Source organism: Patella vulgata, chromosome 4, assembly GCF_932274485.2.
Source record: "Patella vulgata chromosome 4, xgPatVulg1.2, whole genome shotgun sequence".
Lineage (NCBI taxonomy): Eukaryota > Metazoa > Mollusca > Gastropoda > Patellidae > Patella > Patella vulgata.
Window position 1 is genome coordinate 20,233,208 of NC_065882.2, and position 72,089 is coordinate 20,305,296.

The 72,089-nt window shown below is 33.3% G+C and overlaps 5 protein-coding genes across 7 annotated transcripts in view; 1 reads left to right on the top strand and 4 right to left on the bottom strand.

Moving 5' to 3' along the window:
- Positions 1 to 3,687: 3,687 nt before the first annotated feature.
- Positions 3,688 to 14,890, top strand: LOC126817453 (WD repeat-containing protein 41). Its single transcript, XM_050544437.1, has 14 exons — positions 3,688 to 3,876; positions 4,764 to 4,882; positions 5,502 to 5,550; positions 6,206 to 6,310; positions 6,846 to 6,908; positions 7,564 to 7,678; positions 8,389 to 8,451; positions 9,040 to 9,159; positions 10,007 to 10,161; positions 10,879 to 11,009; positions 11,916 to 12,044; positions 12,245 to 12,332; positions 13,388 to 13,456; positions 14,347 to 14,890. The coding sequence occupies exons 1-14, from the start codon at positions 3,814 to 3,816 to the stop codon at positions 14,419 to 14,421; spliced, it is 1,344 nt and encodes a 447-aa protein (XP_050400394.1). The 5' UTR covers positions 3,688 to 3,813; the 3' UTR covers positions 14,422 to 14,890.
- A 1,288-nt stretch (positions 14,891 to 16,178) lies between these two features.
- On the bottom strand, positions 16,179 to 26,739 carry LOC126817450 (beta-hexosaminidase subunit beta). Its single transcript, XM_050544434.2, has 12 exons — positions 26,349 to 26,739; positions 25,353 to 25,462; positions 24,550 to 24,660; positions 23,657 to 23,758; positions 22,779 to 22,887; positions 21,953 to 22,157; positions 20,632 to 20,712; positions 20,031 to 20,103; positions 19,013 to 19,181; positions 17,889 to 17,979; positions 16,434 to 16,538; positions 16,179 to 16,270 (listed from the first exon to the last, which is right to left on the bottom strand). Exons 1-12 carry the CDS (start codon positions 26,728 to 26,730, stop codon positions 16,195 to 16,197), a joined length of 1,614 nt encoding a protein of 537 aa, XP_050400391.1. The 5' UTR covers positions 26,731 to 26,739; the 3' UTR covers positions 16,179 to 16,194.
- Positions 26,740 to 28,751: 2,012 nt separating this feature from the next.
- Positions 28,752 to 43,591, bottom strand: LOC126817445 (beta-hexosaminidase subunit alpha). Of its 2 annotated transcripts, XM_050544424.2 has the most exons (12): positions 43,120 to 43,591; positions 40,467 to 40,579; positions 39,804 to 39,914; positions 37,458 to 37,559; positions 36,128 to 36,236; positions 34,035 to 34,239; positions 33,152 to 33,235; positions 32,106 to 32,178; positions 31,120 to 31,291; positions 30,591 to 30,681; positions 29,726 to 29,830; positions 28,754 to 29,369 (listed from the first exon to the last, which is right to left on the bottom strand). In XM_050544424.2, the coding sequence occupies exons 1-12, from the start codon at positions 43,586 to 43,588 to the stop codon at positions 29,303 to 29,305; spliced, it is 1,701 nt and encodes a 566-aa protein (XP_050400381.2). In that variant the 5' UTR covers positions 43,589 to 43,591; the 3' UTR covers positions 28,754 to 29,302. The 2 variants fall into 2 exon arrangements, with proteins under 2 accessions (XP_055956319.1, XP_050400381.2); XM_056100344.1 differs by lacking the exons at positions 37,458 to 37,559; positions 40,467 to 40,579; positions 43,120 to 43,591 and adding an exon at positions 37,623 to 37,729 and having other exon boundaries at positions 28,752 to 29,369.
- A 2,131-nt stretch (positions 43,592 to 45,722) lies between these two features.
- LOC126817449 (beta-hexosaminidase subunit alpha) lies at positions 45,723 to 60,315 on the bottom strand. Of its 2 annotated transcripts, none has more exons than XM_050544432.2 (12): positions 59,846 to 60,315; positions 57,019 to 57,131; positions 56,356 to 56,466; positions 55,035 to 55,136; positions 53,903 to 54,011; positions 52,018 to 52,222; positions 51,439 to 51,522; positions 50,460 to 50,532; positions 49,223 to 49,394; positions 48,804 to 48,894; positions 46,723 to 46,827; positions 45,723 to 46,379 (listed from the first exon to the last, which is right to left on the bottom strand). In XM_050544432.2, exons 1-12 carry the CDS (start codon positions 60,243 to 60,245, stop codon positions 46,313 to 46,315), a joined length of 1,632 nt encoding a protein of 543 aa, XP_050400389.1. In that variant the 5' UTR covers positions 60,246 to 60,315; the 3' UTR covers positions 45,723 to 46,312. The 2 variants fall into 2 exon arrangements, with proteins under 2 accessions (XP_050400389.1, XP_050400390.1); XM_050544433.2 differs by lacking the exon at positions 55,035 to 55,136 and adding an exon at positions 55,200 to 55,301 and having other exon boundaries at positions 59,846 to 60,314.
- Positions 60,316 to 67,324: 7,009 nt separating this feature from the next.
- LOC126818483 (probable ATP-dependent RNA helicase DHX34) overlaps positions 67,325 to 72,089 on the bottom strand; it is a 20,826-nt gene continuing 16,061 nt past the window's right edge. The window contains exons 24-29 of the mRNA XM_050545941.2: positions 71,675 to 71,785; positions 70,899 to 71,020; positions 70,368 to 70,544; positions 69,220 to 69,322; positions 68,433 to 68,587; positions 67,325 to 67,514 (exon numbers count right to left, since the gene is read on the bottom strand). Coding sequence (XP_050401898.1) covers positions 67,357 to 67,514; positions 68,433 to 68,587; positions 69,220 to 69,322; positions 70,368 to 70,544; positions 70,899 to 71,020; positions 71,675 to 71,785 — 826 coding nt within the window. The 3' untranslated portion in view covers positions 67,325 to 67,356. The remainder of the gene's footprint in view (positions 67,515 to 68,432; positions 68,588 to 69,219; positions 69,323 to 70,367; positions 70,545 to 70,898; positions 71,021 to 71,674; positions 71,786 to 72,089) is intronic.

Genomic DNA, 72,089 nt, shown 5'->3' on the forward strand with positions numbered 1-72,089 from the left:
GCCATCAAAATAATCCTAGCTGAGCTCCAGCTAAACGTATACACTGTCTCTACCACGACAACTGTCAAAAGTTGTACATATCTATGAGACCAAAACTGGTCAGTTTTTTTAAAGAGGAAACAACGCCCCATTTATATATATATATATACATATATTGAACACGCGTTCATAGGATGTGTCGCGTGTCAAAACTTTATTTTAAAACTTGAAGAAAGGGTTGATGTGAAGAGTTGAAGTACCAATTGATTGTTGAACACTTTAGTTGTTTTATTATATTAATAATTCTCAATAGTTAATGTGACACCCTTATCCATGTAATTAAAGACATCACTTGTTTCGTCTGACAAGAATGTTTCCATTGTGTCTGCTGGCTTAAAGGCCCCTTTCATAATCTTTCTTTGAAACCGATGCTTCCGTGGCCATTTTTAACACTTTCAATGGCTTTATTCATATCCACCGGATTGTCCATATCCGAAATTACTGAAAAGATCCATTAATTAAATTGTAAGAGCTGTCTTTAGTGTTGGTACTATACTATATTTGTTCAAATTTTCTAAGGTTAATTAGTAGAACTCGGGGGGTTATGCTGATATGAGCAACTTTTGATATGTAATTTATAAAGCTTTGGTTAATATGAATAGGCTTCCCTTCCTGGCTGTAGTTATATATATGTAAAAACCCACGGAGCTAAACGTATTTAAAGAACACTAACTCTTTGAGTTTGGTGCACAATGAAATTAATTTTGTGTTAAAGACTCAATACCACTCTCGTTGTAACTGAATAATATGTCCCAATCTTTATTCTGGTCAACAAATTGTACTATTTTACAATATTCCAATTAATTGATGATACAAATTTCATCTTAACACACCTAATTTTAAAAAAAAATTGGAAAAATTCAACTAAATGATTTGAAAAGCCTGTCGTAAAGCTTTTCAAATGTGACTTGGATTAAAAAATATTTTTGAACCCTCTGGGCAAGTAAAATAGGATTTAATGGATAATTTACGCAACAGGTAGGACACTAACACATCTAGTACTTAGAATAAGGCTATTTTTTTATTTTCTGGAGCTGTCAAGCCAGCAAGAGTGTTATTGTCCCTTTAATGCTGTTTTAATTTTTTTTTGTGAGATAAATAATTATCTTTCTCTAGTCAACAATTAAAAACTGGCGATAAACTTATATTACGATAAATGTCCACGTTTGTTGTCTGTAGTCGTCAGTTATACTACCCCCCCCCCCCAAAAAAAAACAAAACAAAAAAAAAAAAAACACTCAAACACACAACATAAACTTTTAAAAAGCTCACCAGGTTAACATCCGCATACTCTGCCTAAATGACACATGGCGCTTGTCCCATTCATATCATAAAACATCCGGCGGGACGATTTACCCAATACCACCCGAATACCACTCCAATATTACCACATACTACCCAATACTACAACATAATGGTGTCTAATGAGCATGTTACTTGATTTTTTTTCAAAAATAGTGAGATATATCGTGGGAAATGTACTTCGAATGTGATCACTGATGTCTGGCTGTTCCATTTGCCTCCCTATATCATCCAAATCAAGCAAATAATAACCCAATACTTATCAAATACTACCCAATATTATAAAATACAAACCTAATATCGTCAATTAGCAGCACATCAGTATAATAATTGCAACGAATATTCGATAATTTACAGAAAATTAAATATTTACGCAGTTATCTCCCTTTACAATCGACAAATAGATTTTAGATTGCTACTCCGATTAATCATTGTGTTGGGCTTTGCAGTTTGTTTCAAGACAAAAAAGAGTTTTAAAAGAAGTTAACAAAGATTTAAAAATGCATTAAAATAAAATCAGTTTATAAAATAAAAAGCCAAACATCCAAATAAAATAATATTTTAGATGTTGATTTAAAATGTTCATTTAACGGTCTCGTGGCCTACTCAAAAGTCGTCTTATACTAAAATTATTTCTTCATCCTGGTGATTTTAGTACGAAAATACGCTGTTTACAAGCGCACGCGTTCCTGTAAAAAATCATTTGGGTATATAATATGTCAGGAAAGCACACGAATTTATCTTTATATCTGTCTTTTAATGACAAAATGCGTCTTCTTTGTCTTTTGAATGATTCCGGTTCCAAACCAGTCGCCTTTGAAAAAACCCCTCTTGTCAAAGTTTCACCGATTCTTCGAATATCGTCACTATTGAACAAATTCTAAGTATTCTACGGTATATATCCACAGGTGACGACGATGCGGCGATGTCATTACCACCTAAATGAATAGACACGGTCAACCGTTTCCTCCCATATGCATATGTTTATATTTATTTTTTCATGTCAACGATTAAGTTATTGCATATATACTTAATGGACGATGTTTTATTTTAAAATTAACAAAATTGCACATGTTTATTACAATGCACATGTTTATTGTGTATTGCTCTACTCGTATATACATTCCACCTGACTTAACAATTAATCAATGCGGTTAAGATTGTTGATTGGGTAATCAAGTTGTGGTTTATTTATATTATCAAAGAATCCGACAGAGCTGTAACAGGCCGCAAATGATACACACTGGAAAGAAACATGTGCAATTTCGTTAATTTTAAAATAAAACATCGTGCAGTAAGTAAATACGCAATAACTTAATAGTTGACATGAAAAAATGAATATAAACATTATGCAATTGTTTTGTTAAAGCATTAATTTTAAAATAAATACAAACAATCGACATTAACTAGATAATTTCGGGACAAACATAATAGTTCAATATTATTTCATTAACAGTGAGATGAAACCGGGGGACCCGACAAAAACCACCTTGTTTGACAGACGACCTTATCAAGTGGTAAGAGACAGATGGGTCATTTTAGGAATAAAATATGATATATCGTCATACTTGTTTTTCTTATTTTAAGTTTGTCGTCTTGGAAACCAACTGCAAAGCCAAAGAAGATGATTAAACCGATACAAGTAGCAATCTAAAATCGGTAAAACTGTAAAACAGAACATAGATACAAAAAAATAAAGTACAATCTATGCGTACTTAGCACAAGATCAGTCAATGCAGCCCCCACCATACCCACTTCAGATGAGTTTTGCGGTTTGTCTATCTACAATACTCCTCGCAGTGTTTCTTTTGGTTAGACTGGGGGATTTCTCGGAACATTGCTTCAGGAATATGGCTTCTACAGGCCACTATGTAATAACTATTCACCAAAGGAATTAATTAGCTGTGGGATCACTTTACTCATGTTTGTTTTCTTGGGATAAAGATAAGAATATTATATGAAAAATGGAAACTGTTGATTTTTAATAATAAAGTATGAATTTTTTTTAACATCGCCAGTTCAGTAAACTTCGTAGAAACTAGAAGCAGGGAATTTGGAGGATGTGATCTTGGGTAGTCTAAAGATTATACACACTATCTCATTTATCGTCTTCTAGTAGTAAATCTAGGTCCTTGTTCCGTTTTATGCTTCTATGGATGAATTTGAATGATCACCAATAAGATTCAACTAGTAAGATTTTAATCTGTAAATATCAATAATATTCGCGGACAACTATTTCACTGTAGAGCCCGAATATGACCAATCCAATTTAATTGTAGCAGACTTTAAAAAATTCGCCCGAAGACTACCCATCTAAATATAGTCGAGTGACGTAGGAGGATTTCCTTTGCGGTAAAGGGAATTCCCTAGATTGTAAACATAGCACACGAGAGTCGTTTCTGTTTTTATCTGGAATTAAACAAGAATGTGAAAACCCGTGAGCCTTTCTATTCATTGGACTCTTCATAAAATATGTCCGTTTTACAAAGATTCTGGACATCAAGTTCAAAAGATAAACAGAAATCTGATAAACAGGTGATTTGTAAATCGTATTAGGCTATATTTAAATGTACCGGTACTGTGACTGTCTGTTGTAGTCTATACATATTTACATAGTATACGACTGTAGATAACAAACCTCATCTCTCAACTCTCCGTGTTTCGAGATAAGAGATGGTCCTATATAGTTCCACGTAGCAAAGCCCAACGCATATCGCATCTGGCATCAGTAAGCAAAATTGACAATATTTTTCATCAAAACAACGATTGATTATATTATTGTTATTTATAACATTTCTGCCACATCCGACTACAATTAAGCAGAAAAGCCTCTTTTTAAATCGAAGCGATAATAGATTGCTTTCTCCGACATTTTAAATTTACGTCTTTAACACATAAAGGCGGGGCCTCGTGTGCAATAGCCAATCAAAGTACTAACCTGATCAGAGTTGCGCAGGAGTACCGGTAATACGCCGTTAATTATGAATGTCTGTATCAATTTTGATAAAACAGCGCTTGATTTACTTTATTGTCAATATTTTCTGATAAATTACTGTTGTTTCAGTAGATTGGACTGCGTATGCATTAATAAAGAAATTAAGTTTGCCAGGTGAAACTAAAGACACCCAATCGTAGCTAAAAACAAGCACATCAGTATATCTCAACGTTTTTAGTTATGATCTCGTAGCTATCTGTAGTAGGCCCATGTCTGTAGAATTTAGTAGTAAATAATGAAATAGAAATAGGGGTAAAATGTGCTTACCTCGCGGTGTTCATTGGCACATAGGTTTTGACCAGTAGCCTAAGCATCAGTTAGTGGGTAGCACAATTTATTTAAATTCACCCAAATCTTCCCAAATACACCATTTGTGTTTATGTATGCCCAGCAAGAAAGTATTGTATTTTAGTATTGTATTTTGTAGTTAATACCTGATGTAGAAGATCCAGCTGATGGTCAGCCATATAATCCATATACAGAAATACTTATATTACAACATCATAAAGATATAGTGAGATTAATATTACCTATAGATGACTTCAGGTAGGTTTATATTCTCAACTCTTAGTTCAGGAATCAGGATTAATTTTATTTGATGCTGATCCTGTCAAACTTGGTTGAATAAAGTAAGCCTACATTTATTTCCATTTGTAATGTAAGGACCCTGGTTTACGAAGCAAAGAAAATGAAATGAAATGGGTTATAACATCCTACATCTCTATACCAGCAGAAGATGGGGTATATGTCATACGGTGTGCTATGGGGGAATTGCTCCCAGACAGCGTTGATATGGTCGACTCTTAATTCGATTTCCAACTATTAGAGAATCCTATACATGTTGTCAGTGTAATACACAGGACCTGGGGTTTTTTTTAGTCCCATTTTAACAACTAGATGCTTTTTCTTACCAGGCCCTATGGCCTGCATCATTATATGGATTCTACATGAATTCATTTTGAAATGGCTTTTGCCTTTTTCAAACAGAAGAATATCTTAAAGCTGCTCCATTCTACGACCGAGACGTACATTTGATAAGTTTATTGTATGTCATTTTGTATTAGGTTATATGTAAGTAATACAGTTTGAACATCCTGGTTTATGAGGGTATATTTTTATATTAATGTTTTATGAGTATATTTATATATTTATATTTTATTTATAGATGTGCTACAGCTGGTGATGATAGTAAAGTAGTTATATGGGATATACAGGTAACAATGTTTGTCATATTCCATCAAAAAAAATGATTCATAAATCTAACCATTTTCATCTAGACATTTGACACAGTAGATAAGATTATGTTCTTGGCAGTAAGTCATCTGGTATTAGTACAAATTTAAAGTGGCAATAAGTCTATGTAAACCAGAATAATTTGTCAGCATGGTTGGGCTTTTATGACCAAAATGTTATGTTGAAGAGACATTAAATTCTGCTCCATGATCTGGGTTCCAGATTATTATTTTGTTTAAAAGGCCAGAATTGTGTTCATGTTTTAAAATATTACAGGATGGGTGTAGTTTACATGTTTTATTTCAGGAAGGGTGTAGTTTTGTCTGAAGGATGGGTGTAGTTTACGTGGTTAATGTTTTATTACAGGCTGGGTGTAGTTTACATGCTTTATCTTTTACTACAGGATGGATATGATTTACATGTTTTATGTGATGTTTTATTACAGGATGGGTGTAGTTTATGTGTTTTATCTGATGTTTTATTACAGCGTGGGAGTATTTTACATGTTTTATCTGATGATGTATTACATGATGGGTGCAGTTTTATCTGACGGATGGGTGTAGTTTACTTGGTTTATATCATGTTTTATTACAGTATGGGTGTAGGTTACATGTTTTATCTGATGTTATATTACAGGATGGGTGTAGTTTACATGTTTTATCTGGTCATGATCATCCTATAACGTGTATGATATTACATGGAGAAATAATATTAACAGCTTCTTCAGATAAAACTATAAGGGTAAGATATTTGGTTGTAACATTACAATATGGGAGCAATAAATACCTATTTTAATGTGTTACATACTGGATTCCAATCATCTTGGTAAAGAATCCCAAATGCCTTTAAAAAAACTTCCAGGCAGTTACCGGCCAATTTATGTTTTAAAGTTTAATATATTCGTGGGGGTTTGGATGGCCGTATGGTTAGCATGTGCGCGCTGTATCATAAGGTCTGTCATTGAGTCAAATGACAAGGTTTCGTTTCCCCGGTTGTACATGACAAGGAGGAGGGTCACCTGTCCAACCTTGTGGGTTTTCTCCGGGTCCTCCGGTTTCCTCTCACTGCTAAAGACCCCTACGCGCAAACTTATTGTTGAAATAAAATTGAACCATATGTTTGTCCTGAAATGACCTAGTTTGTGTGGAGTGGATGCTAAACCCCATTTCTCTCTCTCTTTAATATATTCCTTTGTGATTTGTGATTTTGTATCTGAGTATAGATAACTGAGATTGTTTAAATTATACATGTAAATGGTGCTATTATTTGATTATAGGTCTGGGATATTTATAATGGTCAATGTCTTCATATACTTAAAGAACATTGTAGTTCTGTCAAGGTATAGGAATTTAGTTTCTTTAAATCATAAAGAATAAGGCAGAATTTTCTTTTCATTAGATCTCAGGAACTATGAAATAACTAAGTCGTCTCAGAACTGCAATTAGTGATCACTCTGGAGTCCTTTTTTTCCACCAGCTTTTCATTTTGATTTTAAACGATACATATTTTTCCTCCAATTAAATACAAATAATTTGAGTAATATTTATTACTCTTTTGATAAAACCAATTATCAACATCAGTTAGAAACCGTGCAATCTGATTAAAATACAGATCTATATTTTGTTTTTTTATACTTTCGATGGCCTACACTACATGAAGATCTGACTGGTTGTTGTGATAGGTCACGTCAGGGGTCATGCAAGCGGCTTTTGACCTATGACATCAGACATTTGATTAACCAATCAGCATTGATGTTACTAGTGGATTACCCACAGTTCAGTGCAAAACATGCGTAAAGCTCGCCGTAACAGACCGTTTCATTGGCTAATACCTCACACTATTCAGAACACGTCAATGATAACAACTCTTCCAGATCCTAGTGTAGTAAAGACAAGTAAAATTTTGAACTATAAAAAACGAAACGAAATAGGATCTGTGTTTTAATCAGATTGGAAACAGTGTTTATAGAATCAATTGTCTTTTTCTTTTTTCAGAGTTTAGTATCAATTCCTGAATCCACTTTATTTGTATCTGGTGGAGAACATATTTGTTTATGGAATGAAAATGGCCAGTTATTAAAGACTTTAAAAAGAACAGACACAGAAGAAGGTAGAAATAAAGGACAATTTTAAAATTTTAGAATTAAGATAATCACAATGTTTTATAAACATTTCCATTTGTAAATAAATTTCCAGATTAAAGCTTTATTGTTTTGTAGGGGGGTTGGATGGCCAAATGGTAAGCACGTGCGCGCTGTATCATAAGGCCTGTCATTGAGTCAGCTGGCAGGGTTTTGAATCCCTGGTTGTACGTGACAAGGAGTAGGGTCGCCTGTCCAACCTCGTGGGTTTTCTCCGGGTCCTCCGATTTCCTCCCACTGCTAAAGACCCGTACGCAAAAACAAATTATTGAAATAAAATTTAACCATATGTTAGTCCCGAAATGACCTAGTTTGTGTCGAGTGGATGTTAAACCCCATTTCTCTCTCTTTCTTTATGGTTTTGTAATGTTTATCAAACAGGTCTGAGAATCATATATGTATATATTGCATTGTGTGTGCGTGTGTTCACAAACACCAAAAGAGGGAAGAAAGGTGAATATTTCTCCCAAACCAATAATGTACAGTGAGATATCTGAAATACAACTAAAAAGCACAGGTTTCTATTCGTAATCCCCCTTTAAGATTGAATTTTATGGGATTTCATTTTTACTATCAGGTGTTTTATGAATAGGTGTATGTGAACCCCCTAAAACTTTGGTGCTTTTGTAGTCCTGAATGTTATATTTATATATACAGTGTATATTTGTTTATATTTCAGATATATGTATAATGATAAGTATAAACCATAACAGAATAGTTACAGCTGCTGATAAACAACTTGGTAATTATATTCATTTTTTTTTTAAACCTTCAATTTTGAACAATATCAAACAGCTGATGTTAGATGAGGTAGTCTGTGTTTGATTAATCATAATTAAAAGAATTTGTATAAACCTGCCCATTTAACTCTAAGTCTAAATTTAATTACCATAAGCTTGACACTCACTTTTTTCCTCTGATCAGTAGATATAACTAAACATAAAACACCTATGTATTATTGGGTGTTATATTTTAGTGTGACACCAGTAGATATAATAACCTAATACAAAACACTGATGTATTATTGGGTGTTATGTTTTAGTTTGGAGGGGGGGGGGGATGGCCGAATGGTTGGCGTGTGTACGCTGTATCATAAGGTCTGTCATTGAATCAACTGGCGTGGTTTCAATTCCCCGGTTGTCTGTGACAAAGAGTAGGGTTGCCTGTCCAACCTTGTGGGTTTTCTTCGGGTCCTCCGGTTTCCACCAACAGGCAACAGCTAAGACACTGAAATAAAATTGAACCATATGTTAGTCCCTAAATGACCTAGTTTGTGTTGAGTGGACGTTAAACCCCATTTTAAAAAAAAAAAATTTTTTTTATGTTTTAGTTGTATTTAGTGTGACACCCGCCGATGATGATGAAGATACAGATGTTAATAGTGAAATGAGTTTAATTAAAAGTTTACCACCACATAGAGAAGTTATACATAGTCTTATTAAAGTTTCTAGTAAGTATGCGTTTACTGTCTTAATTATTAAAGTATTTAAGAAGTTCAAGCCAGTTCATTTAGCATCATCTAAGTTTTCCAGGAAGTGGTAGAATATTTCATCAAGTCTTCCTCGTTTTATACACAACTGGTAACACAACTGTTGGGTTGTGTTGAATTGTAAGCTGTCATAAGACCGCCTTTACATGCAGAAGAGAAATAAAATGAAATGGGGTTTAACATCCTACTGTCCTGCTCCGACTGGGCTAATGAAGACGGGCATACGCCATACAAGCCGTCCATCCTACAATGCAGAAGAGAAGAGATAGGATCAAAACCAGCACCAACAATATCCCCCCCTCCAGTCATCGTGGATATTTTATTCATGTAAACAGGTGTCAAGATTAAAATCTAACACACTTCAATTAGTTTATTCTTTAAAATTACAGTTCTATTTCTCCCTTGCTATTCTTGATGGGGGGAAAGGATGACCGAATGGTTAGTGCGGGCGCGTTGCATCATAAGGTCTGTCATTGAGTCAACTGGAAATGGTTTCGATTCCCCAGTTGTACGTGACAAGGAGTAAGGTTGTCTGTCCAGCCTCTTTGGTTTTCTCTGGGTCTTTCGGTTTCCTCCCACTGCTAAATAACCCCTATATGCAAGCGAATTACTGAAATAAAATTGAAACATAAGTTAGTCCCAAAATGACCTAGTTTGTGTCGAATGGACGTTAAACCCCATTTCTATCTGTCTCGCTATTATTGATGGAAAAGTGGCTAATATTCGATGAATTATACACAGAACACATGTAATGTACTTTATATATAGTATTAATTAAGAATAAAATCATTGTATGATTAAATTTCAGAATCCTGTTTTGCCAGTGGTTCTATAGATGGAATGATAGTATTATGGACAACACATAATTTATTACCAGCTAAATATTTTAATACAATAACTAATTATCAAGGTGCCGATAAATTATACCCATATAGTATACAATGTATGTTCTGTCTGCAAGAGGTAAATATTTTTATACACTCACATTCCATATGGGAATATATATTGTCATCATTCATGTCCATCCATTCACAGGTGACAGTTTTTGAAATGTTTTTTTTTTTCAAACTTGCTAGAATTCTTTTTCTAGTCTAAAGTAGGAACCCTATCTTAATTCAGGTGTGCCCTGTTAACAAAACTTTAAGACACTTCAAGTTGAGAGATTTGGAGCTTATTTCTACAGACTTGCAGCGTTTGTTCAGCTATTTAATGAAATTAAAACTTGAACATCACCAAATCTAATCTTTTAGACAAATTTATTGAGAGTTTTTTTTCACAAACTTGATCAATTTTGTGAGTAGTTATTGCCCTTTTAAAATGCTTGTGGTGGTGTATATAGTCATTGCCTGACAAAACTGTTTTAACATATGCATTGGTGAATTTCCTCAAAATATATTTCACTTATATAATTCTTAAAATATAATACTTGCTAGATTTTTTTATAAAACGTTTTTTTCTCAAGATAGCTGCTTATTCATTTACACTGGTCTCACAAAAAGAACGATAGAAAGCTAAAAAAAAAAAAAAGAGAAGTAAATAGCAATTAAAATATTTGGGGTATTTTTCTTTAAAGTTGTGCTGACAAACTCTTGATCTTCTCGTGGACATATTATTCGGTTTAGTAAATTTTTCCTTCTGTAAGTAATACAATATGAATTGTGTCAATTATTTATATTTCAGCAATATCTGTTTGCAGCCATTGGTTCTGGTTTTGGTATATTTGATGTTTCAGCTAGTAAAGATGGTTTAATCTGTAGAAAAATATCAGCTCATTTTTCTAAAATACTTAATATTGGAATGACAAGAGATGGGTATTCATATTTTTAATTATTTTCTTCTCTTAATTGAAGTATTGTCTTGTCTTGTCTTGAACAACTATTAAAGAGACATTATGTGAGAGCTAAACTTATTTATTGCATCTATTCAAATGACATGCTCTCTAGACATCAAATGGCTGAAATATTTAGTGGATTAGGCAGTGTCACCATATCTGGGTTAAACGCTTATATGGCCGAATACTGCCAATAAGAGAACTGACATAAGACTTCATTTATTATCATGTCATTGCATGTTCCGGAAGCAACGACTGCGAGTTTCACAACATCTGGCCGTTGTTTGTTTACTTCACAATTCCCAAACTTATAGCTATGTTATCTACAGACACGTGAGCAGTAGCGTCCAATCAGAGGTTGTGACATCGCGACCTCCATGGAAACCTTGACATTGAATGAACCTTGAACTTTTCACAGGTAGACATTTTAGCTTGAAAGCGTGAGACTTAGTATTCTCGACGATCGAGGAATCTGATAGGCTCACAAGTTGGGCTTGTACCCAATCGAAATAAGTGCTGAAATGTGCAGGGTATTACGTGAAGGCCTTGATCAGATGTAGGTAGTTAAAGCGAGATCAAGTCTTCTATTGAAGATGATGGCAATGGTACTTGACAATCAAGAATATGAACTGATATAAATAACTTGGCCAGCTGTTTCTCCAGATCTTGCATAATTTATCTTTAACTTAATTTACTTACCATTTCAGAATGCTTATGGAACTATTCTTGTTAGTGATAAAAATGAAATTAATTTTTTTTATTATCAGAATTATTCACATAACGCCTGTAATTAGCCTCACAGGGCTCTACCCGTGCAACGCCAGGTAAAGAGTTTGTACCCTAATATCGATTATCCTCGATATTCTTGAGATGTTGTATCTTCCAGGTCATATATGTTAACAAGTTCAGAGGATGGTTCTATCAGGCTATGGGGTAAACCACCTTCAAGCGATCCAGAAATTAATGAAAAACTGAATAATTCCAATATACCAATGGAGAAATTCACCAGATTAAGGTATTTTAAATTATAACAAAAAACCTATGAAATTGGCTGTCAGTTGGTTGATAACGTTATTTATTTCACAATAGTGCTAGCAATTCAACGATAAAACTAGTTATATCTCCACAATATCACGAGGGACTTTAAATATTTTCATTATTGAAATAAACGTTTATATAATTTTGACAAACTCATTAAATTTTGTGTATTTATAGTAGTGAAGAATTAAAAAGATTAAATGGAGAGAATTGTTTAGAACCAGAATTACTGGGAGAATTCATCGCACATTCTGGTGCTGTTCAGGTAATTTGGTGATAAAAGTTAATTCAAATTTAGAAAGAACCCATATTAATCTAAATGTAGTAGTAGCAGCTGCTATGGGTTTTTGTTCGCTTTCACAGATGGTGATATTGCAGACAAAATCTAAAATGTCTTAGCTAGCCTTTATGGAACTGTTCCACATGTATTTTAGTGAATAAAGCTGATAAGTTCAGGAATGTTTATCCTAATCCAATACAAGTACCAGACACTGTGTGATACTTTTTCGAAGAAATACAAGTGGTCGTTTTTTGGGTGTAGCTGGTGATAAATTCCAGATATTCAAATCACAACAAGATCAAAATATTAGTTTTTTGTATCATGTTTTTGAAAAGGATTATTGATATTTTTAAAGGACCCACACCTTTTGAGCATGGGGTGGGGTGGTTTTCTGTATGGTCTAACAGGATCCCAGTTCATTATAAGGCCTGCTAATTATGCAAGTCACTCCCAGGCCTGCAAATGACCAGAAGTAGGGCTATCTGCCTCATCTTGTGGGATTTCTTTTGGCATTCTGATATCCACCCAATTCTCTTCCCCAGCCATGTCACTGAGATCCAGACTTAATTGTACTGTGGTATTGGGATTGTTTATGACAAGCAGAATGGCTAACTAAAAACTGCCATTTTACAGTTGACTCCATCCCAGAAATCCATCTGTTTATTAATCAAGGGAAGTAACTCAACACAAAGAACTCATGACGGCTTCAGACCACTATTCCTTAATAATATGAATAAGTTGGTAATATGACCAAACTGTTGCGGAGATTTTTCCACCCTTCTACTACTTCCAGTGATAGGGTTATTAATGATGGAACAAGCTTTATAAAACTGAATGTTCTTTTCGTAACTAATTTTATTTTCATTTTTGGATTACCACTGATGACACTCAGTTCACATAACATATCAAACAGATAAATTTCAGTCAGATTATCATTTCCATGTCATTATAAGATTATGGGTGGTATCTTGTCTGTTATAAATAAGACAACTGAGGGTCTATTGTTAAGATTACAATACATGCTGTGTTATATTTTTCAGACTTTTGTAGATTATGATAAAGAAGGTATTGTATCATGTGGAGCAGATGGTTTAGTTATAGTATGGAAGGTAATATACTTATCTATTTACTACACATATGCTTGTGCAAGGGGTAGGTTGAAATTAAATGGAGTTTAATAGCCTACTGTTCTGCTCCGACAGTGTGCTATGACAGAAATTTTGCCGGACAGCAGCGCTACAGCCTACTCTTATACCAAATTCTAACTGCCAAGGGTTCTTTAATGTGCATGCCAATGTGTTTACAGGGCCTCAGTTTTTCATCCCATCCAAACGAATATACATGCGTTGTCCCTTGCCAGGCTCTCTGTCCTATATTACTGACAATGGGGAACCACCCTGGGAAATCCTGATAAACTTTTTTGGTTAACACAGAGATCAAACACGGGACCTCCAGGTTAGCGAGCCAACCTTCTTACTCACTGAACCAGCTCCCTTGTGCAAAGGGGGTGGATTCCTGACCAATTAAGAATCAAACTGATTGATTTAAAACACTATTTGGTATTTTTAAGACAACATTTAAGTTTTCGCTGTTTAATCCTCGCTATAGTGTACACAAATTTATTATTTGGCATTTAATTCAGAAAACAAAACCATAATATCAACATTAGATAATTTCCTGGCTTGAATTCAGATTAAAAAGAGACTCATCAAAACATTTTACCCAACCCTTATAGATGGCTCTGGCTTGTTTATATCTTCTGCAGAGGATGCTGAATTTTGACAGATTTTCAGTTCATCATATTTTTGTGAATACTGAATGAATTAATCATTCCTTTTAAATATTCAACTTTCACAATATGGTAGTTTACAGGGGTTTCCAAATAACCATCAGCTTCTTTAAATATGAAAAAAATAATTGCCACAAATTTCTTATCAAGGTGGAATTCTAAGCAATATGTACCAGTGATTATAGGTGTTTTATCACCATTTTATTTCAGAACTCAGAACTGCAGAAAGTAAAGAGAAATCGTATGATAGCAGGAATATTATCTAATCATGATGGCATTGTGTGATGCTCAGTTTTAGATATATCTAATATTTTTTACAAGTTAATAATTAATAATTTTACAAGTTATTTTTATGATGTAAACTACACTACATTCCACATTGTTGGCAAAATCAATTCTGTGAAAGCGGACGTTAAATAAAGCTACCGCTCATACTTGAGTCACACACACACACCCACACCCACACCCACCCGCACACACACACACACACACACACACACCCGCACACACACACATACACACACACACACACACACCACAGTTATATTTGCTTAGCTGTAGTTGAATTCATTCAGGGCTCTGGTTCCAGTATTTTGCTAGACTCGATTGGCAGGAGAACTTAATTTGCATGCCAGTCATAAAATCAGAATTTCAAAGAATTTAACCATAACAAACAATAAACTCCGATAGTTTTTATGTTTAAAAAACAATTATGAATAAATATAAAATTTGAGTAAGCTAAAAAAAAAAATAATATTGGGAATAAAAATATCTTGCTTATCTGAAATAAACAAAATGTTGTGACATGGAAACCCTGATTTCATACATTCAATATTTTGATTACTGTTCCATTTATGATTTTTAAAACACAAGACCATCAAAATGTAAACTTATCAAATTTTATTATCCATTTTATTTAAATATTATAATTTGAATAGATAATTTTTACACATGTATAACTTTACCTCTAATTTATCTAATCAAAGGAAGATGTACTTAATTAAAGTAGTGTCAATGTTTCAAAATGGCTTCGACTCAAAAGTATTTTTTATGTTATTATGTTGATGTTCTATGTAGCAATGTTGATGTCTTTTGTTATTACATTTATGTTAATGAGAAAAATAAATATAATTTAAAAAATCAAATATTTTTTCTTTCAATATGTCCACATAGAAATAAATGTATGCTAATTAATTTAATAATTTTAAGCGTTTTTAACCCTTGTGGGTGCACCTTGTGAGAATCACATAGCGGGTATCAGGGGTCCATATGGACCCGAGTTATAATTCAAAGTTTTTATGTACAGATATATTTGAATTAAAAGGCAGCGGTTTGGTTTTTATTTGCATTCATAATTGACATCTGAAATACAACTAAATTATTATCCAAAAACATTTTAGTGCCATATGGAAAAGATTTAATAATTGTCACAAAATTGCTACTATGTGTTAAATGGCAATTCAGACTTGATACAAAAACCATTGAATATTTGGAATTCATCATTTAATTTTTGGTATTTGTAACATGCAAATGCTAAAAGAGAGAATACTCTAGCATATCAATATGGTATCAAACAGCAAATGTATTAGCAATATCCCAACTGTGAGTTATCAGTTAGGGGTCCGGTTGGACACCATGTTCTCTTCAAGTGTTGGGCCTGATTGGCATGTAACATAACTCTGCATGTGGGAAGCAGATGAATACTGATCACTTCGCTACATGTAAAAATGTATAGGTGACAAAGTCACTAAATTTCAGACACCAGTGCCCAGTAGTTATTACAAAACACTATAAGGGTTAAAGACCCTATTGACCTTCCTTCAATCCACTATTTACACGTACTTGGTAAGTTTTCAGAATGATAAATGTCTGAAATTGTGGAATATGGAAACAAACTCTCTTCTCTCAAATGGGAAACGTGATGCAGTCTTCCTGTCAAATTTTTACTTAGATTTCCAGACCTTTTGCAAAATATTCTTGCTGATGTTTCTGGTAATGCTTGAATTAAAACACTTAGAGAAAAAGAACTCAAGACAAAAGTGTTTAACAATAAAGTTTTTAATTCATTGATACAGGGGCTTTGTATTCTTTTATACAATATCCAGGTCCTAATGGTTCTGCTGGTATTCCACGCCTAGAAAAAAAATATAAAATACATTGTGATAAGTATTCATACTCTGCACTTTCTGACCCATAAGTCCATGCTTAACTGTACAACCACTAAAGAATTAATCATCCTTTTTTAGACATTCCGATGCCACCGTGTTAATGATTTAAAAACAATTTAAATATTTTACCTGACCATTCTACAGTGATTCTCTATCAGTCTTGGAAAAGCTGCTGTTACATTATTGACTGATATATCACTCCATAATCTCTCTCCTACTGCTGATGCACGAGGCCTGAAATTATAGAATACATCAGTGGTATTGAAATTGCATAAATTATTCATTTTACACAATGTTAGTGGATATTTAGAGCTATTGTAGGATTTGTAGCCAATATGTTCAACCTATTCTATATTAGATTACATTACAATATGGTTTCCCTTATTTGTTCTCTGATTTTTGCACAATATCAATGATGACAAACCCTATAAAATGAATCGAAATATTATTAACATCTAATTTTAATATAGTATATATAGAGAGAAATGGGGTTTAACATCCACTCGACACAAACTAGGGCATTACAGGACTAACACATGGTTCAATTTTATTTAAACAATTCGCTTGCGCGTAGGCGTCTTTAGCAGTGGGAGGGAACTGGAGGACCCGGAGAAAACCCACGAGGTTGGACAAGTGACCCCACTCCTTGTCAGGTACAACCGGGAAATCAAAACCATGCCAGTTGATTCAATGACAGACCTTATGATACAACGCACACATGCTAACCATTCGGCCATCCACCACCCCTAATATAGTATAACACAGTATATAAAAAAATAAATCAAAACTTAACATCTGATTTTAATATATACTCTTCAAAAAAAGTAGGGGATATTCAAATGCAAATGCCTATGCAGGTTGTGATATGATAAATAGTCATGGACACTTGACATGCTTTGAGAGTATGTTCACAGATGAAGAACTTGTCGCCCCAACAGAACCACTGAGCTGCATGTGCGACACGCAATAGTGCCATACACGTGGGAGGGGTTCATTGTCAAATTTGACACTTCAAGGAAGGGTTGATGAAATCTGCCGCTTGCTGGGTTATCCTATCCAATGTTTGCTTTCCTATCGGTTCTTGCATAAGATTTACTGTTTAGCGTATCTTTAATTTAGTGTGTTACGTTTTAATTTGATCGGGAGACGTGTTCGTCGACATCAACCGACAACACTGCAAGAATTGGTCATGGCACTGCAAGAGGAGTGGGTCATATTGCCCCAAATCGTGATTGGACGGTTGATTAGGAGCATGCCACGACAAATTGCTGAATGTCTGAGGATTGGTGGAGCAATTACTCATTATTAAGACAAAAATTAAAAACGTCCATTTTCACTTTTGACAGTGTATCTCTTTGGGAGTGAAATGGGTCCGTCAGATAAGCCGCCCATATGAACTGTTTATGCTCATGTGTAGGCAATTGGTCTGTTATTAACATACACTGGTTACCTCTAATAAAAACAGCAGTGCATTTCCGCAGTTTTTTATTGTTTCTGAATATCCCCTACTTTTTTTGAAGAGTATAGTATAATACCCTTAACTGAAACAATATCCCCATATTAATACAAGTATAGGTAACATACCATATTGTGGTCATAAGATTTGTATCATCAATGTAAGTACTCCATAAGCTGGCTTCACCTCCTTTCACATGTTTCTTGTTTTCCATACTTCCTATTAAAGAAATAAAATATTCATAAAAAAACCCAACAATATTAAAGGCCCAATAATCCAGAATAATGCGTAGTCCAAACATTCAAATCGACTAAACCTAATGAAAGCTATGTTTATAAAGAAAAATATTCCTGATTACATTGTACTAATTGCATGTCCCAATCTTGTTTTTATCAAAAATATGTATCCGATACCTGAACAGTGATTCATTGCTACCCACAAATATCTAGCCCTTGTAAGTAATCACCACTGTTTGTAGATGATTTTATAATCTGTAATAATCACTGATTATAGATGGGTCTGTAATCACCACTGTTTGTAGATAAGTTTATTATCTGTAATCACCACTGATTATAGATGAGTTTATAATCTGTAATCACCATTGTTTGAAGCTGAGTTTATAATCTGTAATCACCACTGTTTGTAGATGAATTTATAATCTGTAATCTTCACTGATTATAGATGGGTCTATAATCACCACTGTTTGTAGATGAGTTTATTATCTGTAATCACCACTGATTATAGATGAGTTTATAATCTGTAATCACCACTGATTATAGATGAGTTTATAATCTGTAATCACCACTGATTATAAATGAATTTATAGTCTCTAATCACCATTGTTGGAAGCTGAGTTTATAATCTGTAATCACCACTGTTTGTAGACGAGTTTATAATCTGTAATCACCATTGTTTGAAGCTGAGTTTATAATCTGTAATAACCACTGTTTGTAGATGAGTTTATAATCTGTACTCACCACTGATTATAGATGAGTTTATAATCTGTAATCACCATTGTTTGTAGATGGGTTTATAATCTGTAATCACCATTGTTTGAAGCTGAGTTTATAATCTGTAATAACCACTGTTTGTAGATGAGTTTATAATCTGTACTCACCACTGATTATAGATGAGTTTATAATCTGTAATCACCATTGTTTGTAGATGGGTTTATAATCTGTAATCACCTCTGTTTGTAGATGAGTTTATAATATATATTCACCACTAACGTTCCCTTTCAACAAAAACTTACCATTAAAATCATATGGATCACATTGATAATATTTTATCCAGTCATTACTCTTAGATATATTATCTAAAAACCAACACGATGATAATATCGTCTCATACGCTGCTGCGGTTAACCTGGCTATTGTCGACTGCCAATCACTTTTCCATACTTGGTAAATAGTACCTGCTGACTAAAACAGAATGATAAATTGGATCAAGATGGAAAGAGAGATAGAGAAAAATGGGTTTAATGCCAACTCGACAAAAACTAGGTTATTTCGGGTCTAACATATGGTTCAATTTTATTTCAATAATTCACTTGCACATAAGTTTTTTTGGTAGAGGAGGGACACCAGAGGACCCAGGAAAAACCTATGAGGTTAGATATGCGAACTTACTCCTTGAAACGTGCAAATGTGGAGTCGAAACCACGCCACTTTACACAATGACAGACCTTGTGATCTAACGTGCCTTGCTGCGCCACAACCCCTAGATCAATATGGAGATGGGTCTAACATCTGGTAAAGCGTAACAAAATGGAATAAATTGATGCATCTTGTCATTTCTGTATTGCTCAATACAAATAAGACATTGAAAAAATTCAAACAGAAGTCAAATATAGTGCAACAAAATCTACTGATAGAATGAAATGGAGTTTCATAGTTTGTTACCACAATTCTTCTGTCATTTTTAGACTAACATGTGGTGTTTTAGCTTGGGTTTTGTGCTACTGTCATGTGAACTGTTATATACAGATAGGATCTGACTTTACATAATACTCTTCCTGTCATTTCACAAAGGGGAGCAAGCTTTAATATAGCCAAGGTTCATATCTGCCAACACCAGAATTTGAAGGGGCATTCAAGTTGCAAACCTAACCACACAGCAGTCCCCATATGGCCATCTTATGATAATATATTAACAGAAAACAATTCGGAATCATTGTCTGAAAGACACAGACTTCATATATAACTTTTATAACTGAATATGAATATTAATTCAAGTAATATACAGATTTCTAGGAATATTATTGTACTTACTAAGACACCATTATCATAGGCATCTTGCCATACTATGTTCTTCGTGTACAGATCTCTTACAATATTTAATACTCTAAAATATATATAGCAATACAGATGTCTTAAAATATTTAATACTTACTCACTGATGTCGAGAGCCGTGGTGGCTCAGTGAGAAAGACACTTACACTTGCTCGCTAATCAGGTCTCAGATTCGCTCTCGGTATTGACTAAGAAATTTCCTCAGGATTTTCCTGTACATTTTACCCTTGTCAGTGGTGCAAGACGGAGGGTCTGACAAGGACAGTGTCTGGTCGTTTGTGTGCACGTAAAATAACCCTTCAGTTGAAATTTGAAATAAGAGTAGGATGTAGCGCCACTGTCGGGGCAAAAATTCCATTATAGCACACTGCCCGTCTTCATTAGCCCAGTCGGTGCAGATGTCAGCTTTAATTCAGACATCCAGTTATGTTTGCTGAAACAATATATCTGGGACAATTTTAGAATTTCAGAATAAATTAAATCCTGATCTGCTCTCTTCCAGACAATAAACCAACTCTGTACATTTTTCATAAAATATAATAAAGTCATTAAACTCTTCATAAATGAAAGCCATACTTACTTTTGAAAATAATATTGTTCCAACTGAACAGCAGTATAGTTCATCTGTTTCATGAATTCTTTTATTTCTGGATTTGACTCCCTGTAAATTACAAATATAGGATGCATGTTTATAGTAATATCTTCTAAATTTTGGACAGAATCAACTAGTAATTGACAGAGAACCAGACTGCTACTTAAGAATATATACTAATGTAGCGTAAGTTGCAATATTTTGGAGATTGTCTTTGGTGTCACAGTCTAAAAATATTCTCACCTCACTTTATCATAGGCATCATTTTCAAATTTAAAATACATTTCCCCTTGTCAGTGATGCAGGATGGCGAAGGTCTGACAAGGACAGCTGTCTAGTCGTTTGGGTGGGACGAAAACCGAGGTCCCGTGTACACATTGGTGTGCTCGTAAAAGATCCCTTGACAGTTGGAATTCGATATAAGAGTAGGCCGTAGTGCCGCTGTCCGGGCAAAATTTCCCTCATAGCACACTGTATGGGGTATGCCCGTCTTCATTAGCCCAGTTCGCAGCAGAACAGTGGGACGTTAAACCCCATTTCATTTCATTTCATTTCCAACATCTAAATGCATAAGAACAGTTTCCTTTTCAGCCCCTGACAACTAAAAATTTTGATGGCACTTCTTAGACCAAGCCAGAATTTGATCCTTATTTTAGTTGCGAGTCAACATTGGTTATTGGCCAGTTATACGCAAGTCAGGATCGGTGTCACGCACCAGCATGGCAGGATATGCTTACTCTTTCTGGAACACCTAATACCACTTGTCACTGGGTTCATCTGTGACAAAAAGTCTCCTGCGACTGATTCTTATAGCTGACAGTTCTGTATTCATCTTGACAATACGTACTCTGTCAACTGATTTCAATTTTATGGCTGCCATTTAAAATTGTCTGTGTTGTGTGTGTTTGTGGAGCAGTTAGTTCTACACTGTCTATTTAAGCGGGGGCTCGCTAGCCTGAAGGTCGGGTGTTCGATCCCTGCATAGGCAGAGAAAGTTCACCCAGATTTTCCGGCGTGGTTCCCCCTTGTCAGTGATGCAGGACTGAGGGCCTGACAAGAACAGCTATCTAGTCATTCGGATCAGACAAATAACTGAGGTCCCGTGTACACATTGGCGTGCACGTAAAAGATCCCTTGACAGTTGGAATTCGATATAAGAGTAGGCCGTAGTGCAGCTGTCTGGGCAAAATTTCCCTCATAGCACACTGTATGGCGTATGCCCGTCTTCATTAACCCAGTTCAGAGCAAAACAGTAGGACGTTAAACCCCATTTCATTTCATTTCGTCTATTAAAGCTATCACAACTTACCAACATCTAAAATTAACGTCATTTCCACCTATATGAATATAATCATCAGGAAATAAACGGCCTACTTCTGCGAACAATGAATCTAGAAATTTGTATGTAGATTGACGAATTGGATTAATTGGACCAAACTGACCATTTGGTTTGTCTCCTGTATAACATTTGGTCAATAAATCTGGTTGACCTTTACCCCATGATAATGTATGTCCTGAAATGACAAAATTATAATTTAAAGTAAATAAATATCAAGACGAGATAGTTAAATTTGAAATGCTTGACTAGAGTAACCATTAATAGATAAATATTTGCCTGAAAGACAATAGGAGGAAGTTTGTCCATTATGAAACTTTCATGGCAGCAAATCGTTTAAGAAAAATGTTTCGAAGAAATTTTGGCAACTACCACCATCATACCCAAGTCTTGTAGATTTGAAATCTCAACATATGGCTTGCTCGACCAAACAGTATTTTCTATTTTCAATTGCAACTGGTAAATTTGAATGGCCAAGAGGTTCAGGAGAAGAATACTTCTGAAAATATTGTTTTGGGGTCGATTTTAATGCTAGAAATGTTTATTATAGGAAGGGAGCATTCCCCACCCAACCCCTGTGTCTAGGAACCTCGAAGCAATTCAACTTGGCCAGCACTTATGAAGGCAACAATTCTACAAGGAAATTTAGAATGCATAGTAAAACTAATGTATAAATGATAGTGAAATATACATTTAAAGAGAAAAAACAAAATTTGGAGCCAGAAGTTGATTTGTAGAACATTCTAATCTGGAGATGCTGATAATACAAAATTCCTGTTAATTAATGTGATGTAAATACCTGGTGTGTCAAATTCAACAATAACTCTAATTCCTCTTAATCTGCCATATTCTATAACTTGTATTATATCTGTCTTAGAATAAACATGGGTATATTTATTATAGGCTCCCTGCAATAAAAATATGTAAGTAAAGTTTACAATAAATATCTCCAAATGTTGTTTTATTACTGAGCTACATGTAGGTACATATCATATATATATATACAGACAAATGTAAAACAAATATTTTTTTTTTGCATTGTAACTAAGAATTAGAAATGTATTATGACTAAGGGGTAGATGATATCAAAATACAACTTTATTAATTAAGAGTTAGACATATATGCTTTACTAAGGAGTATATGGTATCTAAAACCAAGTTAGATATATATGATTGCCATGAAGGCTTTACTGAGGAGTTTATAGTAAAGCCATGTGGGTTTTATCAAGGAGTATATGGTATCTAAAACAAAGTTAGATATGAATGTGTTCATGGTATCAAAAAATGTACGACTGCCGTGTGGTCTTCACTAAGGAGTTTATGGTACCAAAACAATGTTAGATATATATGATTGCCATGTGGGCTTTACTAATTAAATAAGGTGTTTATGGTATCAAAACATATATGCTTGCTTGACTAACCGGTAGTTGATAAACAAACAGTTAGACATGTGCTTGATTTAAGGGAAGTTGGTATCATTTTTTTTTTTTTTTTTTTTTTGCTTTTTAATATGTGTGGAAAGAGAGGGACACTTAAAATATTATTTTGGGACGGAACCCCTCATAAGACATACATCCTGTCCTACCACAGAGTTCTGCTCTTGATTCAAATTTTGGTACAAATCTTGTTTGAGAGCTAAAAGATTTAATATAAATCAAAATACATAAAAGCAATTACCTTGTCTGATAAGTTTGGGAATTGTTCACTTTGATAAGGAAAAGAAATATCATCCACAATATGCCAGTGGAAAACATTGAACTTATTTAGCTCCATTGCATCCTGAAAAAGCAATTTTAATAAAATCATTAAAACAAATAATTATATACCGGACAAAATTCTAATAAATACAATTACGGTTTATTACAGAGCAACATTTTAATTATTTACACGATAAAGACTATAGAATCTTAGATGAAATGCTGCTTAGTAATTGAGTAATGTATTCCATCGTAGCTACTTTGTCACGAATATGTTCAGTTCAGTTATAAAATACCATTTAAACCGTTTAAAAATGGGTTCACTTTTTAAAATTAAAGCCAAAGTATGCCCCATACCAAAACAAATACCACATTACAAAACATTAAAATATCACAGTCATGGATATAAAAGGTAAGGCCATACAAAAAGGGTATTCAGGATCCAAGACAATCCTTCCTAAAAGACTGATGGGGGGGGGGCTGTGTTTTTATTTTGTCAAAGTACCACTAATGGGCTAAATGACATCTCATAAACTGGGTTGTGTACATATTTGAGCCTATTGTACATTTCCAGGGAAAGCATGTACTTGCCGTGCCGTGCCGTAATTAAAAGATTGTTTTAAAACAGGTCATGTAGCTCTTTTTAAAAGACGCAGGAGAATCTGAGAACCAGAATATTTTTCTGATATTGTCTAATATCATATTGTTATTTACAGAGAACATCGTAATCCTCATTCTGTCCATTTTCTCTAAAAAGTAGTAATTAAATTATCTTAAGATATCTGTAAATAGTAAACCAAAAACAACTGCTCTTCTTTCTTCCTACCATGATGAAATATTACTAACATTATATATAGTTATTATATAACTTACCAAGTTTTGTAGAAGAAGAGGAACTGATATAAAATGGTTTGATGTATCTATTAAAATACCTCTATAACCAAACCTAGGTTTATCTGTAACCTCAGATTCATTCACTAATAACTGTAAGAATAAATTATAAAATATATATAATTAAATGGACGAAATGTCCCCCCCCCCTTCCTATGTCATCTTGATAAGTAATCTAATTAAATCTTAATCAAACTGTCTCACCATTCCCATATCATCTAGAAAAGTAATCTAACGAATCGTCTCACCCACACCATTCACTTTGATAAGTAATCTTAACTAATTGTCTAACAATTTCCATATCATCTTAAAAAGTAAGCTAACTAAATTTCTCACCCTTATCATATCATCTTGATAAGTAATCTACCCCCTCCCCTCCAATATCATCTTGATAAGTAATCTAATTGTCTCACCCTTCCCTTAGCCTATCATCTTGAATCATCTTGATAATTAATCTAGCTAAAATTTATATCTTGCCATTCACATATCATCCTGATAAGGAAGCTTATTACCGAGTAATTCTCTCAGTATTTCCATACCATACAGGGAAGTAATTTAACCTACTGCCCCCCCCCCCCCTAATACCATCTTGATAAGTAATCAGTTGTCTCACCTGTCCCTTACCATCCCGATATGTAATCCAACTTAATGTCTCACGCTTTGATAAACCAAATGCCTCACCCTTATCATCTTGATAAGTAATCTGTCACACCCTTCCCATACCACCCTATAAAGTAATCTGTCTCACCCTTCCCATATCTTGATAAGTAATCTAACTGTCTCACCCTTCCCATATCATCCTGATAAATAAGCTGACTGAATGTTTCCAATCCTCTCATTGCACCCCATACTTCATTAGCCATCACCAAAGCTGCGGCATTGACAGATATATAATCTGAAACAAATCAGGAGAAACATTTTCCTGAAAACTGTATTTGTTAAAAAGTGAAGGATGGAAAATATCCTTAACTTCACCTATTAGCAATACAGCGTATAATCTTCTAGAAATGAATGTCAGAAATGTGTAATATTCTCTGAGCCATCCAAGACTCTTTAGATTTAAATTGTGATTAGTAATAGCCAATAATCAGATTATATTGTGTAGAAATCTTGTTTAATTAAATTGAGTGAATAAGAGCTTAATCTGGACACAAGCTGATTAGTTTTATGTGTTCTCTACTTCTTCAGACTTATTAAACCATTTTTTGGTCTATCTTATTGATCATCCCGAATATATGGTAGGATACAGACCACTTTTCTAGCAACATTACAACTACATGTACATTAAACATTCCCGATCAGTGTGTCATTAATAGCGTGGTTCCCCCCTTTTCAGTGATGCAGGACGGAGGGACTGACAAGGACAGATGTCTAATCGTTCGGATGGGACCAAAAACCGAGGTCTCGTATACACATTGCCGTGCATGTAAAAGATCCCTTGACAGTTGAAATTCGATATATAAGAGTAGGCCGTACTGCCGTTGTCCGGGCAAAATTTCACTCATAGCACATTGTATGGCGTATGCCCGTCTTCATTAGCCAATGTTCGGAGCAGAACAGTAGGACGTCAAACCCATTTCATTTCATTTTGTGTCATTAATAGTGGATATCAGTCAATTGTATCATTTGTTGTGAATCTAAGTACATGTGTAAACATAATTTAAAACAAAACTATCACTGTATAGACTAAAGTGATAAGAATGTATATCAGTGCTTTGATATATTGTATATGTATGAATGTGACGTGTAGAATACGATTGTACTGTAACTCAGTATCTTACATGATTCATCTGAATCAGCACGTGGTCTATCTCCATCATTACATGGTGTATTAACCTGTACCATTACTTCTGTTACTGAATCACCGACAGTAGTACTCTTAGAACCATTGGTGGCACCAGATTGTTGCTCCTTTGCTGCTGATCCCAATATGATGGCCGCATATCGATGAAAAGCTTCCTTCAGTATATTACAAGTGTTATTCGTGGCTCGAAAATCAAAATGGTCAGTGTCTATGATGTAAAAAAATTCTTTAGCATAATAAAAAGTTGGCATTGGCCATGGGTAAACGACCGAAGACTGATCAGCAGATACAGCTAACCCTGACTGTCCATAAAAAACAAATGCAACAACAAATAAATACAGATGATGTCTAGCCTCCATTGTGGTTTCTTCAATTATCAATATAATATTATGTCATGTCATATGATCAAAGTACATTAATATATATTAAGCATAGGCGTACGAGCTGGGGGGGGGGGGCTGGGTCTGGGGATGGGGGGACGGCCGCCCCCCCCCCCAATTTTGGCACCCAAATGCTGGGAAAATTTGGGCACACAATTGTACTTTGTAAAAGTTGTATAAAAAAATATTGTGTTCTTGAATGCGTCCAATTTAACAGGGAATTTATATTCATATTGTCTATAGTTAAGCAATTAAATAGAAATCTTAAGACTCAACCCTCTATTGTTTGGAGTACAGTAAGCCACGAATTACAGTTACATAAACAACTGTTTTTAGTTGAGTATATTACAAGTAAATAAAATTTAGTTCTCTTTTATTGATGATTAAAAAAATTAAGAACTTATTCATCGCAAAAGAGATATTATGATTATTATGTAACATACTAATTATAAGAACCTAACTACATTTTTGGGGCACCAACCACCACCGCCCCCCACCCCCCAGTCAAAAATTTCCCCGTACGCCTATGGATATTAGACCTATATATACCTGATTCTGAACTAATCACTGATAAACTTATAATCAGCAGTTAACAGTTCAAGGATCCTGATAAGTTCGGGGATCCTGATAAGTTCAAGGATAAGATGATTATCAAGGCAGTACAATGTGATAAGATTAAATTATTTCATTTGTAAATTATACTATATCTAAAGTTTGTTCTACATGATAGCAAATCATCTTATTATTATCAGCTGATGTGGGCTAAGGACAAAGAAGTAAAATGTGAAATCAATAATACTAGTTTGCTTTTAATTCTCACGTTTCATTGTCAAACTGTCATAGAGGTGTGTTTTGCTAGCAAGACAGGGGCAAGATTCCCAATTGGCTGGTTTTAAAAGACTGTCAGAACCACCATGGTTGCTAAATCTTTTAAATATCACTTTTTATTGTCAGGCTGTCGCTATTCCCCATAGGTGGGATTTCCTCTCGAGACTCCAGCATGATTCCCCATTGGCTGGTTTTATATGACTAACAGTACAACCACAGTTGCTTATTTCTCTCTATTGCTAAAACCAGTCTCTCAACTCGGTCATTCATTTAATTCTTTCTCTTCGGATCATTTCATATATTTTGACTCAATGTCAGATATAAATGTATGGTCGAAAGGAAAAAGATCATTTCCATAGCTTTATAATACGACCCCTATTAGTCCTAGATCAATTGGACTGGCCAAAGTTTGAAATTTACAAGGTTTCCCTATTCTTGTGTTAATTTCACAATTGCTTTTTATTTATTAGGAATACAAGTATTTTTTCTGATCATAGGCATGGAATGTGCGCAAGAAAAAAAATGTAAGAGTATCTTATGAGGTAAGGGCACTTCTTATTTAGGAGATAAACACTTCCTGTTTCGCATTTAGAGGGGTGTTCTTGCCCAGTAGACATGTCCTGAGATCATTAGAAACCAAGACGCATTAGATTTGAGTTGAGGAAGATCATTGAGCACAAAAATGAAAAAACGTACACTGTAATATTTATACCCAGTTATTCGCCTTAGTAAAACAGAGGGCTGTTATTGTCCGATTGACAATGTCTATGTCTAATTAACCAATCAAAATGCAAGATTCACCCTCAAGCATGTTACAAGTATTGATATAATGGCTTACGGTTGTGAGAACACTAAGAGACCCAAACATCTAGCAGACTCTGCAATTACACTGCAGAACAATTTGACAGAGGATAATCCAGGAATTCACTTCAGCGAATAATGACAAATACAAGCTGAAAAGTCACTAGATAAACAAGTCTGATAAAAAAAGATTCTCGCTGCATGAGGTAGTTATCTTCTGATAAAAGTGTTTTGAGAGGGATTTGAAGCATACAATTAATCTAAAAAACATTTTTGGTCAAATATATCATCAAATCACACGGTCTGTACAGGTGAAGGCATCTTTAAAGAAAACACTAGATTTTTATATAAATAAAATTTATTATTAAAATATCTACAATCATATTTATCGATAATTCATAAAATGAAAAAAAAAACACACAATAGAAAACAAACTAATGACTTTTCAAACACACTTAAACAGGAGAGTTAAGTCAAAGCCTAATAAGTAGGTATACCAGTGGAATGTTGTGTGTAAGCTGAGTATCATCACATTAACCCTTTGTCCTCGATAGCCCTGTATAGCACAGTCTCTAATTGTAAGTGTTGAATATAATCTCGAAATGGATTTGAATATAGCATAATCATTACTTGCAGTTTTACATGAATTAGTATAAAAAATAAACATCATTTTTATATTTAGGTTCATCTAGGATTATGTTGTCAATAGTATATGAAATAAAATTTAAAAATATTTATTCCATTGATGAAATATCAACAACCATTAAATACATACATGTATATACAGTTATACAAATATATATTTGGTTATCATGAATAGACTAACATATACATATTTTTACTGAAGTTCATTATAAAAATAGTTGATATGTCATATAATTTAGTCAGTTTTCTTTGTAACCCGAACTGAACCTTGTATGATTTATACATCACCAAACTCTTCTCTACAGAATCCTGGTCCTGTGATTGGTTCAGCTTGAAAACCGCGTCTGAAAAAAATTAAGTATTTGTAGTTTCAAATATTGACATATGACTGGATAAATTTTTGAAACATATTAAATCCATTCACTTGATTTGATATTTGCTGTTTATTTCTTGCAGTGTAGATGTAGTTTGTCTTGTCCACAGGTTTGTCTTGTCAGCTTTGTTTTGTGTGGTGTGTGGTTCTCTTGCACTTACATATTCATGGACGAATGTTATTTAATTGACTTGTATTTTAAAAGGAGATGATTTCTGAAACTCACAAGATAGATAAAGATTTGCAGTCTTGCTCTTTGTATGGTCTACTTTTTAAAAAAAAATAACTAACAAAAAATTAACTAACAAAAAATAATGTTCAACTAACCTGACCATTCTACATCGATGTTCAGCTAAACGTGGTTGAGCTAAAGCTCCACTATTGATCTCTTTGGCACTCCATAATCTCTCTCCTACTGCAGATGCTCTCGGCCTGTAATATCAACAGTAACATTATTAAAGATAAATGAATAATAATTACTTGCAGTTCTACATGAATTAGTATAAAAAATAAACATTATTTTTATATTTAAGTTCCACTTATTATATAACCTTCCTGCTTCTCTGAATTGTTTCTATATCTAACGATATATATAATTCAATTCCGATCTAATGAGGTTGTATAATATAATAATTAAAATGATATGATTTTAAGTGTATTTTAGACTTAAAATAACTAGATTTCTTTATAATTTGGATCAAAAATAAATTTACCTATTCTATAACTTGAGTTAATTTGCGGAATGAAACTATCTTTAGGGGCAATTATAGGAATTTTCAAAATAAGGGGAGGGGTAGTGTTTACGGTTGTATATAGGATGAATGTACATCTGATTCCCACCCTCTTTTCGCGTCTGACCATTTTTTTATACCAACACAGTATCTTTCTCAGTTTGATCAAAGCACATATATAATACTACAACACATTAGTGAACGAATTGAAAATGGTCATTTATTAATATATCTTAAAAATAAAAATTGTCTAATACTGTATTAATCAAAGATGGGGATAAAAAAAAATTGCGACAATATCGCTGTTACTGTGCTCAAACAACATTACTTAATCTATATGATAAAGCTAATATTGAGATAGCCAACATTTAAACTAAAATTAGTAAACATGTCGACTTATGCTTGATCATTCAGAACAAAGATTTAATTGTACAGAGATTGTTCCATCTAGATGAACTTACCATAATCTAGAAATAACATTAGTACCATCAACATATTCACCCCACATACATGTTTCACCTCCTTGAATAAGTTCTTTCTGGGCATCAGTTCCTATAAAAAAACATTCTCATTTTAACCTCAACTAGACACAAACTATGTCATTTCAGGACTAACTTGGTTCAATTTTATTTCAATATATCACTTGCAAGTATAGGGTCTTTTGCTGTGGGAGGACCCGAGGAAAACCCATGAACTTGGACAGACACTTCTACTCCTTGTCACATACAAACAGGGAATCGAAACCATGCCCTTTGACTCAATGACAGAGAGAGAGAGAAATGGGGTTTAACATCCACTCCACACAAACTAGGTCATTTTGGGACTAACATATGGTTTAATTTTATTTCAATACTTTGCTTGCGCGTAGGGGTCTTTACTCGATGACAGATCTTGTGATCTAACATGTACACATTAAACCATTTGGCCACCACCATCCCCTCCCTATGAAAATGGCTGTTGAGTAAGCAATGAATTAAGATATTAACATACCGTTAAAGTTAAATGGTTCACAAGCATAGTATGCCATCCAATCTGATCCATATGATATTCTACTCAAATACCAACAAGTTGATAATAGAGTTTTATATCCTAATTTAGTAACTTTTTCCATCTCAGCTTGCCATCCAGCTTTCCATACTTCTATGACAGTGTCTGCTCGTACCTGGGATAAAAGTCATCTATAATTGTTGGGTAAAATCTTGTTGTTGTTCTTAGGGTTTAACGTCAGTTTCCACTGAAGGTTATATCGCAGACAAGTTCTCTTTATTTTTTTCATTATCTGAGCGCACGCGCAGGGGTCTTTCCTGTGGGAGGAAACCGGAGTACCCGGAGTAAACCCACGAGGTTGAGGAGGCGCCCCTATCTCCAAACCACATACGCTCACACCAGGGATCGAAAACACAACCACAAGTCAGATGTGACCGGCCATCTAGAGGTCAAAGCGTGACACTCTAGACCACTAGGCCATCTTTTAATCAAGCTCTTTTTAATCTGATTGAATCCAAGCTGGGAGATAATTTCTTTCAGTACATTTCTGCATGGATTAAGCTGTGAAACATTAGATTGGCGAAATCTATGGAGATTAGTAACCACTGAACAATCCCTAACTATTTTGCTTTGAATTTTCAGGATAGATATGTGTGAAGGATTTGGCAACAATGGGTAGGCTTCTTATAGGTAAATCTGAATTCTTACTTTCTTTCTTGTCAAAATTGAAATCCACTCCCCAATTCTGCACAACACTATAAATAGGACACTACACTCCAAGAGGAGAAAAGGAAAACAAGATGTTTTGGTACAACTAATGTTTAGAACAAAGTATGGCTTAACTTAAGCGACTTAAGTAATGGTGTTTGCATTAGGTACTTCAAGCCATATGACGGCCAAGAGCTATATCATTATTATAACAATATGTGCAGATGCTTTTTGCAGAAAGGAGCCGCCTAGTGACTGGGATAAAAAAAACATGATCTCACCTTAGCTCCATTATCAATGACTTCTTGCCAAATTTGGTAACCTTTACCAAGCCCACCAACAATATCAAGCAAGCTATGAATGATAATATACAAAAATTTACAGAGATAGAGATTCAACCCCCACTAGAGGTGTTCGAATCTGACAAATTTTCAGTTTGGATTGAACTTCATATTTCAGAGCCCAACGAAGACAGCAAACTTTTGACTGAACCAGATATGACCACTGTTCTTCACATGTTAAATTTCTATGTTTTTTTCCCAATGGGCAATTGTTGTTAATTTGTATTAAATTTACATTTTCAAATTCACACGATATCACCAACTAAAATATTTTTCTCTTTACATTTTTTGTTTGGTATTGGACAAAAACGACTTGTATTGTACTGAAACACTCCCTGATAACATATGTTAAAAGAATATTCAAGTTTTATTTACATTAAAATACAAACATTACGTATCTAAAGTTGAGGGTTTTTTGTTCATGTTACACTTATTACCTGAATATTTACTGTGATTCAAATTGTCTTAAGTAAGACATAAGTATTGTGATAAGTAAAGTATCATGATCGTAATCACAATACCAAGTACTATATACAAAGAAAACAGTTCATCCAATATTGATGATCCTGGTCATCAGTGCCATCTTTGGATACAAAATTACATTTTTCATCATGAGCCACAGTGATGAATTGTGTTTTTGACACTGCACCTCCAAACTTTTTTTGACTCCTTTTTTGACTCAAATACGGTATCTTGGAATTCTTTTCAGAATCATGATTAAAATCTCAAAACAGGATAAACTATTTATGTTTTCTTATAGCCAAAGATGTATTCATGCAAACCACAATGCCAAACCTCTAAAGACAAGTCATTTTGAATAATAAAAGTGGTGCTTAATTTTTTTCTTTGTGTGTACTTCAAAATATGAAGTAACACAAAAGATAAATGTGAGAAGCAGTCTTTTGTCAACTCTTTCTCTTAGACATTTTAATTTTTTGTTATGTCAAAACTCCTTTCATAGTTTAGAAACATCAGATATCACTTACTTCTGCATATAATATTCTTCAACTTGTGAATATGATGTATATCCCATCTTCTTCATAAAACTTGTTATTTCTGGGTTGGTCTGCCTTCAAATACAAGATAATCTCACATAAAATAAATATGAACATATTCTTCCTTAATCACATTTCTTTTTTCCTTCCAAATTATTTGAATGAACAGATTTGTGTATGAAACATGGTCCATCTATTTTTATAGTCTAACTATAAGAGAAAGAGAGAGAGAGAGAAATGGGGTTTAACATCCACTCGACACAAACTAGGTCATTTCGGGAATAACATATGGTTTAATTTTATTTCTATAATTCGCTTGCGCGTAGGGGTCTTTAGAAGTGGGAGAAAACCGGAGGACCCAGAGAAAACCCACGAGGTTGGACAGGCGAACCTACTCCTTGTCACGTACAACCGGGGATTCAAAACCACGCCAGTTGACTAAATGACAGGCTTTATGATACAGCGCGCACGTGCTAACCATTCAGCCATCCAACCCCCCATCTAAATATAAATAGATAATAATAACAGTTACTAGAATCAAGTTTCTAGATTCAAGATTGTATGTCACAAGTGGAATCAGAATTATGTCAATTGAAAAGAGTCGAAACAGGACTAATAGTTTATCAAATAAGCAAATTAAACCAATTTACTAAAAATATCACAGTTCTTATGCTTGGGAATGTCATATTGAAAGATCTGGTAGAACTGTAAAATAGATGACAAAAAATTCTTGAATTAAAGATTGCACTTGAATAAAGCCATCTGGACATTTTTCTAAAATTGGATCCAAGTAGCTATCACTATTATCTACCATTTGTTAGAATATAGAAATGGATGAACCATCACCTTTTAAAAAATAATCTTTTTGACTTACCAGCAAGCAAAACTGACCTCATCACCACCTAAATGCATATAATGATCAGGAAATAATTGACCAATTTCTGTAAAGAATGACTTCAGAAAAACGTATGTAGAATTGGGGACTGGATTAACTGGACCAAACTGACCATTAGGTTTACTTCCTGTGTAACATTTGGTCAGTAAATCTGGTTGACCATAACCCCAAGAAGATGTATGTCCTAAAAATAAAATACAACAATAATCAATTTGTTCAAAACTTATTCAAATCAATTGATTCTAACTTAAAGATACATTATGGGAGATAAGATAAAGAGATGTCAGTTCTCGCTATAATAGTTAAAAACTAGATAATGTAAAGGTAATTTGCTGAAAATTTCAGTCAAATTGATCCACTATGAGCTGAGAAAGAAGCGGATGAGATTTTTGCATAGTCTCGGTCATCATTACTAAAATCATTAATATAAACAGCATAGTCTCGATTATCCACTTTTTTTTTATTTAATTATCAATGGCCGTTAGCGGCATATAGGAATCTAATCCAGCTAACATCGAAGGCTAGCCTTGACATCGAGAGTTTATTATGGTCTGGATAAGTTAATTAATGTCTAATTGATAATTTAGATAACATTTCAGGCCTAAAGAAAGACTTGTAATAAGCAGATTTTGCCCTTGCATAATGCATGTTTAAAGATATTTTAGTTAAGATTTTAATAAAGAGTCAATCATTCTTGATATAACAGTTCAAAAATAAATTATAAACAAAGAAAATAAGACAATTTCAGTCAAATTACATTATTCTGAACAAAGTTTACACTGTTGGAAGTTTAGACTAGAAATGGGCATCAACTGTCTCTGCACCGTCTCCGAGAATTGCTTTTTGTTTGATTGACAGATGATAACTCTGCCCACATATTTTTGATTATCAAGTAACATTCTCACTGCCTACAATACCCTTGATTGTCAATACGTCTATCGGCAGTCTCCGGGAGTGACATCAGTGATTAATGGTAAATGTAAGCTTGGTCAGCCATCAAATGATTTAATTATTAAATGGACAACTGTTTAAATCCAAGCTGTATCTACCGAGTTGATTTTGGGCTTGTTATGTAAATAAAGGTCAAATTATTAATTTCTATAACATTTGAAGCCTTTAGACAGACTTGGAATAGGCATATTTAAGTCTTAACTAATGTATCTTTAAAGGACAATGTTGGTGTCAGTCAATATAAAATATGTGAGAAAAATGTAAAAGTCTGTTTATTCCCTTGCTTTAATTCATTCTCTAATTACACATTTTATTTTTGTTCATTCTTTTCGATTTCGATTTTTTTTTGTTTAAATTTTTTTCTTCTTCTTTTTCATTAAGATTTTTTTTAACTTAAATTTTTGTTTTCTTCTTTTTTTTTTTTAAATTGTATATAATCTATTATCAATGATAATAGACATGAGTAGTATTATCCACTCAGTACAGTTAATATATTTTTGAATTTTGAATATTATTGTTTGAGTTCCAGCTATTAATATATTATTTCAAGGTTTACGATGTTTATAAAGGGTATCAGGTCTCAATGATTAATAAGAACGTGTGCTCTATAAGAGATTTATAATCCTATAACCGTTCATTCTCAAATTTCTCATATTTCAGTCTGAAACTTTCAGACAAGGTAAATATATTATTTCTTCATTCTTCGATGTCTGATTTTCATACTTAAACAAATACTGTTTTCCGAAAAACGGTGTGAACTGTGACTTTTTCTTAAAGTTATGGTCATTCCAAATTTACATTGGTTTTATCTTTATGGTTCAGGGTGAAAGAAAGTAATACTATTATTTCAAATTTGTTCATACAAACCAACCCATTTGTCATAAAATCTTTTTATACTTGGATGTGCTTGTTTATATAATGTTTTAACATTATTAAAGTAAGTATTTTGACATTCGAGATACATGTATATGTGAACGAAACAGATGAACAAGAAATAAATAGCATCTAATAATAACTACAGGGCTACAATGAACCAGAAATCCAGAAACAGAGAAATTGTAAGCCATAAAACAACTATCAAATCAAGGAGTAAATTATTTGATATCTGAAAAGTGACTAACCCGGTGAATCAAATTCAGGAACAACTCGAATACCTCTCATTCTAGCATATTCTATAATATTTTTAATATCAGTTTGAGTGTAAACATGTGTTTCTGGATCATAGGCACCCTGAAAATCATTTAAATATAAATGTAAATCTTAAAAAAAATTTATGGTACAGTACATAAAGACACAACAGTTACATGTATAAATCTGTGATGCTACTCAACTTACATAAATATACAGATGCTCGTAACTATAAAGAGAGTTATCCTTTGCTTTCTGTTATCAAACTAAGAATCTAATCAAGCTAAAATATTGACCTTTTGTTAAACTAAATGTTGATCTTTTATTAAACTAAAATGTTGATCTCTATTAACCAAAATGCTGAAACTAAAATGTTTATATTTTAAAAAAACTAAAATGCTGATCTTTTATCAAACTAAAATGTTGATCTTTTATCAAACTAAAATGTTGATCTTTTCAACTGATCTTATAAAAGCAAAATATTTAGAGATAATTCTACATATTTTGTAGCAATTTGCCAAAATGTTGGTTTGTAGTTATAGTTCTAAATAACCCTTCTAGTAACCATATACCAGTAATATACCAGTATTCTGTAGTCCATTTAAAGTTCAAATGGAATTGAAAAATGGAGATGCATAAAATAGTTTATTAAACAAAGCAATGATTATGTTGCAACTTTAAAATTTAGAAACATAATGGTTAGAGCGAGATAATTCTTTTTAGCATATTTGATAAATCTACTCCTTACATATTTGATAAATCTACTCTGTACATATTTGATAAATCTACTCCTTACATGTTTGATAAATCATTTGATAAATCTACTCCTTACATATTTGATAAATTTACTCCTTACCTATTTGATATATCTACTCCTTACATATTTGATATATCTACTCTGTACATATTTGATAAATCTACTCTGTACATATTTGATAAATCTACCTACTCTGTACATATTTGATAAATCTACTCCTTACATATTTGATAAATCTACTCTGTACATATTTGATAAATCTACTCTGTACATATTTGATAAATCTACTCTGTATATATTTGATAAATCTACTCCTCCGTACATGTTTGATAGATCTACTCCTTACAGGTTTGATAAATCTACTCCTTACATCACTATACTAATAACTTCTATCGCATGTAATCTACTATCTAATCTAAACAAGGGTTTCCTTAATCTTTGTTTCCTTTTGATTATCAACTGCAATAGTCACCCATAGCTCAGGTTAACATTTAATAAAAAAAAAAGGCTGACATGGGAATTAGGTTTTAGGAGAAACGTGCAGCAGGTGAATTGACCCATTTTACCTGTTGACTTAGATCAGGGAATGTAGAACTTTCAAATGGAAATGACGGATCATCAACAATATGCCAATGAAAAACGTTGAATTTATTCTGAGCTAACGCATCCTTTATAAAAAGAAAATTATATAAAATAAAAATGTATTTTAATAGTAAAATCAGTTGTCATACCATAAGTGTAATCTTGGGAAATTTTTCACTTTGATAAGGGAAGAGAAGGAGGGATCATCCACAATATGCCAGTGGAAAACATTAAATTTATTCTGTGCCATCGCATCCTGGAATCAAATGTCATCAAATAAAAATTATTACACAATCAAAATAAATATGAATTTGTAATCAGCCTGTTAATTGTGCCTACTTATTGATTAATGGTTCATACAGCATTTAATACCCTGTCATTTAAACGCTTATTTTTAAACCAGTTCAAAATCGCCAGGGTTTTTAAGACAGGATTGTGTTGCGTTCATGCATACTATAAGCTGGGTTTTTTAAACTGGTTCATTTACCCCACTTTTGCGTTCAGATGACAAAGTTAAACTGGTTTAACGATCACCAAGACTTTTAACTAGTCCAACTTAAGCGTCTGTATGGGCTAAAAGTTCAGGATTAAAACAATTCCTTGTTGTATATATTTATACACAAACTTAGATATATTTGTAACCCATGCTCAATAGAAGAACAACAGACTTGGGTAAAATAAAACAGGAGTCTAATACATAATGTGCCTGCAGGGTCATACCGAAACACAGGGATGTAGCCAGGATTTGGTGAGTGGTGTAAAAATATATTTGGGAGGGGGGCGTGGTCTTTTATGAAAATTAAACCCTTCTTGGTGTATTTTCAGAGCATCTGCTGCCTTTTGTATTTGGTTCAGTGCAAATCAAATTTCCATTTATATATTTAAATTTGACCAAATTCACTTAATTTTCATCAATGATACAGGGATCTAAAAACTTTTTGACACCACCCGACCGAGCATAAAATTGCCCCCCCCCCCACTCTGTTTCTCTGGATAGATAAGTTGAGGACCTTTCGTGTTTTATTTGAGTACAACGAATTATGACAACAGGTAGATATTGATAATTAAAACACGTTGTATTATTTGACTTGTTTGTAAAGTTGTTGTTCGTGTCTCACGAATATTATTATTATTATGGTGGAATGAGAATCAGGTCAGGCAAATCCACGGTCAACACAGGTAAGAAATAAAATAAGAAACATGGTGAAAATTTGCTGGCACGTGTTGGACAATTACCACATTTAAACCTTTAACATTGGAGTGCCGTAAATTGGTCTGGGTGACCTATTTACGGCAAATAAACAAATATAAAGACCGTAGAATAATTGTAAAATGAATAGACCTAGGCCTACACATCTTCTAAGTATAAATAAACAAAATACCAATACATCTTTCTTTAAACTAATTTGGGATGATAGGGTCTACTATGGCACACAAAAAAAAATTATGCCGTGACAGACATGGTTTGCGTACGTCGGCTTTTACCATGGCTTTGGCATTTTATTGCCGTCGTGGTAAATTTTTCGACCGCCGAGTTTGTGTACAGAGAAGGTGTGCCTGAGCACGCCGTGCGCATGTGCGCGGAAATATCGATGCCTGTACATAATGTTTCTAGTTTTACAACACTGACTGTATTAAACACCTGCTTTATTCTACCCAAGTCTGTTGTATTTTCATATTTATGTCTACTCTCTTCACCTGCAACATTTTATGATCCTGGAATTACGCAGATCTAATTTGTTTGTCCAACCTCTTGAATCATTCAAGGGAGTATCTTGCCGATCCCCACCGTATCCTCATATACATGCATCTTTAGTTATATCCTCATATATACATATACATGTATTAGTTATATCCTCATATACATGTATTAGTTATATGTTCATATACATGTATTAGTAATTATATCCTCATATACATGTATCTTTAGTTGTATCCTCATATATACATATATTAGTTATATCTTCATATACATGTATATTTAGTTATTCTCACATACATGTATCTTTAGTTGTTTCTAGAATGCAATGAAATGCAGTTTAACGTCCTACTTTTCTGTACCGACTGGGATAATGTAGACAGGCAGTGGGCTATGAGGCAAATTTTGCCCAACATCGGCACTAGGCCTACTCTTATATCACCACTGAAAGTTTCTAGAATGTAGGGAAAAACTTATTAAATCCCTTCATCTCTGGGCCTGTTATCACATCAACTTACAGTCATAGAGAAAAAATATCTGCACATTATTTTGTATCATCAAATATTTTAACCATTTCAATAATCTAAGTGTAATCATAAATTCAATCTATTAAAATTTTTTTTACACTAACCAAATTAGTCATGAGAATAGGAACCGAAATAAAATGTCTGGATGTATCTAATAACATTCCTCTATGGTTAAAACGTGGTTTATCAACAATCTGTGTATTATTTACAACAAACTAAAAAAGAAATAAAATAATATTTGGTATTATTTCAATAGTTATCATTAAATTTGTCCAACTTTTTCCTGTGTCCTGTTAACATGTTGTAACTAACAAGCGGTTGCCATGAACAACATCACCAAGTATCAAAACTTCTCATCAGTTTAAGCATAAACGAGGAGACAACAACACAATCAGAATTCTTCCTTGATAAACATGTATCAGGAACTCTGACCTGTGACAACAATATAGGTCCATATTAAATGTGGTTAAAAAAATGACGTTCCCAAAACCATTTTTATGGTATCTAATGTTTCGTAAATGTTAAAACTTGCGTCCTCAAGACAAGCACAACAACAATCACAGCAAGTTTGAACAAAAATTTCAAAAACTCTGGCCTGTCACACGATTTTTGTTAGTGCTTTTCAAAATGTCTGATGGAATCTTGTGAAAAATAACCGAAATAGACCAGTACAAATTTATTTTGAATATGATATTCAAAATCAACGCCATTTATTTTCTTATGGAGAGTGATGTGCCTCTTTAATTGTACTGGCAAATAATACTCACCCCTCCATCATTACTCTGATAAACAATTTGACTGAATGTTTCTAAACCTCGTAAAACTCCCCATATTTCAGAAGCTGACAACATAGCTTGATTACCGTTAACATTTAATGTATCTGAAAAGAAAATGGTAAAATCTATAAATATGAACTACGTCCATGTGATGTTTAAATTGAAGGTTAAGATAGACATACGTGTATGTATAATTTGTCAGATTTCATTTCTTTTACATTAGAAAACAGAAAATATCATTTCTTTTACACTAGAAATCAGAACAAAATATTATTTCTTTTTTACACTAGAAATAAAGATAGGTTGCCAGGCAAAGAAACATACGCCCACAGCAGCTAAATCGTCCGGGCAGTCAACAAGAGTTGTCGCATATTTTTAATTTTCGGTAATGAAACATTTATAATAAACTAAAATCTGATTATAAATTTAAAGTCAATCGGATATTAACTTTGGCCTCTAGAGCGTCCACAAGATTTTTCAAAGTGATCAAGGGCCATAACTCTGGCAGTAATAATCGGAAATTGCTGAAAATCAATAGGCTTCTTCATCTTAAGACCTTAAACACTGTGTATAAATTTAAAGTCAATCGGATATTAACTTTAGCCTCTAGAGCGTCCACAAGCAATTGTGGACGCCGGACCGTCAGACGGACGGGGGCGACGACAATATACGACCACATTTAAATGCCAAAGGCCACGGGAAACACATTTTGCAAGCACTTCTGGGAGAAATCTAGGTATCATATTTTCCAAATTTATGCTGCTATTTTGACTATAAGACATACTACTGTACTACACAAGACACTCATGACAGGTCTGCTTAATATAATGCTAATACAATGTATTTCTATCCAAATAATAAATTGCATCTTATACATATTGAGGCATGAATACATGTATCAAAGACCATTTCACCTTAAGGTGACAGACATTTGCACGTCAGCATAATATATTTTACTAATCGTTGCGTATGTATGATTTTTCGCGTGAAAATTAGAGCTCTCAGGGGGCCCGCTTATACGGGTGGACTTATTGTTTAATGGGGGCCTGGGAGGACACCGTCCTCCTAAACTCCCTGCCAGCACGCCCCTGCGATGGGTGCACTGTTTTTGCACTGTATTTATTCCCTTATTTATTAAATGATATTATCTGTTTTTGCAAATTCATTCTAACCATACATTTTTATTGGAAAATTTGAAACATCCACTTCGGTTGGAAATGATTAAGAATGATTACTTCAATGTCAAATATTTGATAATAAGAAATAATTTTATGTTATAATAATGAGGAAATTTCAATGATAACATCCAGTATAATTCAAACCATTTTTACCCAGAAAGTGAAGCAAATTAATTAATTTTTTTCTGAAGTAATGGTAGTGATTTTATCGGGTTTTAATAATAACAACAATGAGGAAATTTAAGTGATATTATTAGTTGATAAGGCATATGACTGCAAAAGGATTGAACTCTTTAAAAAAAAAAACCCACAACCAATGAATGAAATAAATGAATGAAATAAACGAAATGGGGTTTAAGGTCCTACTTGCTGCACCAACTGGGGCTAATACACCATACAGTGTGCAATTATGGAAATTTTGCCCGGACAGCTATTGAATTCAAACTGTCAAAAATCCCAGGGGTCTTTCTCGGCCAACACCGAGATTGAACCTTGGACGTCTTGGTTAGTGAGCCAACGCCTTACTCGCTGAGCCACCGATGCTAAAAAAAAACAAAAAAACAAATTGACAAAGCCTCAAAGGTCACCTGAAAGATTAATTAAATCAGTGAGTAGCATTTTATCAAGCTGTGATGGTAATTTGTTCAGATTTAAATGACATCATCCACTCTTTTAATTAAACGAATGAGGAAATCTAAATAAATTTAAAGATTAAATTGTATAAAGATGACCGGACTTGAATCTATTTTCAGTAACAAGATGGCCTAAAATGGTATTTCGTCAATCATAGGGGTTTCAATATAACACATATTTCTTAAGAAATAATGTAAGAAGATACCCACAGAAATAAGGTTTTCATGAAATCAGTGGAAATAATTAGGGGTTTCAAGAAATCTCTAAAAATATAGGTGATTTCATCCCTGGTGACCACAGGGGTGACACAAAATCCCTAATTACATGTACACAGATTCCATGTAACATATATAGAAAGTGCTCGTCAACTGAATATTAAATCATTTCATCTTAGCTGTTGTTTATACAGATTTGTCTCCAAGTTTATTTACATACAATTTGAATACAGATTATGTAACTGTCTTTTTTTCTGACATCAAATGTTATGTAGATAATTAATTAGACATTTAATCACATGACAACCCCATAACAAATTCTTTAGACCAGTTGATAGCTAAGATATTGAATGGAGTTGACAATACTTCATTACTTGCCATTTAATCAGTTAACACTAAAATGAGCGTCATTCAAGAAAGAACTGACCATCGATTGACATGGAAATTGTGGTACCATACTTAAAATTGAAAATCAGCTGATCTAGCCTGTTCTTGTCAAAACTTCAAACACTCAATGTCAATATATACATTTTTCATTATCTATTTTATCGAACAACAAATATAACTAAAATGTTATTGTAATTAGATCCACAGACATCAATATACTTTAATACTTACAGGATTCATCCGATTCCAACATTGGATAATCATTATCCATACATGGTTTTTCAAGTTTTACCATTAACTCTGCCATGGCATCTGTTGGTGCCTTGAAGCTAGATTTAAAAAATAATGTTTCTGGTCTTCGACCAAATATCAAAGGAAAATAACGGTTATACGCTTCCTGGAGTATTGAACATGATGAGCCTTCGTTAACATTGCGGAACTTAAATTCTGCATCATCTACGTAACTGAAGGTTCCCTGAGTGTGATAAGACAGTGGCATCGGCCAAGGATTACCCGCCGTTTGAGACACTTCGGGTCTTCGAAACTTAGTATGACTTCGATCATGTTGAAAGCTTCCAGGAATTTCAACAGCAATCAACAACAAAATTAGCCCCACGAAAGACATTGTCGTTTTCCGCTTTCTTCGATGGGATCTATTCACCAACTCACGTGATAGATCGTGTACAATAGTCTTGAACATGAAGATCGTGAACATGTTATATGACGTAATATCAATACCGGGCACCGGATAATCATAACTAATCCCATGCTTTGTAAACACCAGTAAATCACGTGACTTATCACATGACAACTTGGTAACAAACCGGTCACTTTTATTTATTTTTGTGGGACGTAGTCAACATCAATTGTTCACTCAAAATCAAAATGAAAACAAAGCAGACAATCCACGGCAAATGGAAATATTCCCCAAAGATTGTATTATTGTAATGTCTTGAATGGGTTAACAAATAAACACCCTACACGAATTAGATAAAGAAACCTTTTTATCTCCGCGTAGCGATCTGGAGTCGCGACAACAGTCTGAACAGGCACCCAAACGCAAATGTCCCTATAGCCATTGACTATTCAGTATGGTGGCGACCATGTCAGTTGTTCCGCCTGCTATATTTTATCATGTATTTTTAAAAACTGATTAATTTTCCATACTGTGATGTGAAAGCAAGCTTATAAAATAGGTTACAAATAGGATTAGTCAATATCAGAATATTTTTCATTGGATTTATGTCACCCAACCAAGATCATTTCACACGTACAGTTTTTTGTCGTGTGCCTAATATGTTCGAATAAGAAGATCCTAATCTGTCAAATTCATCAAAAAAAAGACGAAAAAAAAATCAAATTTAACATCTTACTACAATGCCCATTCACTAACTTTCAGGTGTTAACATGGGCCCTATAATAGGCCTACCGACCAAGGTGTAAATAACGCAGCGGCAATCGGCAATTTTATTATATTTTTCAGAAAATCTTCTCAAGTGTCAGTTTTGTCAGCCATCTTTGAACTATCCCGACCGCGCTTTATCGCATGGTACGGCTGGTCACGACCACCGGTTGAACTAATTAAATGCCATTCGCATGCAGATGGTTCGACTATAGTACGAAAATCCGTGCAACCGAAGGTCGCCCAAGCTATAACTGGCAGACAACAGACAATGTCTGCTAGAAGTAATCAAAAGTTGTTGTTATTAGTTAGTTGTATTTTACGTCCGCTACCCTTCCCCCCTTATATCTTGTTATTTGCCAAGAAGATATTAATGTGCCAGGAAAATGTTTATATTTTCTGAAAGATGATAAAGTATTCTTTGAAATGGTATGTAATAATATACTTGGAATTTGATCTTTCATACAGAATTTCGCTGATGCAAATGACAGCATCCTATATTAATATGGCCTCAATGTCGGCTACCTCCACCCCTCTTATACCTTACGATTTGGAAAGAAGATATCAATGTGCCAGGAAAATGTTTATATTTTATGAACGGTAATAAATTTCTCTCTTAAATGGTATATGGCATTATACTTGGAATTTGATTTTTCATATAGCTTTTCGCTGTCGCAAATGACAGCATCCTGTATAAATACCGTCTCAAGGTATGCCACCCCACCCCTCTTATACCGCATAATTCACCATGTAGATATTATTGTGCCAGGAAAATGTTTATATTTTATGAATGATAATAAATTTCTCTTTTAAATGGTATATATTATACTTGGAATTTGATTTTTCATATAGCATTTCGCTGTCGCAAATGACAGCATCATGTATAAATACCGTCTCCGAGTCTGTTACCCCACCCCTCTTATACCGTATAATTCACCCTGTAGATATTATTGTGCCAGGAAAATGTTTATATTTTATGAACGATAATAAATTTCTCTTTTAAATGGTATATTATATTATACTTGAAATTTGATTTTCCATATAGCATTTCGTTGCCGCAAATGACAGCATCCCGTATAAATACCGTCTCAAGGTATGCTACCGTAACCCCACCCCTCTTATACCTCACAATTCACCCTGTAGATATTAATGTGCCAGGAAAATGATGATATTTTCTGAAAGACAATACATTCCTCTATTAAATGGTATGTGACAATATACTTGGAATTTGATTTTTCGTACAGAAGTTCGCTGATGCAAATGACAGTATCCTATAGTGTTATTGTGCTATAGACATGTCCTGAGATCATTATAGGACCCAAGACGTGTTAGATTTGAGTTGAGAGGGATTTGAAGCATACAATTAATCTAAAAAACATTTTTGGTCAAATCACACGATCTGTATGGGTGAAGGCATCTTTAAAGAAAATACTAGATTTTTATATAAATAAAATTTATTATTAAAATATCTACAATCATATTTATCGATAATTCAAAAAATGAAAAAAAAACCACACAATAGAAAACAAACTAATGACTTTTCAAACACACTTAAAGAGGAGAGTTAAGTCAAAGCCTAATAAGTAGGTATACCAGTGGAATGTTGTGTGTAAGCTGAGTATCATCACATTAACCCTTTGTCCTGATAGCCCTGTATAGCACAGTCTCTAATTATAAGTGTTGAATATAATCTCAAAATGGATTTGATTTGAATATAGCATAATCATTACTTGCACTTCTACATGAATTAGTATAAAAAATAAACATAATTCTTATATTTAGGTTCATCTAGGATTATTTTGTCAATAATATATGAAATAAAATTTAAAAATATTTATTCCATTGATGAAATATCAACAACCATTAAATACATACATGTATACACAGTTATACAAATATATATTTGGTTATCATGAATAGACTAACATATACATATTTTTACTAAAGTTCATTATAAAAATAGTTGATATGTCATATAATTTAGTCAGGTTTCTTCGTAACCCGAACTGAACCTTGTATGATTTATACACCACCGAACTCTTCTCTACAGAATCCTGGTCCTGTGATTGGTTCAGCTTGAAAACCGCGTCTGAAAAAATTAAGTATTTGTAGTTTCAAATTGACATATGACTGGATAAATTTTTGAAACATATTAAATCCATTCACTTGATTTGATATTTGTTACTTGTTTCTTGCAGTGTCTATGTAGTTTGTCTTGTCCACAGGTTTGTCTTGTCAGCTTTGTTTTGTGTGGTGTGTGGTCCTCTTGCACTTACATTTTTATGGACGAATGTTATTTCAATGACTTGTATTTTAAAGGGCGATGCTTTCTGAAACTCACAAGATAGATAAAGATTTGCATTCTGTCTATTTGTATGGTCTACTTTTTAAAAAATAACAAAAAAAACCAAATAACCTAAAGTTCAACTAACCTGACCATTCTACATCGATGTTCAGCTAAACGTGGTTGAGCTAAAGCTCCACTATTGATCTCTTTGGCACTCCATAGTCTCTCTCCTACTGCAGATGCTCTCGGCCTGTAATATCAACAGTAACATTATTAAAGATAAATGAATATGGTAGTAGGAAACTCACTTATAACTATTTGCAGAGACCCAGATAGAATCAGTAGTAAAAATCATTCTCTATTTGTACTCTATTTCCGGCTATTTAACCCTTTTTAAAAACATTAATTTACACTTATTATATAATCTTCCTGCTTCTCTTAATCATTTCTATATCTCTGACATTTCTTTGATCAATTCAATTCCGATCTAATATAATAATTAAAATGATCTGATTTTAAGTGTATTTTAGACTTAAAATGACTAGATTTCTTTAATTTGGGTCAACCAGCGGCTGCCAGGCAGGATACGCCCACATTTTCGAGAGATGGATAGAAAACAAGCTAAAACGAAAGTAATTTTTCCTACAATCAAGGGCCATAATTCAGGAAATTACAATTCGATTTGCGCAAATATCGAAAGGAACCAAGATCTTTGAGTTATAAACTTACATTTCAAATTTCAACAAAATCGGATAAAAATTGTGACCTCTATAGGGTCCAAAACTTTGATATACTATATTTTTATGCAATTTGAGAACGAGGGGCGGCCATTTTGTCTGTCAGTTTTGGGCCGATTTTCACGAAATTTGAACTCAGTCGTCCTTAGGGTGTAACGGTGATATAATAATACGTTTTTTTAAATCGGATAAAAATAATGACCTCTATAGGGTCCACAAGCTAAAAACGCGATTTTTCGTACAATCAGGGGCCATAATTCAGTAAGTTACGGTCCGATATGCGCGAATATCGAAAGGAACCAAGATCTTTGGGTTATAAACTTACATTTCAAGTTTCAACAAAATCGGATAAAAATTGTAACCTCTGATATACCATATTTTTACGCTATTTGAGAACGAAGGGCAGCCATTTTATCTGTCAGTTTTTGGCCGATTTTCACGAAATTCGAACTCAGTCGTCCTTAGGGTGTAACGGTGATATAATAATATGATTTTTTAAATCGGATAATAATTATGACCTCTATAGGGTCCACAAGCTAAAAACGTGATTTTTCGTACAATCAGGGGCCATAATTCAGGAAGTTACGGTCCCATATGCGCGAATATCGAAAGGAACCGAGATCTTTGGGTTATAAACTTACATTTCAAATGAAATGAAATGGGGTTTAACGTCCTACTGTTCTGCTCCTATACTGGGCTAATGAAGACGGGCATACGCATATGAGGGAAATTTTGCCCAGGCAGCGGCACTATCGCCTACTCTTATATCGAATTCCAACTGCCAAGGGATCTTTTACGTGCTTTCCAATGTATACACGGGACCTCGGTTTTTCGTCTCATCCGAAGGACTAGACAGCTGTCCTTGTCAGGCCTTCCGTTCTGCACCACTGACAAGGGCTTACATTTCAAGTTTCAACAAAATCGGTAAAAATTGTGAACTCTATAGGGTCCACAACCTTGATATACCATATTTTTACGCTATTTGAGAACGAACGGCGGCCATTTTGTCTGTCAGTTTTGGGCCGATTTTCACGAAATTCGAACTCAGCCGACCTTAGGGTGTAACGGTGATATAATAATACGTTTTTTTAAATCGGATAAAAATTATGACCTCTATAGGGTCCACAAGCCAAAAAACGCGTTTTTGCGTACAATCAGGGGACATAATTCATGAAGTTACGGTCCGATAGATGCCAATATCGAAAGGAACCGAGATCTTAGGGTGAATGAATGAACAATGGTCATTTATTAATATATCTTATTAATAAATGACACGGTACAAAAATATATAAATATGATTGTAATGAAATTTAGACTACAACAAACATATATAATAACAATATAAGTTGTCTAATACTGTATTAATCAAAGATGGGGATAATATTGCTGTTACTGTGCTCAAACAATGTTACTTAATCTATGATAAAGCTAATATTGAGATATCACTGATCTTATGGTCCACTATCTTGTCCCATCTAGATGAACTTACCATAATCTAGAAATAACATTAGTACCATCAACATATTCACCCCACATACATGTTTCACCTCCTTGAATAAGTTGTTTCTGGGCATCAGTTCCTATAAAAAAACATTCTCATTTTAACCTCAACTAGACACAAACTATGTCATTTCAGGACTAACATATGGTTCAAATTTGTTTTAATATATCACTTGCATGTATGGGGTCTTGAGTTGTAGAAGGAAACCGAGGACCCAGAGAAATCCCATGAAATTGGGCAGATGACTCTTCTCCTTGTCATGTACAAGCAGGCAATTGAAACCATGCTACTTGACTCAATGACATACCTTGTGATCTAACGCGCACACATTAAACCATTCGGCCACCACCATACCCTCCCTATGAAAATGTATGTTGAGAAAGCAATGAATTAAGATATTAACCTACCGTTAAAGTTAAATGGTTCACAAGCATAGTATGCCATCCAATCTGATCCATAGGATATATAATTCAAATACCAACAAGTTGATAATAGAGTTTTATATCCTAATTTAGTCACTTTTTCCATCTCAGCTTGCCATCCAGCTTTCCATACTTCTACAACAGTGTCTGCTCGTACCTATAAGTCATTTCACACATTTTAACTTGATAACTTTCAAGATATGACAAATTGAATTGTGCAATATACAGCATCTTCTGCGGATGATATAGTCAAGCCAGTGTCACCTATAATTGTTGGGTAAGATTTTTTAATGGGGCTCTTTTTAATCTGATTGAATCCAAAATGGGAGATAATTTCTTTCAGTACATTTCTGCATGGGAAAGCTGTGAAAAATTTGATTGGCGAAATCTTTGGAGATTAGTAACCACTGAACAATCCCTAACTATTCTGCTTTGAATTTTCAGGATAGATCTGTGTGAAAGATTTGGGCTTCACATAGGTATATCTGAATCCTCTGTTTATACTTTATTTCTGTACAAATTTGAAATCCACTCCCCAATGCTGCACAACACTATAAATAGGACACTACACTCCAAGATGAGATATATTAACACAAGATGTTTTGGTACGACTAATCACAATATCAAAATGCTTTGGTACGACTAACGTTTAGAACAAAGTACGACTGAACTTAAGCGACTTAAAGATACATTATGGGAAATTAGATAAAGAGCTGGCAGTTCACACTATAATAGTTAAAAACTAGATAATGTAAAGGGAATTTGCTGAAAATTTCAGTCAAATTGATCCACTCTTTACCGAGAATTTAGCAATTGAATTTTGGGCCTAGCCTCGATCATCATTACTAAAGTCGGTACGATAAAAAACAGTCTTGATTATCCAATTCATGATTAAACCATGAATGAAAGTTGAGCAGCAAATCGGATCCTAATCCAGTAAACATCGCAGGCTAGCAATGACATCGAGAGTTGATAATGGTCTGGACAAGTTAATTAATGTCTAATTAATAATTTAGATAACATTTCAGGCCTATAGGAAGACCTGCAATAGCAAGATTTAGCTCTTGCATAATGTATGTTTAAGTAATGGTGTTTGCATTAGGTGCGTTAGGCCATCTATTTATATATTTTTCAACTTTCACATAACAATATGTACAAATGCTCTTTGCAGAAAGCAGCCACCAATGAGTAAGACGCTGAAATAAAAAACCCTTAATCTCACCTTAGCTCCATTATCAATGACTTCTTGCCAAATTTGGTAACCTTTACCAAGCCCACCAACAATATCAAGCAAGCTATGAATGACAATACACAAAAATTTACAGAGATAGAGTTTGAACCCCCCACTAGAGGTGTTCGAATCTTATACAATTTCAGTTTGGATTGAACATCATATTCAGAGCCAAACGAAGACAGCAAACTTTTAACTGAACCAGATCTGACCACTGTTCTTCACATGTTAAATTTCTATGTTTTTTTCCCTTACATCTGAAGACAATGGATGTTTTTTTCTTTTACATTTGAAGACAATGGATGTTTTTTCCCTTACATTTGAAGACAATGGGCAATTGTTGTTAATTTGTATTAAATTTACATTTTCAAATGATATCACCAACGAAAATATTTTTCTCTTTACATTTTTTGTTTGGTATTGGACAAAAACGACTTGTATTGTACTGAAACACTCCCTGATAACATATGTTAAAAGAATATTCAAGTTTTATTTACATTAAAATACAAACATTACGTATCTAAAGCTGAGGGTTTTTTTGTTCATGTTACATTTTTCATCATCAGCCACAGTGATGAATTGTATTTTTGACACAGCACCTCCAAACTTTTCTTGACTCCTTTTTTGACTCAAATACGGTATCTTGGAATTCTTTTCAGAATCATGATTAAAATCTCAAAACAGGATAAACTATTTATGTTTTCTTATAGCCAAAGATGTATTCATGCAAACCACATTTGTTTTCCCAAGGTTATATTATCAGAGCTCCAACGCCAAACCTCTAAAGACAAGTCATTTTGAATAATAAAAGTGGTGCTTAATTTTTTTCTTTGTGTGTACTTCAAAATATGAAGTAACACAAAAGATAAATGTGAGAAGCAGTCTTTTGTCAACTCTTTCTCTTAGACATTTTAATTTTTTGTTATGTCAAAACTCCTTTCATAGTTTAGAAACATCAGATATCACTTACTTCTGCATATAATATTCTTCAACTTGTGAATATGATGTATATCCCATCTTCTTCATAAAACTTGTTATTTCTGGGTTGGTCTGCCTTCAAATACAAGATAATCTCACATAAAATAAATATGAACATATTCTTCCTTAATCATATTTCTTTTTTCCTTCCAAATTATTTGAATGAACAGATTTGTGTATGAAACATGGTGCATCTATTTTTATAGTCTAAATATAAATAATAATAATAGTTACTAGAATCAACTTTCTAGATTCAAGATTGTATGTCACAAGTGGAATCAGAACTATGTCAATTGAAAAGAGTCAAAACCGGACTAATAGTTTATCAAATAAGCAAATTAAACCGATTTACTAAAAATATCACAGTTTTTATGCTTGGGTATGTCATATTGAAAGATCTGGTAGAACTGTAGATGACAACAAATTCTTGAATTAAAGATTGCACTTGAATAAAGCCATCTAGATGTTTTTCTAAAAATGGATCCAAGTAACTGTCACCATTATCTACCATATATTAGAATATAGAAATGGATGAACCATCACCTTTTAAAAAATAATCGTTTTGACTTACCAGCAAGCAAAACTGACTTCATCACCACCTAAATGCATATAATGATCAGGAAATAACTGACCGATTTCTGTAAAGAATGAATTCAGAAAAACGTATGTAGAATTGGGGACTGGATTAACTGGACCAAACTGACCATTAGGTTTATTTCCTGTGTAACATTTGGTCAGTAAATCTGGTTGACCATAACCCCATGAAGATGTATGTCCTAAAAAGAAAACACAACATTAAAGTTAAACACATTTCTGAAGCAATTCTTCTGGGTTGTCTTTTGACTAAAGGACATAGCAAAGTCTCAGGAGAACAAACGAGAACACTTCATGTGTATACATTAAAGCATGTTCCTGAAGCAACAATTGCAAGTTTCACAACATCTGGCCGTTGCTTGTTTACTTCACAATTCCCAAACCTATAGCTATGTTATCTACAGACATGTGAGCAGTAGCGTCTAATCAGAGGTTGTGACATCGCGACCTCCATGGAAACCTTGACATTGAATGAACCTTGAACTTTGCAACTCGATTATCACAGGTAGACAATTTAGCTTGAAAGCACGAGACTTGGTATTCACGACGATCGAGGAATCAGATAGGCTCACAAGTTGGGCTTGTACCCAATTGAAATTAGTGCCGCAATATTCAGAGTATTACATGAAGGCCCTGATAAGATGTACGAAGTTAAAGCGAGATTAAGCTTTCTATTGAAGATGACATTAAAGGATCATTAGGTAAGATTAGATAAAGAGCTGACAGTTCTTGTTATAATAGTTAAAATATAGATAATGAAAACAGAATATGCTGAAAATTTCAGTGAAATTGCTCTTATTATTATTTTGTAAGTGTAGATTAAGAATGTCAAGAAGGCAGATTATGTAGTTAATCAATTAATGTAGATGTTTATTAACACCATAAAAGGGTTGATCAGGTAATTAATTAATCAATCCCATCTATTATCAATGATAATAGACATGAGTAGTATTATCCACTCAGTACAGTTAACATATTTTGGAATTTTGAATATTATTCACCATATCTTGATGTCCGATTGGGCATATTTCAATTCGCTAAAGACATGTCCAGAACATACGGGCGAAGAGCATCCTTGGTTTATAGCATCCACAAGTAATTGTGGAGACGACAAAATGACCACATTACATATAAAACTAACGCCAAGATGAGCTTCTTTTTAGGACATGTCAGCTTCAAACGGACTATAGTGCCTGGATAAAAAAGTGTATCACTCAGGCTTGTGTTGAGTGACAACACCTTAATTTATTTGTTTGAGTTCCAGCTATTAATATATTATTTCAAGGTTTATGATGTTTACAAAGGGTATCAGGGCTCAATGATTAATAAGAACGTGTGCTCTATAAGAGATTTATAATCCTATAACCGTTCATTCTCAAATGGCTCATATTTTGGTCTGAAACTTTCAGACAAGGAAAATATAGTTTCTTCATTCTTCAGTGTTAGATTTTCATAATTAAACAAATACTGTTTTCCGAAACCCAGTGAGAACTGGGACTTTTTCTTGAAGTTATGGTCATTCAAAGTTTACATTGGTTTTATCTTTATGGTTCAGGGTGAAAAAAAGTAATAAAATTATTTCAAATTTGTTCATACAAACCAACCCATTTGTCATAATTTATATTTACCGGTATATACTTGGATGTGCTTGTTCCTATACAGTTTTAACATTATTATAGTAAGTATTGTGACTTTCGAGATACATGTATATGTGAACAAAACAGATGAACAAGCAATAAATAGCATCTAACAATAAGTGCAGGGCTACAATGAACCAGAAATCCAGAAACAGAGAAATTGTAAGCCATAAAACAACTATCAAATCAAGGAGTAAATTATTTGATATCTGAAAAGTGACTTACCAGGTGAATCAAATTCAGGAACAACTCGAATACCTCTCATTCTAGCATATTCTATAATATTTTTAATATCAGTTTGAGTGTAAACATGAGTTTCTGGATCATAGGCACCCTGAAAATCATTTTAATATAAATTTAAAAAAATTTAGATGAAGACACAACAATTACATGTATAAATCTGTGATGCTACTAAACTTACATAAATATACAGATGCTCGTAACTATAAAGAGAGTTATCCTTTGCTTTCTGGTATCAAACAAAGAATCTAATCAAGCTAAAATATTGATCTTTTATTAAACTAAAAGTTGATCTTTTATTAAACTATAAGTTGATCTTTTATTAAACTAAAAGTTGATCTTTTATTAAACTAAAATGTTGATCTTTATTAAACAAAATGATGAAACTAAAATGTTTATATTTTAACAAATTAAAATGCCGATCTTTTAACAAACTAAAATGTTGATCTTTAATAAAACTAAAATGTTAATCTTTAATAAAACTAATATGTTGATCTTTTATCAAACTAAAATGTTGATCTTTTATCAAGCTAAAATGTTGATCTTTTCAACTGATCTTATAAAACCAAATATTTAGAGATAATTCTACATATTTTGTAGCAATTTGCCAAAATGTTGGTTTGTAGTTATAGTTCAAAATAACCCTTCTGGTAACCACATACCAGTAATATACCAGTATTCTGTAGTCCATTTAAAGTTCAAATGGAATTGAAAAATGGCACAAATGGAAAAGCATGAAAAAGTGAACAAAGCAATGATTATGTTGCAACTTTAAAATTTAGATGCATAATGGTTAGAGTGAGATAATTCTTTTTAGCATATTTGATAAATCTACTCCTTACATATTTGATAAATCTACACTGTACATATTTGATAAATCTACTCCTTACATATTTGATAAATCTACTCCTTACATCACTATACTAAGAACTTCCACCGCATGTAATCTACATGTACTATCTAATCTAAACAAGGGTTTCCTTAATCTTTGTTTCCTTTTGATTATCAACTGCAATAGTCACCCATAGCTCAGGTTAACATTTAATAAAAAAAAAAAGGCTGACATGGGAATTAGGTTTAAGGAGAAATGTGCAGCAGGTGAATTGACCCATTTTACCTGTTGACTTAGATCAGGGAATGTAGAACTTTCAAATGGAAATGATTGATCATCAACAATATGCCAATGAAAAACGTTGAATTTATTCTGAGCTAACGCATCCTTTATAAAAAGAAAATTATATAAAATAAAAATGTATTTTAATAGTAAAATCAGTTGTCATACCATAAGTGTAATCTTGGGAAATTTTTCACTTTGATAAGGGAAGGAGGGATCATCCACAATATGCCAGTGGAAAACATTAAATTTATTCTGTGCCATCGCATCCTGGAATCAAATATCATCAAATAAAAATTATTACACATTCAAAATAAATATCAATTTGTAATAAGCCTGGTTCACACAGCATATAAGATCCCAAACTTAGATATACATGTAACCCATGCTCAATAGAAGAACAACAGACTTGGGTAGAATAAAACAGGAGTCTAATACATAATGTTTCAAGTTTTACAACACTGTCTGTATTAAACACCTGCTTTATTCTACCCAAGTCTGTTGTATTTTCATATTTATGTCTACTCTCTTCACCTGCAAGATTTTATGATCCTGGAATTACGCAGATCTAATTTGTTTGTCCAACCTCTTGAATCATTCAAGGGAGAGTCTTGCTGATCTCCACCATATCCTCATATACATGTATCTTTAGTTAAATCCTCATATACATGTATTAGTTATATCCTCATATGGTTATATCCTCATATACATGTATTAGTTATATCCTCATATACATGTTATATCATCATATATATATATACATGTTATATCCTCATATACATGTTATATCCTCATATACATGTATTAGTATATCCTCATATACATGTATCTTTAGTTATATCCTCATATACATGTATCTTTAGTTATATCCTCATATACATGTATTTTAGTTATATCCTCATATACGTGTATCTTTAGTTTTATCCTAATATACATGTATCTTTAGTTAGGATTACAATCTTATGCAGAATGAATGCTCAAAGTTCTTTTCACACACCATTATGCTTGTTTCTAGAATGCAATGAAATACAGTTAAACTTCCTACTTTTCTGTGCTGACTGAGCTAATGTAAACGGGCATATGCCATGCAGTGTGCAATGAGGGAAATTTGCCCTCTGTCCTACACCACTGACAGTTTCTAGAATACAGGGAAAGACTTTTTAAATCCCTTTATCTACGGGCCTGTTATCACATCAGCTTACAGTCATAGAGAAAAATTTCTGCACATTATATAAATGTTATTTTGTATCATCAAATTTCTTAATCATTTTAATAATCTAAGTGTAATTATAAATTCAATCTATCAAAAAAATTTTATACTAACCAAATTAGTCATAAGAATAGGAACCGATATAAAATGTCTGGATGTATCTAATAACATTCCTCTATGGTTAAAACGTGGTTTATCAATAATCTGTGTACTATTTACGACAAACTAAAAAAGAAATAAAATAATATTTGGTATTATTTCAATAGTTATCATTAAATTTGTCCAACTTTTTCCTGTGTCCTTTTCACAAGTTTTAATAAACAAGCGGTTGCCATGAACAACATCACCAAGTTTCAAAACTTCTCATCAGTTTAAGCATAAACAAGGAGACAACAACACAATCAGAATTCTTCCTTGATAAACATGTATCAGGAACTCTGACCTGTGAACAATATATAGGTCCATATTAAATGTGGTTAAAAACATGACGTTCCCAAAACCATTTTTATGGTATCTAATGTTTTTTAAATGTTAAAACTTGCATCCTCAAGACAAGCACAACAACAATCACAGCAAGTTTGAACAAAAATTTCAAAAACTCTGGCCTGTCACACAATTTTTGTTAGTGCTTTTCAAGATGACTGATGGAATCTCATAAAAAATAACCGAAATAGACCAGTACAAATTTATTTTGAATATGATATTCAAAATCAACGCCATTTATTTTCTAGTGGAGAGTGATGTGCCCCTTTATTTGTACTGGCAAATAATACTCACCCCTCCATCATTACTCTGATAAACAATTTGACTGAATGTTTCTAAACCTCGTAAAACTCCCCATATTTCAGAAGCTGATAACATAGCTTGATTACCGTTAACATTTAATATATCTGAAAAGAAAATAATAAAATCTATAAATATCAACTACGTCCAGGTGGAGTGTAAAATAAAGGTTAAGATAGACATACATGTATGGATAATTTGTCAGACTTCATTTCTTTTACATTAGAAAACAGAAAATATCATTTCTTTTACACTAGAAATCAGAACAAAATATTATTTCTTTTTTACACTAGAAATAAAAATCCACTCAAAGTCTACAACTTTTCTGATTTGACAAATTTTGAATACAACCTGATTTCAATATTCCTATATATAGTCAAATTAAAAATATATTTCCTTCGAACATAATTCTTTAAAGGGGCGTTATCAATTTAACCTAGATTATAAATGCAATTACATAAATTTACCTTAAAGATACATTATATAAGATTTAGATAAAGAGCTGGCCATTCTTGTTATAATAGTTCAAAAATAGATAATGCACAATGATTATACAGGAAATTTTATTCAAATTACTTGAGTGAAGATACTAGCCTTTGAAGGTTTGACATAATGGGTGCACTGTTTTTGCACCGTATTTATTCCCTTATTTATTAAATTACATTATCTGTTTTTGTAAATTCATTCTAACCATTTATTTTTATTTGAAAATTTGAAACATCCACATCGGTTGGAAATGATTAAGAATGATTACTTCAGTGTCAAATATTTGATAATAAGAAATAATTTTAAGTGATAATAATGAGGAAATTTCAATGATAACATCCAGTATAATTCAAACCATTTTTACCCAGAAAGTGAAGGAAATTAATCAATTTTTTTCTGAAGTATTGGTAGTGATTTTATCATGTTTTAATAATAACATCAATGAGGAAATTTAGGTGATATTATTAGTTGATAAGGCATATGACTGCAAAAGGATTGAACTCTTTAAAAAAAACTCCCAACCAATGAATGAAATAAATGAATGAAATAAACGAAATGGGGTTTAAGGTCCTACTTGCTGCACCAACTGGGGCTAATACACCATACAGTGTGCAATGATGGAAATTTTGCCCGGACAGCTATTGAATTCAAACGGTCAAAAATCCTGGGGATCTTTCTCGGCCAACACCGAGATTGAAAATTGGATGTCTTGGTTAGTGAGCCAATGCCTTACTCACTGAGCCACCGATGCTCAAAAAAAAAAAGAGAAAAAATTGACAAAGCCTCAATTGTCACCTGAAAGATTAATTAAATCAGTGAGTAGCATTTTATCAAGCTGTGATGGTAAATGGTTCAGATTTAAATGACATCATCCACTCTTTTAATTAAACGAATGAGGACATTTAAATAAACTTAAAGATTAAATTGTATAAAGGTGACGGACTTGCATTAATTTTAAGTAACAAGATGCCCTAAAATGGTATTTCGTCAATCATAGGGGTTTCAATATAACACATATTTCTTAAGAAATAATGTAAGAAGATATCCATAGAAATAAGGTTTTCATGAAATCGCTGGAAATAATAAGGGGCTTCACGAAACCTCACTCAGTGATTTCCTAAAATCCCTGGTACGATGACGCGAAATCCATAATTACACAGATTTCATAGAAAGCACTTGTCAACTGAATATTAAATCATTTCATCTTAATTAGCTGTTGCTTTTACAGATTAGTCTCCAAGTTTATTTACATACAATTTGAATATAGATTATGTAACTCTAATAACTGTCTATTGCAGGTCCTTTTTCTGGCATCAAATGTTATGTAGATAATTAATTAGATATTTGACCACATGACAACCTCATAATCAATTCTCTAGACCAGCTGATTGCTGACATATTGAATGGAGTAGACAATCCTTGCCTTTTAATCAGTTAACATTAAAATGAGCTGCATTCGAAACAACTTACCATCAAGAATCATGGAAATCATGGTACCATACTTAAAATTGACAATCAGCTATTCTTCACAAAATTTCAAACACTCAATATATTCAGTTTTCATTATCTATTTCTGAACTATTATAGCAAGAATGGCCAGCTGTTATATCTATAATCTTATACCGGTAATAGATATTTAATAATTTAACGGGACTATCCTGATTTCAAAAGAGTCTCAAAAATAAAAGTTGGAGTACGTACGAAATTTAAGCACCAAAATATAGAGGAATGGTGTATTTACCTTCTCTCAAAATTCCAGCTTAAAATATTGAGTCGTTTGGACGTGAACGTCAAAACTGCTTATCCGGACACGTAACCCTTTTAAGATTTCGGGTCAGTTTTTTCGTTGGGTGACCTGATAATCGATTCCCATTCCTTGAGAGGTCTATATAGTGAATGGCCCATGTGCTCTACTTGATAACGAAAGGTAAATTTCACCTACACATTATTATTATAAAATAAAAGTCTAGTTTTATGCAGACACCACATAATACAGCTTGGGAAAATGGTCTCCATTTCCAGATGAAGACTGGCGGGTTTAAGTTGTTTGAAAACGTATGACAAATAGTGAGTTAGTTGCTCGGCCCTTAGCTAGAGGAATTTAAGGGATTTTAACACAAAATTAAGCAGTTTTATTCTGCAAAAAATATCGGGATTAGCCCTTTAAGCTCCATAATTATAAATTAAGTGTCAATGACTTATAAAAATTGCTGCATTGAACTAAATACTTAGCTCTATGATTGCTGTATCAATTATGAAAAATTAAATTTTATCAAACAGCAAATGTGAAATATAACTAAAATGTTATTGTAATTCCACAGACATCAATACTTACAGGATTCATCTGATTCCAACATTGGATAATCATTATCCATACATGGTTTTTCAAGTTTTACCATTAACTCTGTCATGGCATCTGTTGGCGCCTTGAAGCTAGATTTAAAAAATAATGTTTCTGGTCTTCGACCAAATATCAAAGGAAAATAACGGATATACGCTTCCTGGAGTATTGAACATGATGAGCTTTCGTCAACATTACGGAACTTAAATTCTTCAGCATCTACGTAACTGAAAGTTCCTTGAGTGTGATAAGACAGTGGCATAGGCCAAGGCGTACCCGCCGTTTGTGACACTTCGGGTCTTCGAAACTTAGAATGACTTCGATCATGTTGAAAGCTTCCAGGAATTTCAACAGCAATCAACAACAAAATTAGCCCCACGAACGACATTGTCATTTTCTGGATTTCTGCTTTCTTCGATGGGATGTATTCACTAACTCACGTGATAGATCGTGGTACAATAGTCTTGAACATGAAGACGTGAACCGGATAACCATAACTAATCCCATGCTTTGTAAACACCAGTAAATCACGTGACTCATCACATGACAACTTGGTAACAGACCGGTCACTTTTATTTATTTTTGTGGGACGTAGTAAGCATCCATTGGCATTGTTCACTCAAAATGAAAATGAAAACAAAGCAGACAATCCACGGCAAATGGAAATATTCCCCAAAGATTGTATTATTGTAATACAATTAACACCCTACACGAATTAGATAAGAAACCTTTTTTTTGTCTCCCGTCATTTAAAAGACTGAGATGTTACTATAGGCTATATAATTCCTTATACTTATATGGCAGAATCCGAGGTGAATACTTAAATAAGCTAAACTACCATTTTTTTTCTTCAAAACTACGATTGATTTTAGTTCTTTATTACATTTCTGCCACATTCAACAACATTTAAGCACATTATCCTATCATGGGTACAAATCATCTCTTTTAAATCGAAGTGTTAAAAGCTGGCTTTGCCTTACATTTTATAAAGGAACAGTTTCCACGTTTTAACATCACGAATAAATGTTTTGTACAACAGCCAATCAAAATACACAACATAGACAATTTAAAATCGGCACTAGTGAACCTTTATGTGTTGCGCACAACTATGCACCGGGCCGTAATTATGAATGGAATTCTCTTAAAAACACCGCTTTTACTTTACTGACAATTTTTGTAGCAGGGAAGACGTGTCCCGGTATGAGATATTCAAGGCCTTGTATGGCGCCACCAATTTGTATTGTTTCACCTTTACTGTCATTTTCGACCATAAAATTTGTCAAGATGATACTTCGGGGTGAGGGTTGGAGCCGCTCTGGGGTCCAATGCCGGTCGGGAGTTTTCAGCACTGTACATCCAGCAGCGCCGGTGTAGGGTCCAGAGGCACCGGTCGGGAGCTTATCAGCGCCGGTTTGAGGGTCCAGCAGTGCACAGGTCTGTCTAATGGCAGGAAACTTGACCAGGAAACTTGTTAAATTTGAAGTGCCCGCGAATAGAATACATTATACAGAATAATATCTGGTTACTATTCAGTCACAGCTATTTTACATGCCAAATCTGATTGTTTTATCATTTTTTCTTTTTATCCAAGTCAAGAACAGAGGCAGCTGTAGGCCTATTGTTCCATAATTTTTATTTTATTTATTAAAGTAGAGCTGAACATGTGAAAAAATTAAATAATCTTTCAAAAAAGGAGAAATTTCCCTTTCTAAATTCTATATTTGGTGATATCAACAAATTTTGGAGAATTTGTTGAAAATGCACACATTCTGCCTGGTTTCGATTGAACTGGACATAATTCACATAATTTATTTCACCCCCAGATTAGAAACTCATATCACTTGATATTGAAATAAATGACAAGGAAAAACAGATACATCATTTTGAAATTAATATATATTTTATTTGCCCAAAACACTTCAGTGAGAATAAATATCCAAGCATTCTGAGAAAGTTCCCTACCGGCCCCAACATATTTTAAAATACATGCATCTATATATAAGGCTAATACAGTGAATAAATTTCTATGAATATGTAATCCAAAAACATATTTGATGAATTAAATTCTTTAAAACTGAATTGTCACCCCATTGGTGTCTGTAAGACTGTAACTTTACAAGATAAATAAGTGTACTATGTTTCAATCATATACATAACCTAAAGTCAGAAAATAATTCTGGAAAATAAAATTTTCATTGATTTTAAGTTGACAATGGGCCATAATTCAGTAAAAAATTAACAGAAGTCCATGACACACGACCTTGATTTGTATATAGTCCTTCTATACACCAAAATGTACCAAATATCTCAAAGTTTAATTTAAAAATTTTTCCAGAAAACAGAAAGACAGATGCATGAACGAAAAACTATACTCCAAGTTGGCTTCACCAGTAGGGTACTAATAATGCTTGGAGTGGGACAACATCTTAGAACATATTGGGTGAAACTGAAAAATAAAATAAAGACTTGGTTCAACAAAACAGATATTAGTTTTCACAAAAACACTTTTAAACAGAAATATGAATGAAGTAGTTTACTATTTTAACTTCCCAAATAGATATAAGGTGGTATCAGGTCTTTTAGAAATACTAAGCATGTCCTGCTTCATGCACAACACTGATAACAATTTCTATATATTTGGAGCTATACACAGGACTTTGATTTCAGAAGCTGAAGTAAAATATGAATCATGGAAATCTGCATTTATCCCTGTTGATTCTGTTGATGCCTAAGGAGAAGTTAGAGAATGTGGTTTAATCCTCACTAGACACAAATTAGGTCATTTCGGGACTAACTTATGATTTGATTTTATTTCAATAATTCATTTGCACATGAGGAAATGAAATGAAATGAAATGGAGTTTAACGTCCTACTGTTCTGCTCCTAACCTGGGCTAATGAAGACGGGCATACGCCATACAGTGTGCTATGAGGGAAATTTTGCCCGGACAGTGGCACTACGGCCTACTCTTATATCGAATTCCAACTGCCAAGGGATCTTTTACGTGCACGCCAATGTGTACACGGGACCTCGGTTTTTCGTCCCATCCGAACGACTAGACAGCTTTCCTTGTCAGCCCCTCCGCCCTGCATCACTGACAAGGGAGAACCACGCCGGAAAATCTGGATGAACTTTCTCGGCCAATGCAGGGATCGAACACCCGACCTCCAGGCTAGCGAGCTAGCGTCTTACCCACTTAGCCACGTGATCCCCTGCACATGAGGAAGTTAGGAAGTTTGTGAAACAAAAAGATATATGTAGTTATAAGTGTTAACTATATTATTTTCTTTTTACCATACAGTTCTGAGGAATAAGACTTACCGGCATCAAATCCCAAGCCTTGATTCCAACCTTGGTCCATTCCCATTTCTTGGGTCATTCCCAATCCTTGGTTCATTCCCAATCCTTGGTTCATTCCCAATCCTTGGTCCATTCCCAACCCTTGGTTCATTCCCAAGCCTTGGTTCATTCCCAAGCCTTGGTTCATTCCAAATCCTTGGTTCATTCCCAATCCTTGGTTCATTTCCATTTCTGGGTTCATTTGATTGATTCCAGCCATACCGTACATACCACCATTAAGAGCTCCAGCCATACCACCAAACATACTAGCCCTGTATAAAGGATTTCCCAACAAAGCAGCGTGAGCACCATACATTCCTAGACCTCCATACATGCCCAATCCACCATACATTCCTAGACCTCCATACATGCCTAATCCACTGTACATTCCTAGACCTCCATGCATTCCATGACCATACATGCCAAGTCCGCCATACATGGGTAAGCCACCATACATGCCAAGTCCACCATACATGCCAAGACCACCATACATGCCTAGTCCGTGGTACATGCCAAGTCCATGGTACATTCCTAGGCCACCCATAGGTACTGCCATAGAAGTGGCAAAAATACAAGCCAGAGCAACTACTATTAATTTCATCATCTGAAATAGAAAAGAATTATCATATATATAAACAATTATATAGGGTTTAGAAATTTTTATTTACATCATACTGGCAAAGTGATGAATTCATGATACGGTAGAATAAATCATGAAAAATGGATGTAATTTACAAAGTTTCCATACATTATTCAAATTTTAAAGTGGAAGCCCTGATGCTGAATAGCAATGTGTTAAAGTTTCATGTCCAACCAATCGGAACCACCACCATATATAAGCATTAAATTTAAATGTGTCGGGAGATTGATTGAATATTTTAGTACAAAGTTCAAGATAAAACTATGTTGAGTAACTATTTAATTTTAATATGTTTAGACTTAAAGGATGTAAATCTTTGAATCAATATTATCCAGAGTCTTCAGTTATTTTACCCAGAATATATGGGCCCCCGAGATCAAATACTTAAGACACGGTGAACAGTTTTAAAACCAGTACACGCCAGCGTTTACTCAGTGCTCTTGTGCGCAATTTGTAATCATGTGCTTTGATGATTGAGGCTAAACATAAGTGCGTTAGTGAAATGTCAAGCCGTACTTCCAATGTAGACTAAACTAACCCAATATCTCCTGGCTTAATCCACGCTAATATATACCTAGATTGAATATTTAACATTTAATTAAGAAAATAAAATCAAAATATCAACACTAGATAAACTCCCAGCTTGGATTCAGTCAGATTAAAAACTGGCCCATCAATCAGATTTCACAAAACATAAGGATGATGGTATGCATGTTTACATAGGGAGCAGCACAGATCAATGGAATTTCACTTCATCATATCTTTGTTAATACTGAATGAAATTTAACCATATTTGGACTGATAGTTCTATTAGAAATTCAACTTTTACAATATGGTAGTTTGCAACAGATTCCTATATTGCTTAAATAGCGCGCAGAGACTTTCATGATGAATGTCATTTTTCACAAAATTTTTAAAAGTGAAAATTAATCCTCATGGAAAATGAATTCCATATCAATGTACTGGTAAGTATTTCAGATAAATTTACTAAGACTACCACAAAGTTAATTATAAATTTAATTATAAGGCAAACTGCAAAGTTAAGCTAATATTAAAATATTGCTTGAACTTACCTTGAGGATTGTATGTTTCTAATATAGGTATAGATGTTAATACAACAGTAGAAGTTTGAATTTGAATGATAAACATTTAAATTTCCGCACTTATATATCTTTCATTTAAGCCTTTAATTACTTATTAATTATCTGTAGTAACTCTTACATGACGATAAAATTTTAATTATTCATTAATTAATTCATTAATCAATGAAATTTAGTAATGTTAGATAATCCACAGATTAGGATATGATCTAATATTAAATATTCTTCATTCATTTCCTGGTTGATGAATGAATGGTGACATTGGTAAAATAGCTACATGAATCTATAATCCTACTACATACACAGTAAAACTGGAGGGGCATGATAAGGTACAGATGCTTTAAAATGTTTTCAAATTCGGACCTAAAAATTTATTTTTCTATTTTAAAGCTTTAATTGATTTAAAATTCATATTTATGATTAATATCTATTGTTATCTTATTGATCAACAGTAGATTTGTTTAGTATTTTTTGGATATTTTCATCCATTTCTTCAAATGTACTCAATGGCATGGGTTTTAACCAAATATTGGTATGTAGGCCTATATGTTCAGAAATCCTGCATACTTGATTTCATCAGTTAGTACATGTAGGTACATTTGCTCAATGGTATCAAAGCGTTTCTTGATTGAATTTAGAGTTTAAACTACTTTTTTATACATTTCACTGATATAGTTGAATTTTACTACATATTATGCTTACATTCGTATTTCGTGTAGCATATAGCAGATCATGACTCATGCTGGCATTACACAATGGGTTCTTTGGGTTGTATTCCTTATTGTTTTCAAATTTGAGTGAAGTCTGTGTCACTACAGACCCGGGACTGTACAGCGCAGTAGATCCATTCACTTTTTTTTAATTATCTGTATGTTTGTGTTTTCCTGAGTATGATGTCCTGTCCATGTATTTGTTTTTGTGTAAATTTTGTGTTGTGCAGTCCCCCTGCACTTACTATTGGAGTGACACAAGCACCTTGAAGGGGCAAATTTAAATATTTTTAACTTCTTTCATGAAGCATTTTACAAAATCTAGCCAACAGATTTCTTGGGTTGTGCCATTTAGGTTTATTCAAATAAAGATTCTTAGTACTTTTTCTGATTTTTCAAATGAAGTTGGTTAACTTATAAGGCAGGGCATGGACATCACGAAAATGCAAATTCAGATATTTTTGACTTTAAGAATATTGGTTTCATTTCTTAAAATTAATTGGGGATGGGAAGTGGCACATTAAAGGAAATAATTTGAGACATAGACAATTTGAACATAGGTTCAGAAAATTATTCATATATTGATGGAACTTAACAGCGCTGTATGATTCAGCCCATTCACAAATAGTTGTTCAGATATAATCAGGTCAAAATTCTTATATATCGCAGTTCCGCCAACCTTTCAGCCAGAATTTTGGAATTTATTTTTTCAAACTTCCAGAGCATCTTATATCAATTGTCACTGGATTTATCTGTGGCATGTTCCAATAGCTGACAGTTCACATTTTATCTAATCTTGGTAATTTAATAATTATGGGAGGTGGGGTGGGGGGGGAGTCATGTGGCCATAGTATGCTGTATACAGATACTGTTACATGATAATGGGCATATACATTGCAATGTTTATTACAATAATAAACCAAGATATTATAAAGCTGATAGGGGCCATGGTGGTTAAGGTTAAGGTCCCAGGCTTTTAACAAGAATCTCTTGGTTCGTATCCTAGTGTGGAAAGAGAAGATTATTGCTACTTTTCAAGCTTGATTCCGATTTATCAGAGGTAACTCCTGCAGGGTTGCCAAGGAAATTGTTATATGATTGAGACTAAAAATCAAGTTCAACATGTGTATATACCTGAATGCATGTAAAATACATGTACCCCTTAACAACATGTGTTGTAACCCAGTTCACACTTGTCAGGTTGTGCCTGCAGGGTTGACAAGGAAAGTGTTGCCTAGTCTTTCGGATGGGATGGAAACCAAGGTCCACCTGTATATACACTTACATGCAAGTAGATGAACCCTTGACAGTTGGAATTTGGTGAAGAAGCAGCATAAATTCCAAATTTTCATCCCTAGCATTGTATACATAAGAGAGAGAGAGAGAGAGAGAGAGATTCACTTGCGTGTAGTGGTCTTTAGCAGTGGGAGGTAACCCTACTCCTTGTCACATAAAAGTTGGGAATCAAAACCATGCTACTTGACTCAATGACAAACCTTCTGATCCAACGCACATGTGCTCACCATTTGGCCAGCCAATCCCCCTTGCACACATAACCATAGGCAAAAGGTGTGTTAGTCTCATAATGACCAATGTATTTTATTTACGAGACATTAAAAATAAAACAACACAACAATTTTCTTTTAATTGATTATACTTTATAAGTTTTAAAAATATATGAATATCATGATATAAATTAAGATATTATATTTAATGTCAGCTGGGTGTTTTATGTGATTTTTTATGTTTTAATATTTCAGTTGATGTAAAAGAATATTGTTTATCACAGTCTGTACAGAAATAAGATTTTCTCAGATGATTTTCTTGGGTTTTCCTCTCTTCTTCTATAAGTCTTTCTTCCTCTACTGGATTTACTAGAAGTAAATAAAAAAGCAGAATGGGTAAATTTCTACATGGGAAACATGTAACAAATGGTTGCCATTTTCTTTCGATATGTTCTAATAATCCCACACACTTCAATATTGAATTTGATTTTAATGCTATTTTGACAACTGTTATGTATCATAGAAAGCAGCAAAACAGACAGTTGAATATTTTATTCTAATAGATGGCTAGATATGATAACACCACTCTATTGATGTTTTAAATCACTATGGCTGTAATTGTGTGATAACTATTAACCCTCTTCTCAAAATAATAATACGCATTTGTTCTTTATCAAATGCTAAGACCAAATTTGTACAGGAGACATTTAAAACTAGCATAAACCGTCATGGAATGCTTTGAAAAGTGTTAAAGTGCAGGGTAAATGAAAGGTCTTGATTTTATCGAAAACCTAAGAAATTCAGTAGAAACCTTTTAATTTCTTGTCACCTTAACATTTTTATAACTTAAAGGAGAATTATGTAAGATTTAGATATAGAGCTGGCCGTTCTCACTATAATATTTTAAAAATAGATAATGCAAAATGAATATATTGAACATTTAGTCTTGACTGGCCATTTGAGTCATAGCCTTGCTTCTCCAATTTTAAATTAAATAATTAAATGGCCAAACCGTTCTAATCTACTCAAAGTTATAAGTGTTGGCAGATGTAGCTTAGATTGTTTATTATTGTAGCAACAGCACTGGACGAACAAGAATTAAGTCTCAATTTTCAAATTTATTTTTAGATTTTAAAATCTTGCGGTCATTATGGGCTTGTCATGTTAATAAATAGTTTATATAACATTCAAAACCAAAATAAAGACCTACAATAGTCAGATTTAGCTCTTACATAATGTATCTTTAATTACAATTTATAAAACTCTACAGGTAATCATCCTCCCTACCTGTATTGTGTTTTTCTAAACATTCAGATTCATGTTGTAATCTCTCCATGACAGTAACTATCATACTTGTATCACACTGCGGACATGTCCAATGTTTCTGCATAGTGGATGTAAATTCATTCCACACATTACCACTTGATGAATCTTCACGTAAACTATAAAACACAACATATATTTTAGTATGAAAACAATCAGTTCTTTTGATGAAATAAAAAAGAACAAAATAAAACAGAGCCAGATCAGCAAAAGTGTTTGTTACATGAAAAATATTGAGAAATTACTTTTTAATATTTCACACATTGTTTCTTTGAACAGACTACAGAAGATTTTCCACTTTAAATCAAGATGTTTGTTGAATTTTGGGTTAAGAGGAGTTATAACTTTTAACAAAAAGATATATGTCATCCCATTAATTTTATATAATGCAATATTACCCAAGACTACTTTAAATCTAAGCACTAGTGTACTTAGATCAAGACCTTTTGCACGAGCATCCACAGAACAAATGAAAACAAATATAGGTTGTAATGTGTTTAACTCCTAATTGAAGTAATGTTATTCTGTTTAATTACCATATGTAAAGTAATTTCATTTTGTGCTCATACGATTATGCTCACATATTCAATGTGGATGTAGTGTATGTCGAGTTCCCCCATTTTATTTTTCATTTTTTTTTAAAAGTTGATTTGTTTCATTTTGTGTATATATACATGTATGTTGAGTTGTTTCATTTTGTTTCATCTTTAAGTTGACTTGTTTCATTTTATATTTGTAAAAAAGAACTTACCAGTTAACAACCAGATAATCATTCACCTGTACACCACCTTTAATAATATGTTCTTTACCACTACCCATAATACACTGTGATATACTGCCTTCACTTTCTTCATCTGTATAATTTATAAAATATAAAAATTACTAGCACATTATTGTAGGTGTAGACAATAAATGGACAACAAAACAGGAATTTTAGAGATGTCCTCTACCTCATATTTTCCCAATATTTACCATTAACAGCAAAACAAATTTATATATACAGCTAATCAGTGATGGGATTTCAAAATTTTTCTTGTCAGACATTTTTTCCCGAAAAAAAGGGGCATAACTCTTATCATTATTTAAGCAGGCGTTTTCAAATCACAATTAAGAATCACGTGTCAACAAAATATTCAAATTCATACATAATAAAAAATAAGTGCACCTCGTTATTTTTTTCGTGTTTAATTCCCGTACGGTATTCAAATTTATGTCAATAATATTCCTACAAAATTACATGACATCATAATACCATAGAATGAAAGCGTGCCAACTACTGCTAATTCATGCAACATAAATTTAAAGAGACACAAAAGACAAAAGCATCATCGTCAAAATGTTGGATGTTAATAAACCAGTAATTGTTATACAATAAATAGTTATTAGTGTGATAAATGTCTATTGAAATTTATTCTATATACATCTACTTTATCAAATTCTGTTTTAAAATCATCATTGTCAGTGTATATGCTTCTTGTAATGTATCAAATAATTACATATACAATACTGACTGTTTTAAAGGTGGTTGTGTTTGATTATTTTAATGTTTTAAAGGGGGCTATGTTTAATTATTCTAATGTTTTAAAGGAATTTATGTTTGATTATTTCAATGTTTTAAAGGAGTATATGTTTGATTATTTTAATGTTTTAAAAGGAGGCTATATTTAATTATTTTAATGTTTTAAAGGAGGCTATGTTTGATTATTTCAATGTTTTAAAGGAGGTTATGTTTCATTATTTCAATGTTTTAAATAAGGTTATGTTTGAAAATACTGGTGTACAATGGGGTATATATTTTATTTACATAAGTTACATCAGAGAAATGTGTACTGAAATTAGCAAGATTAGAGACATATCACATTTAAAGCTTTAATTTCTTGTTCAAGTGTTTATACATACCTATTGGTGCTAGAGTTGGTCCATTATATAAATGTTGAACTTCTGCTGCTAATATCCGTCTGATAGCATACTCAACACTACTTTCTAGAAACTCAGTTAATTTTTCTGCCAGTAATTTTTCCAGTCTTCTAGCTCGAGAACTTGTTTTCTTTTCACTATCCATGTTTTTAAATGTGTCTTGAGTAATAATGTAAATTATTAATTAATAAAATATATGTACCCAACACATTTAGAGGGATACCAAGCTAAGAAGTGTATTGAAAATAAATACATTATGGATAATCACTGAATGTCAATAGACAGTGTAGCAATAACTACCCAACAAATCCCAAATAGCAAAGAAAAATTAAAGATACATTATGTAAGAGCTAAAACAGCCTTTTGAAGGGATTTCTTTTTTCCTCAAATGTTACATAAATGATTAATTAGACTTTTATTCACATGTGTACAGTCATCATAAGAAGACAATTTCCTCTCTATTAGTAATCTATTATTTAGAACTTTCATTCTAGTCTATTATTTAGAACTCACCTTCTAGTCGGAGTTGTAGAAGATTTTGCCATTTAGAGCGTAACTGTATAATACTAGAGATGATATACTGTGCGGACTCTGCATCGGCAAATCTTATTTCTAACCAACCATCGCATACCAACCTTAAATAACATTACAATAATTACTGAAGTGTAAGCACTTTCACATCAGGGTCCACTTACTGGTCTGACACTTATTGGCCCAACACTCATAGGTCTGTTGTCCGAACAATTATTGAGTAAAAATAAATATTTTGTGAAAAAGATGATAAGTGCATATTGTTTGATTCATCTGGAATGGGATTGATCTATATCTTATTTAGCATCAAACCACCAATGTTCACTCTAAGCATCAACATCTTCATGAGAAAATCTCTACATAAGGCTTTTCAAATTTCCTTTTGTTTTACAAGTTTACTCGTTTAAATACAATTGTTTTCAATATCTGAAACTACTGTATACTGTTACTAATACTGATAATTCTCTGGCCAGGACAGTTAACAACGATTACCAATAATTTCATGTCCAATTTTTATCTTCATTTTTCAACATAATCTTTAAGTGGCATTAAGCAATTGAAAAACACATGAACAGAGCACAATTTTGTTGGAAACAATCACTAGTTTTATTCTAAAAGCAGAATGTTTCAACAAGTATACTCTTATCATTACCAATAAGAGGATATTTTGTAGAAACGTGATTGTTTCCCATAAAATTGTACTCTGTAAATAGATTTTTCAAGATTAAGAATTCAACAAAATATTTAAAATATCTCACCTGGTACAGTTACTATTGGTGTCTATAGAATTAGAGAATAATGTAACTGTCTGTAAGGCTGGAACTCTCATAATATTTACCAAATATGGTTTGTTGGTCTCCAACAGAGAACTATGAAAGTATTAAACAATAGATGGATTTTACTATACTTTTAGCCTTTTGAAAATATGGGGGTTGGTTGGACTAATGGTCTAACACATGGGCTTTGGATCATAAGGACTGCCCCTGAGTCAACTGGCATGGTTTCGATTCCCTGTTTGTACATGACAAGTAATAGGGTCGCCTGTCCAACCACCTGGTTTTTTTTTCCTGGACATAAGGCACCTACCACAGAGAGAGAGAAATGGGGTTTAACGTCCACTCGACACAAACTAGGTCAGTTTGGGACTAACATATGGTTGAATTTTATTTAAAT

Excerpts from the sequence above, each read along its gene's own strand:
- LOC126817445 (XM_050544424.2), bottom strand. The coding sequence starts at position 43,588 with ATGTTCAAGACTATTGTACACGATCTATCACGTGAGTTGGTGAATAGA. Across the intron at positions 37,560-39,803 it reads CTATTCTCATGACTAATTTG|GATGCGTTAGCTCAGAATAA; the intron begins GTTAGTGTAAAA and ends CTTTTTATAAAG. Across the intron at positions 34,240-36,127 it reads TCCTGAATTTGATTCACCGG|GACATACATCTTCTTGGGGT; the intron begins GTTAGTCACTTT and ends TTTTATTTTTAG.
- LOC126817449 (XM_050544432.2), bottom strand. The coding sequence starts at position 60,245 with ATGACAATGTCGTTCGTGGGGCTAATTTTGTTGTTGATTGCTGTTGAA. Across the intron at positions 56,467-57,018 it reads ATCAGAGTAATGATGGAGGG|TTTGTCGTAAATAGTACACA; the intron begins GTGAGTATTATT and ends TTTCTTTTTTAG. Across the intron at positions 52,223-53,902 it reads TCCTGAATTTGATTCACCTG|GACATACATCTTCATGGGGT; the intron begins GTAAGTCACTTT and ends TTTTCTTTTTAG.
- LOC126817453 (XM_050544437.1), top strand. The coding sequence starts at position 3,814 with ATGTCCGTTTTACAAAGATTCTGGACATCAAGTTCAAAAGATAAACAG. Across the intron at positions 9,160-10,006 it reads TAGTCTTATTAAAGTTTCTA|AATCCTGTTTTGCCAGTGGT; the intron begins GTAAGTATGCGT and ends ATTAAATTTCAG. Across the intron at positions 12,045-12,244 it reads GAGAAATTCACCAGATTAAG|TAGTGAAGAATTAAAAAGAT; the intron begins GTATTTTAAATT and ends GTGTATTTATAG.
- LOC126817450 (XM_050544434.2), bottom strand. The coding sequence starts at position 26,730 with ATGGAGGCTAGACATCATCTGTATTTATTTGTTGTTGCATTTGTTTTT. Across the intron at positions 23,759-24,549 it reads CTCTTCTTCTACAAAACTTG|GATGCAATGGAGCTAAATAA; the intron begins GTAAGTTATATA and ends TTGCTTTTTCAG. Across the intron at positions 16,539-17,888 it reads AATCTTATGACCACAATATG|GCCTCGTGCATCAGCAGTAG; the intron begins GTATGTTACCTA and ends CTATAATTTCAG.